The sequence below is a fragment of the Impatiens glandulifera genome, chromosome 7, assembly GCF_907164915.1.
Source record: "Impatiens glandulifera chromosome 7, dImpGla2.1, whole genome shotgun sequence".
In the NCBI taxonomy this organism is placed as follows: domain Eukaryota; kingdom Viridiplantae; phylum Streptophyta; class Magnoliopsida; order Ericales; family Balsaminaceae; genus Impatiens; species Impatiens glandulifera.
Genome location: NC_061868.1, coordinates 42,492,588 through 42,563,277, shown reverse-complemented (window position 1 = coordinate 42,563,277; position 70,690 = coordinate 42,492,588). Strand labels below are relative to the sequence as shown.

Here is a 70,690-nt window from a genome sequence, read left to right as displayed (position 1 = left end):
ACATGTATCAAGATAGGCCTCCAATGCTAGAAGGTGATGACTTTGCCAACTGGAAGGCACGCATGCACCTACATCTAGTCACCTTGGATGATGAAATGGAATCCGTTCTAACCGAAGGACCGATAGTCATCGATAAAGACAGAAAAGAATGGACAGCTGATGATAGGAGAAGGAACAATCTGGACAACCATGCAAGAAACCGGATCTCCAACAGCGTGGACAGAAATACATACTGCAAGATCAGAGATTGCAAAACCGCAAAGGAGACTTGGAACACGGTCATCCAGATTTTTGAGGGAAATGAAAGAACCAAAGAGAACAAGATAATGGTGGCCACACAGAGGTTTGAAAGCATCAAAATGAAACCAGGAGAAACTATGAAAGAATACAGTGACCGGTTCATTGGTGTATTAGATGAGTTAGCAAATCTGGGTAAGAAGTATGACAACAAAGAGGTCATCATGAAGGTTTTAAGGTCTCTTCCAAGTGCCTGGGATATAAAGACGATGGTCATGAGGGAATCAAAGAGCCTACGTAAGATGAAACTATACGATGTATTCGAAGATCTCAAGGCTTATGAGTTCGAGATGAATTCCAGAACTGAAGAGGAAGTCTCGGCCTCAACGTCAACTAGAGCACTGTTCACATCTACGGAACCGGCTGCACCTGCTCCTGTTCCTATATCTACATCTGCACCGGTACCGACTCCTGCACCTGCACCGATCAGAACCGCCGAACAGTTTACTGAGGACGCCATGGCCATGCTTGCACAGAAGTTTGGGAGGTTCATGAAAAGGAGCCAACCGACAAACAACTACTATGGTGACAAATCCAATATAAGATGCTATAACTGTAACTGTATGGGACATTTTAAGTGGGAATGCAGGAAACCAAGGAGAGATACACAGAAACCAGACTACCAAAATAACCGGAACAACTATCAACAAACCGGTGAAGGAAGTGAAGTACCGAAAGCATTGATAGCCGACGATGGAGGAAGTCTATGGGCTCACAGTGACAGTGACGATGACCTCACATGTCTCATGGCAAATAAGGAACAGGATCCAAAGAAACGGCTAGGAAACTCCGAATGGTTCTTGGACAGTGGTTGCTCCAGACACATGACCGGAAATAGCAATTTGATAATCGACATCAAATCAGTAACCGGTGCTCCAATTACCTTCGGTGACAACTCCAAAGGTAAAACCGTGGGCAAGGGTAAGATTGTCCATGGTAACCTAACTATCAATAATGTACTTTTAGTTGAAAACCTACGATTTAACCTACTTAGCATTAGCCAAATGTGTGATGCCGGATACACAGTAGAATTCCTTAAACATGCATGCTTAGTTAAGAACTCTCAAGGAACAGTACTACTAACTGGAAATAGGATAGGTAACATCTACAAGGTAGACTGGAAAACTAGAGTAGAACACCCTATATGCATGATAGCTAAAACTGATCAAACCTGGCTATGGCACAAAAGACTAAACCATCTAAACATGAAAACCTTAAACTACATTCGTGGTAAGAAATTAGTTGAAGGCATACCAGATATAGTATTTAACCAGGATAAGGTTTGTTCAGCATGCCAGATGGGTAAACAAACTAGGTCATCATTTAAAAGCAAAGGAAATCTCCAATCTAGCCGATGCCTAGACCTTCTTCATATGGATCTATTTGGACCAATTCAGGTCATTAGTCTAGGCGGTATGCTCTACACCATGGTAGTTATTGATGATTACTCTAGATATACATGGGTAATATTCTTACCATCTAAACGTGAAACGGTATCAAACCTAATCAACCTCCTTAAGCGTTTGCAAAATGAAAAATCAACTCGTATAAATTGCATTCGAAGCGATAGAGGTACCGAATTTACTAATAGCACATTAACTGCATATCTTGATGAATCCGGCATTAGACACGAGTTGTCTAGTGCTAGGACTCCTCAACAAAATGGCCTGGCTGAGAGAAGAAACCGGACTCTCAAGGAAGCCGCTCGGTCCATGATAGCCGACTCCGGCATTGCTCAGAAATATTGGGCTGAAGCTATCAACACTGCATGCCATACACAAAATCGGTCTTTGATTAACAGATTTCACAACAAAACACCATATGAGGTTTATTTTAACAGAGTTCCTAAACTTAAATACCTCAGGATTTTCGGCTGTAAATGTTATATTCATAATAATGGTAAAACCCAACTCACTGCTTTTGATGCAAAGACCGACACCGGCATTATGCTAGGATACTCGTCGGTAAGTAAAGCATATAGAGTATATAACAATAGAACTGCAACCATGGAGGAAACAATTCATGTTGTTTTCGATGAATCGGTTGAAAGCAACACTGCTTCATGCTTTGATCTACACAACAGACTGGAAAACAACGATATTCATTCTGATAGCGAAGATGAGACCCCGGTCTTCAGGGGATTTGTCCATGACCTAATGGGTAATATTGATACCCAGCCGGATCAAGCTGTTTCACAGCAGGAAGCTGACACTTCGGTCCAACCCGAGGAAGCCGGTCGGTCTGACAATCTTGGTCAGCCTACCGACATGTCTAGCCTTGATCAATTAAACGGTAACTTGGTAGACACCCTTGAGCTGAATCTCAGAAGAAACAGTAAACATCCTCCTGAGCAAATTATAGGTGACCCTTCAGAACCTGTTCGAACTAGGAGTCAACTTCTGGAAGGATATTTTAACTCTGCTTTTATATCCCAGATTGAACCGAAAAGAATAGATGAAGCATTGTCAGATCCGGACTGGATCTTGGGAATGCAAGAAGAACTAAACCAGTTCGAGAGTAGTAAGGTCTGGTACTTAGTTCCCAGACCGAAAGATAAATCGGTCATAGGAACAAGATGGGTATTCAGAAACAAACTCAATGAGGACGGTTTGGTCACGAGGAACAAAGCCAGATTAGTGGCTCAAGGCTACAAACAGGAAGAAGGCATTGACTTTGAAGAGTCATTTGCTCCTGTAGCCAGGATTGAAGCCATTAGGATTTTTCTTGCATTTGCTGCTTTCAAAAATTTCAAAGTTTTTCAAATGGATGTTAAAAGTGCATTTCTGAACGGTGATATACGTGAGGAAGTGTACGTTGAACAGCCACCCGGTTTCAAGAACGCTGCACTTCCAAACCATGTATACCGACTAAACAAAGCTTTATACGGTCTAAAGCAAGCACCAAGAGCCTGGTATGATACACTAACCGCATTCCTAGTAGAGCATGATTTCACCATCGGTTCGGTAGATAAGACTCTGTTCAAATTTGAAAAGAAGGAACATATCCTACTTGTTCAAATCTATGTAGATGATATTATCTTTGGTTCCACCGATCCAAAGCTCTGTGATAAATTTTCAAAAATGATGACTGACAAATTTGAAATGAGTATGATGGGAGAATTAAGTTTCTTCCTAGGTCTTCAGGTTAAGCAACTCAAGGAAGGAACATTCATCAGTCAACCGAAATATACCAAGGAGCTTCTAAAGAAATTCGGTATGGACACCTGCTCCTCGGCGGCCACTCCAATGAGTTCATCCATCAAACTGGATAGAGATGATGAAGGGCAATCAGTAGATCAGATTGCATACCGGGGCATGATCGGCTCCCTGCTATATCTGACAGCAAGCAGACCGGACATCCTGTTTGCAGTTGGTGTATGTGGGAGATTTCAAGCAAATCCAAAGCAATCCCACTACACAGCCGCAAAGAGGATACTGAAGTATCTAAAGGGCACACCTGATGTCGGTCTGTGGTACCCAAAGGACTCATCATTCAATCTAACGAGCTATTCAGACGCAGACTATGTAGGCTGCAAGATTGACAGAAAGAGCACCAGCGGAACATGTCAGTTCCTTGGTGACCGACTGGTATCATGGCATAGCAAGAAGCAGACATCCGTGGCTACATCAATCGCAGAAGCTGAATACTTGGCGGCCGGAAGTTGCTGTTCTCAACTTCTCTGGATCCAACAGCAGCTAAAGGATTTCGGCATTACAGCCGAAGAGTCCCCAATTTTCTGTGACAACACAAGTGCCATTGCGATTACATACAACCCGGTTCTCCATTCCAGAACCAAGCACATCGACATAAGGCATCATTTCATTCGAGAGCATGTCACGCTGAAGCATATCCGGCTGGAATACGTACCCACCGATCAACAAGTAGCCGATATCTTCACAAAGCCTCTACAGGAAGCTAAGTTCTCTCAATTTAGACTTACTCTCGGCTTAACCGACATCAGTCAGATCCTTCCTAAGGATACTTAAAAGGAAAACCGGCTTCGACAGATAAAACAGGTAGTTCTTCTTAAGCTGCTGATCTTTGAATTCTCAAGATGCCTATGGAAGAACCGCCCAGCTCATCAGACAGAGTAAACCGACCGGCTACCTGGTGGAAACACCAACTAACCGCATCGGGATGAACAACTGATGACTGACCGGTTCGGAAGCAGGTCATCCCAGATTATTTGAATTTCACAGATGTGGAACAACTACCAATGTTTATAGATATCTGTTCTGAAATGTTTCCTTTTCAAAGAAAACTGGTCGCGCCTAAAAAGACGTGAAGATCTTTTGATATCTTTCACGGTTCAGGCCTATGACCGACACCTAGACTGCAAACATACCCATTTTGGTGAAAAACCTTTTATCCTGCAGTTAATACATGTCATTCCATTTAATGTCTGGACAATAGGATAGCCCCTAAACTAGTATTTAAGAGAGGGCAACACTCACCACAAAACTCACAAGTCACAAGAATACTCTCTCACTAAGGCAAACTAACCATGTCTCAATTCCCAAACATCCTCCAAGTAGATTTTGAATCCTGTACCGGTACCGAACACTATGAAGTGTATCGGATGATTAAGAAGTTAGAAGATACTGGTCTCCAGTATTTTCTGGATGATAAGCAGATCATCTACCCTGAATCAGTTATGGAATTCTACTATAACGCCAGGGTATTCCGGGGCACACCCCATTTTGAGACCCACATTCAATCCAAAGTTGGGGGGGTAATTTTCGACTTCACCGAGCAGGATTTTGGTCGGTGTTTCAGTCTGCCCAAGCAGGGGATCACAGATCTCAATCCTCCTGCAGACATTAAGGCTGAGGTATCCCTAGCCTTTGCCCGGTCGGATGAGCCTGTCAACGACCGTGGCTCTAAATCTCTCCTGAGGGCTGAATACCAGCTCCTCAATGATGTCATAGGTAGGGGCATCTTTGGAAGAGATGTCACCAATACCTACTGTGTGGCAAGTTTCAACATGATGGCCGCAATCATCACCGGCACTCCGGTAAATTGGTCCCGGGTGCTGTTCGACACCTTGGTCTGGATGATTAACGTCCAGTCAGTTAGTCTCATTCCCCAAATGAGCACCCTTCTGGTGGAACTCGGCGTTCCAACTTGTCCTGGCGAAGGCCTGAGCCAGGCTCAAGTGCTAACTAGGGAAATGACCGACTCTTTCTACAGTCGGTTTGAAAGAGAATGGAGGAGGAGAAATTTCAACCCTCCTCGTTAAGACACTTCATCTGGCATCCGGTCGTTTTGCTGCATGTACCGGATGCATCATTAACCATATCGGCCTCTTCCATGTTCACTTCGGTTTTATTTGTGCTTTCCTTAACTTCATCATTTATGTATGTCATTTTCGGTGTTGTCTCTACCGACTTCGGTCTTCATCTAATATATACCATTATGTGTTAAATGCATTTAATGAGATAATCCAATTTAATGAGATAACTCCCAACCACCCGCACATTTAATTCTCAACTAATCTAGTTACTTTCCAACGAATATTTACCTCGAGATCTGCAAACCGCCACTTCCCAATGCACTTTGGAAAGGAAAAGATTCTTTCCCTTAATAAGACAAAACCAACCATCAATGCTCTGATTTTCCCTCCAAAAACGATTCTATATAAGGAGCCATCCTCCCTTCACTTTCTCACATCCACAATCACTTGCACTTCCCTTGAATCTCTCTCTCTCTCTCTACATCATAATCATGCCAAGCCGAACTTTGGGAAATTTTCTGAGTGTTGACTTCGGCTCATGCTTGGCCGAATGGGACTACGACCACCCAAAGAAACACATGTTTGAAAGTCTCATTGTTACCGGTCTTCAAGCCTTCCTTGACGAATCCGGTCCCATACTGACTGAGGATGTCAAGGAATTTTTCAGAAATGCCGTCAACTGGGGAGACCGCATTGTAACCACTGTAAGGAATCATACCTTCCGGCTTGATGAAGCCGAATTTGCCTCCCTCTTCAATCTGCCCAAAGAAGGGTTCTCTGATTTTCCGGCCTTAGAGGGCACTGATGAATACTACTATGTGTACCGCTGCTTAGGAACCTTCGAGACGGTGGAAACCTATGGGTTAAAAACCCGCCTCGGTCGAAGCACTCAGCTACTTCTTGAGATTGTCACTCGGTCCATTCTGTGCCAATCTGTAAATCAGCGGTTTTCAAAGAATACCTATAATATGATGACCCACATCTACAACCACACGCCCATCAATTGGGCAGCGGTCCTCTTTCAAACCTTGAGGAAAATGGTGCGGACCAAGAAGGGTCTCGGCTTTGCACCCCACATCAGCAGGCTGATTCTCAAGTACCGGCCAGATTTTGGACCGGGCACACCGGCATCCCCCTCAAATATTCTCGATAGAGATGCCGTGGTGGAAAAGTACTCCAAAATGGTGTTTACTGATTAAACATCTTTAGTTAAATGTCTTCCTTTCGATCCTATCGGTTTCCATTCTAATAAAATACTGTTTCAGTTTTGATCGCTTCTCTTTACTCTTTGCATCTATCTAACATAACCGGCTTTACATCGTTCGTATCCGGTTTCATAAAATATGCTTAAAACTGTTAAACACCGATCAATCAAAAATCTGAAACACTATTAGAAACCGATCTGCCATTCGGTCTCAAAGAAATGATTGCGTGACCGATGACATAGGCAAAGAACTTTGGAGGGAAAATCTCCCGCCCAAAGACACCGCACACTGTTTCGCACGAAACCACGTCCTTTCGTTTTGGAGGGAAATTTCCCGCCCATTCATGATGGGACGGTTTGGCTTCCAAACCGTGCCTATAAAAGGGGGGCCTTCGTCATATTTTTCATTCTCACAGAAATTCAGTTTCTCTCTCTAAGCTACTAAATCCTTCGAGACCGATTTCTCTCGTTCTCAAACTATTCAAACATGGGTCGTGATGCGGTACTGTTCAAACTATACTCTCAAGTGGACTTTGATGAGATTCGGCAACATGGAACAACCGAGGCCAAAAACGTAATTGACCGACTCATTAAAACCGGTCTGGGATATTTTCTGGAGGGACCTCACGTAATCTACAAGAACGCGGTTGAAGAGTTCTTCAAAACCGCAACCGTTTCCTACGACAGGATCCTCGCAACGGTTTGCGGCTCCCAAATAGAAATCACAGAAGCCGTAGTGGCCGAAAGCCTGCATCTCCCAACTACCGGTATGGACGCAACAGCAGAGATGGACGACGACGTTTTTAAGATGGCTTGCCGCCGTGTATCAGCAACAAACAATCCGGTTCCCACATCCGGAAAGAAACAACTGCTGAAACCGGAGCTCATCCCGGCGTGTGACGTTTTTGCCAGGGCGATACTGGCAAGGGGAGGAAATTTCAGCAATCTGACCAAGGACAAAATCAGAATGATTTTTCGTCTAATGGAAGGCACAGAGATCAACTGGGCAAGATCGGTCTTCGGCAATCTTATGGAAATGGTGAGACCGGACTCAGATAGGTCTTGGGGGTATGCAGTTCAACTCGGCAAGATCTTCTTACATCTAAAGATCAATGTCGGTCCCGGTGTTGGAATACTAAAACGCAGCATCATTCGATCAAGGCATTTTCTTCCAAGAAAGCAGTCGGCCTCCAGTTCCACAGGTGGCCGAAAGAAGAAAGCCGCGAAGAAAACTACCCCGGCAAAAGCAAGCACCGGAGGAAAGAGAAAAGAAAAAGTGACTTTCGAAGACCTACCTCAACAAACAGAGGATGAAGAATGGGACGATGAGGAAGCCGATTCAGAGGGAACCGAAAATGAAACGGTCCATGAGGACGATCTCTCGGCTCGGAGTCCGACCGATGCCGAACAAAGCTTCAATCCTGAGACCACCGAGGGTGGGGAAGGGAATCATGAGGGAGCCGATAATGAAGGCCTCAGCAGGGAAGAAGCCGATGATGCCGAGGCCGAAAGATTAGCCCAGAATATCTTTCAGGGCATCATCAGGCGGAATGAGGACGTTATAAACTTATACTTGGAGTGGCATGAGCACCGCTTCAACACGAACTATAATAACATGATGACGAACTTGAACCAAGAGGATTGCTTCGCCAGGTTGGAGGACGTAGAGGACAATATCTTAAGCCTCACAAAATCCGGTACCATTCATGAGGTACAGTGCCGAACTTGCCTACTGATACCGAGAAGTCATCTTCGACAGATAAGAAGGCGTATCAGAAAGATTAAGGAAGAATATGCCGAAGGGGGATCGATGTCTACCGTCGCACCGCGGGTAATAGAAAAACTTGAAAAAGGCAAATGGGAAGTACGCCAAGAGATAGCGCGGTTAGAAGCAATTTGCGCTCAGAAACAAGTTCCGGTGTATACCGCTCCGGTCATCGAAGACTTTCAAATGGACTGGGCATCAACTTCGAGAGAAGACACCGCGACACCGAGGGACATCGAGACTCCGATGCCAGAAGATGATGAGGTATTGACTCCAAGAACTGTTGAGATATCGACTCCAAGAACAATCGAGGTACCGACTCCAGGAACTGTTGAGGTACAAACTTTAGAGGATGTCGAGGTACCGATCCTGGAAAATGCGGCACTAAACTTGGTGGATGCGGTCACATTAGAAACACCTACTGAGGTTGTTGAAATACTAGACTCCGATGTTGAGAGAGCCGACCCTAATCAGACCGAGCAGTCCGCTCCCACTCCTCCACCGGCAGCCACCGTCTCAGTTCCTTCTAAGGAATGGATTGATGACCTATTTCAAAAATTTGAAGTAGTTGTTTCGAAGCGGATTGAGGACCGACTCCGGCAGTTTGACACTTCAATATCAGAGAAGATTGATGACCGCATACTTGACCACAACGTCTCCAAGCTTCAACCGCTCAAGGATAGATGCGAGACAGTTTTCGATTCGGCCATGCAGTTCGCCGATGTGACAAAGAACGTTGTGGATTACCATCAAACGCGCCTGGAGCAACTTAGCACCGGACTATGGGAAGAGGCCGGTGAGCGAGAAAATTGTGCTCATCATATTTTAGCTCTGGAGAGTCTCACTTCGAAATTACAGAAGGATTTCGAACGGGTTGATCCGACAATTGAACGAGTCTCGGCACTGGAAAAGAAAAACGATGATCTCGTGGCCGAAGTAAAGGCACTAACTGAGCAGATGGCCGAAATTCTGAAGGCCAAGGAAAACGCAGATGCCGCGGCCATAGAAGCCGATGCTCTAGTTGCAAAGAGGGTCCAAGAAAGGCTGGACGCCGAAGCCAGCAAGGACAAAGAGCCACAGCGAGTATCTCAGATGACCGACGAAGAAATAGAGGCCGAAAGAGCAAGAAGGGGCGAGGCCTTATTCCCAGGATATGCTGAGAAAGCGGCCAGACTGGCTGCGGACGATGCCGCACGACTGGAACGGGAAGCACGAAGGCTGGCCAACTTTGCAAAGGAAAATGAGAAAAAGAAGAAGGCAGCCGCTTCCGTTTCAGCACCAGCAACTTCCGTTTCAGCACCGGCAGTCTCAGCTTCGGTATCAAAGAAAAGAAAGAGGCCGGCTAGTAAGAAAGTTCGAATTCTCGAGACGCTCAACACGATCTCTGAACCGGCAGAAACGGGCCCCTCGCAGCAAGCCGACCTAATCGAGGAGGAAGTCGTAGAACAGTTGCGGTCCCGATCAAAAAGGCCACGATCTTCCCAGCCGCAACCGCCACCACCACCGAAGAGAAAGAAGAGTGCCTACGAATTCACGGACTCAGAATAGGGACTATCCTTCTTTTTCTTACTTACCTTAGTATTTTTGCTTAAGTACTTTCCGGTTATCTATGAATATATAAAGTTATTTTTGAATACCGGCCTTATTTTGCATTTTTACATAATTTTGATAATTTTAAATAAAATAATCAAAAAGGGAGAAATTGTTAGATAAAAGATAGAGATTCATCCAAAACCCCTCCTCCAAAATTTTTCGAAAAATTCTCTAACTCTTTTTCAAAATCGGCCAAACAAAACAACCGGCCTACGGTTGCAAACTTACATAATTTTGATAATTTTAAATAAAATAATCAAAAAGGGAGAAATTGTTAGATAAATTCATACCGGTTCAAATAAACCTAACTTAAACAAACCTCCTACGCAGGAACAAGGAACCGGACCGGATGAACAAAAGAAAACCAACTGAAGAAACCGAACCGGTCAAGCTACCAAACCGATCAAGAATATTCGGTACGCGACCGAACAGAGGAAGGATCGGCCAAAGCCTAAAAGCCAGATCCATCAAATAGCCGATCAACCCTCAAGACAAACATAACCGGAATAAGCCCGGTCACTTCACTACCAAAAGACACTAGGCCAAGTCAAGAGGCCGACTAGTACAAGAAGACACTTTGGGTATCTGTTGAGAATGATACCAAAGGAACAGACTGAATACTTCCATATCCATGCAAGTCTGAGGAAATACTGTAGGCTGCAGAAAACAGTACTACCGGATCCTTCTACTTCGGGATAAGCCAGAAAGGAAATCTTCAAAGTACAGACAACTGTCCAAGCAGACAGTGCCTACATTGAGTAAAAGACAAATCCAGCAGGTTTGCTTTATAGACCGGCAGGTCTGAAATAGGATGCCAGGTCTGAGATTGACCGTCAGGTCTGAGGAGAAGACCGCAGGTCTGAAACAGGACACCAGATCTCAGTTTGACCGTCAGGTCTGAGGAGACGACCGGCAGGTCTGAGACACTGAATCACTGCATCTCTGATCAGCCAATCAGATTCAAGGCTTCGAAATATGACCGTTGGCATATTTCACCTATAAAAGGAGGCAGTTGCAGAAGAGTAAATGCGGGACATCAAGCAGATATTGAGCAGTTACTAAGCGGGACATTAAGTGAGACAAGTGAAGCGTTGAGAGTATTTACTACAAGTGATAACAGTGTGGTATTCTAAGAAAGCCTAAGTGCTAAATTCTAAGTGTGTGCTACAATTTCGGTGTGAATTGTAAGAGTGTTATCGAGCAGGAAATAAGTCTCGATCGAATTGTACTTGTATTCCTTAGTGAATATCCTTCTCGCGGTTTCGAGAGGAAGGGGTGACGTAGGAGTTTTATCTCCGAACATCCATAAAATCTGTTGTGTTATTTACTTTCTGTTGGCTTCATTACATAACCGACTAATTTATCCATACCGCTCCAAACCGACTCCATACTGACCATACCGAATATCCAGATAACCGAAACCGACCCACCATTCTTCAAATCTCCATCATCCGAAACCGATTCCGCCTATCATACACGTGTACCGCTTCAACTTGAAAGCAAACCTCTTCCGCGCTTGAACCTAGTTCAAGGGTTTGTGACAGGTTGTGTAGTATTGAAACCCCGGTGTTAATCTCTAACCGGATTAATCACCACCCTACGAGTGAGAACCGCTAACCGGTTCAATCCCCGGTCCACCAGCGGCGACCTAGATCCTAACAATAATTATATACATGTGTGATCATGGAATATTTCGTTTAATTGATGTTGGAAGCTATAACAAGGGTCCAATACAATGTCGTCATTGTAGGTGTTTGTTAATTTGGTTGTTATATAGGTTTTTATGTCTCAATCTATTTATTTTTAACAAATGTATCTGGTACCTTAATCTAAATAGAGGAATGATAGGTAGGGAAATTGAGAAAAGCAATGACGTGACATCATTTATTGGTTGAAAATAATAAAATATAAGAAAAGAAAATAGAGAGAAAAAATATCTTCCTAATTTTCATCATAATCATTTCTCATCTAATTAACCATGATAAAAAAAGTTACAATTTTATTTTTCCTAACCTACAAAAACCTGTCAAATTTATGTGTTTAACAAAATTGAGCTCGGTATCTAAATAAGTGAGATTGTTTTTGGTGGGGGCTCAAAGTGGTAATTCTTTATTCACATGATATTTTTTTTTTCAAAAGATATTATTATTTTAAGATTGGTCATTAGTATACTTTATTTTTCTTTATACACATGATATTTTATTTTTCAAAAGATAGTATTACTTTAAGATTGGTATACTTTATTTGAGATGGTCATGTATGACTTTTATAGGAGAAGTTGTGGATTTTAAGTTACTTTATCTTAATCTTAGGAAAAAGTGGCATTCACATAGGGATCTTAAAGGATTATATATATATAAAAAATTGTGTATTATGATTAGTCGACGGAGAAGGTGTTGCGAGGAGACAGTGATGACTCCTTAGTTGTTTTTGCATTACAAAATAGTGGATGCGGAGCCTACTTTGAAACATGATTAATATTAAGTGTGTGATGTATCAGTCAATTGTCGGTTATTGGAAATTTTGGATTAAAATTGCGAACTCGATTGAATTAGTATAAGAGAAATTATGGATTTTAACAAACATATCGGTTGAAATTCCGATGGGTCCATATCCCGGTTATCTTCTCATTGACTATTTTGTTCAAAAGAACTATAAAATGTTAATGGATTGTTATCGACTAATGTATTTATCTTATAACACTATTATTATTAAGATGTTAAGAAAGGTCTTCCAAGCAAAAGAAAATTGCAGAGACACTCGATGAGCTCATTAATTTTTTTTTAATCTTGGAAATTGTTAACACAAGTGTTTTATAACATGTATGAATATTGTTTTATATTTTCATGGTTGTTTTTTCAAATGATTAACAATTTTGTTTAAACGTTTTTTTGTTACACTTTAAGCTAATTATTTAATTTTAAGTTTGATAGATGACTATTTTTTATATATTTATATTATTTTGTATTATCTTAATATATATGGTTGATAATCTATATATATATATAATGATGCTTAATTTTTAAAGTGTCCGGATTACCGGGTCGAGAGCTGTGGTTAATTTGGATATTTGGGTCGGATTGTGGGTTGACCCGCTTTTAAATTTAAAACGGTTAAAAATAAAATTAAAAATGCTAGAGATATGTTTCGAACTTGCAACCTAACAAATTAAGTATAACTCTTTAACCAACTAGGCTACAAAGACTTTATATTTTAAATTCAACACCAAATTTGATAAACCCGAAACGTTTTTATATTAATATAAGTTCAACTTTTTAACTAACTATGTTAGAGGTATGTTTCGAATAACAAAACAAGTACAACTCTTTAACCAACTAGACTACAAAGACTTTATATTTTAAATTCAACCCAAAATTTGATAAACGCGTGACATTTTAACAATATAAGTTCAACTTTTTAACTAACTAATCTATATATATATAATGATGCTTAATTTTTAAAGTGTCCGGATTATCGGGTCGAGAGCTGTGGTTAATTGGATACTTGGGTCGGATTGTGGGTTGACCCGTCTTTAAATTTAAAACGGTTAAAAATAAAATTAAAAATGCTAGAGGTATGTTTCGAACCTGCAACCTAACAAAACAAGTATAACTCTTTAACCAACTAGACTACAAAGACTTTATATTTTAAATTCAACCCAAAATTTGATAAACGCGTGACATTTTAACAATATAAGTTCACCTTTTTAACTAACTAATATATATATATAATGATGCTTAATTTTTAAAGTGTCCGGATTACCGGGTCGAGAGTTATGGTTAATTTGGATATTTGGGTCGGATTGTGGGTTGACCCATTTTTAAAAGAGGTATGTTTCGAACCTGCAACCTAACAAAACAAGTACAACTCTTTAACCAACTAAGCTACAAAGATTTTATATTTTAAATTCAACCAAAAATTTGATAAACGTGTGACATTTTAACAATATAAGTTCAAATTTTTAACTAACTAATCTATATATATATATATATAATGATGATTAATTTTTAAAGTGTCCGAATTGCCGGGTCGAGAGCTGTGGTTAATTTGGATATATGTGAGAGTAAATGGATACTTGGGTCGGATTGTGGGTTGACCCGCCTATAAAAATTTTACCGTAATATTTTTTTCACGATTTTTTATAATATTATTACTCGTGCAAATGCACGTGATACATGCTAGTATGTATATATATATAATATTATATATATATAATTAATGATGCTTAAAATCAACATACCATTATACCATAATATGTGGTCAGTATTTTATATCTCATCTCTCGCACTATATTTTTCTTAACTAAATCTGGTTTTCTTTACCATATATATATTATATATATAAAAAGTTATTATAAATTGTAAAAATAATAATTATTTTTATTTTATTTTTTTCTCTCTCATTAATTATATATATATTTTCACTAATCATAATATATATATATATATTAATAATAGATTAAAGCACCACATTAATCCACGATCATTACCATATATAATTCACGTCATGGTATTTTCTTTCTCCTCTCTCATACTTTTTCTTTTTTAATTAAATTTTGTTTTACTTACCATATATTATATATATATATATATAAAGTTTTTATAAATGATAAATAATAATAACTATATTTTTTTTTAAAAAAATCTCTCATTAATTATATATAAAAAAATGTGAGTCACAAGATCAGAGTCAATTGTAGGGTTAGTGGTTGAGTTTGACGAGATATAAGAGGTGTGTTATCAATTGAAGTCGATTAAATTGGTGAGTAGTTTACAGATGGGTTAAAAAATGCATATAAAAAAGTGTGAATCACCCGATGAGGTCAATTGAGGCACTTGAGATCCTCTACTACCAAATTAATATGCTCTCATATACCCTCTCACAAGGGGATGGGCAATATGGTAAATACAGAATATATTTATTTACCATATTGCTCCTCCCTTTGTGAGAGAAAACAGAGGAACATATTAATTTGATAACAAATGATCATGCTTCCAATTGAGGGGTTAAGTGGGTACCCAGAAAATAAAATATATGTTAATATTAAGTTTAAGATTAAACTTAATTTTTACAAAATAAAACTAATTTTAAATTAATTATATTTTAATAATATTAATTTTATCTAAAATATTTATAAATAAATAATGTTTTATATTGTGACCTTTGTCTTGGTGTATTGTTAAAGCATATAATATCTAAAAATATATTTTAAAATGAAGAAATATAAAGTATTTTAATAATATATTTTTATTCATGTAATTAGGAGAGAATTGATGATTACTTAATTAATCATTTAATGTTATTTGGAGATCCTAACCATAATCATTGAGATTATATAACTCGCAAAGTTGATCTTTTACAATCCTTTAGCACAACCACCTATCTAAGGTTTATTGAAATATGTGTATTGTATTTTGATTTGTAAAACTCCTTAATATATATATAATGCTTTAATTTTAAAAAAGGTTTGGCTTTTAATGTTAACAATTTCTTCCCACATGGTTTAATTTTGACTATAAGCACAAATAGAGACATGGTTTTAATATGTATTAATAATTTGTAGTCAATTATTATTTTTGGAATTAAAATTATTAAATTATCAAAAAAATTTAGTTGTTTCAGATTTTTTATATATTAATTAAAATCGGTATTCTTATTTTAACATATTATTTTCGTTTTTATAATTAAATTTGTCACATTTGTAAATAAATATATATTTAGAGACGTTTTTAACATTTTTTTCAACTGAGTATTGTTTTTGAGATTTATACATTTTAATTTGTCGAAATTAATTTTAATGACTAAAAAAATGTAATCTAAGAAGAGATTAGAGAAAATTTGAAGAGATTTAATTTTATTATTTATTTTTCAATAACTTCGTAACAACTTAATTTTGTTTATTTTCTATCAAGGACGTATTATTGTTTTAAATGGATCTTTTTGCAATTGAAATAATAAATAAAAATAATTGTTATTTTATTTTTAAAAATGTAAAATTAATTGGAAAAAAATATTAAATTATTGTGCTTTAACCCTGCCTCCATAACATAGTTGCGCTGGAAAGCCAGGCAACCACTCCACTATGTGTTGGAATCAATAAGAAAATAAGTGTTAAATTCCATATTAGTGAATAAATCAAAACGAAAACATTTATGACTCAACGTCTCTTAATGACCACGGAATTTGTTACCAAAGGGTGACATGAAATACTAAGATTTTAATAATTTGAATCACAAATGTCACACTTCAAAAAAAACAACTTTTCATATTGAGCCTAAATGATTAGAGCATAAGAAATTGAGCCTAGCTGCTATTGTGGGTTAGTTCGATGCTACTAATACATGTATTCATGTAGTGCATGTATTCATTAAGAAAGTGCCACATGTACAAAGAGAAAAAAATCAAGGAGAGAGTTAATGCTGTATAGGTGTCACTTCATGAGTGGGATATAGACAGTGCCTGTAGTATAGCTTCGAATTAACCCTATTCTGAATACATAAACAAACTTTTTATATTACTAAATTATACAATTTTAAGATGAAAACTTGAGAAAATACTTTCATTTATTTTGAGAAATTAAAATTTAGAGAATCACTTAACATTAATGCAATAATGTGATAAAGTAAGAAAGTAACAAAACAGTTGATTACTAATTATCCAGCCAAATTAGAGAAGCTTTGAGCAATATGGCTAACGAACTGCGCATTCTGTTGGCTCAACTGCATCTGAATTTGCATCCTCTGATATGAATTCTGCATCTCAATCATCTTCTCTGCCAATGTAACTTCATCACTTTCTTCTCCCTTCCCTTCCTCTCCTCCTCCTTTCTCCACTTCATCATTTACACAACCCAATTCCGTCCCAAAGTCGCATTCTTTACAGTAATAAACCCAACACTTAGGATCAACAGAATCCTCACAAACGTTACACATGAACACCACATCATCTTCACAGTCATTCGATTTCTTGTAAGGAGAAGAATAGTGTAAAGACAACGGGTGTTGATGATCTGTTCGTTTCACGGATTCAGCCAAGAAAGCGCAGTTTACGTGGAGGTTAAAGTTACAGGTTGAGCAATGGTAGAGAAATGAATTGCCTGTTTTTAAACAAGCATTGCAGGTGAATTCTGGGATGTAGAAGCTTTTGGAAGGTGGTGTGGATAGGAGTGTTAGTGGATGGGCTTTGTGAGATTTATGTTGGGTTTCTTTTGGAAGATCGAAACATGATTTGTGGAGTTTGAATTCGCAGAGTTTTGTTTTTGTACATGTGTAGGCTTCGCCTGAGAGTGCTTGTTCGCAGCCGGAACAGAGGAGGCCTTCTTCTTCGTGGATTTTGAGTTGGCGTAATGCGTGCTGATGGCTGAAGTGTTTTGCTACGTGGGTTTTTTGAGCTTGGTTTTGATCAGTTGATGATGATGAAACTGGTTTTGGCTGGTAATTGGCCGGAATTGGGGTTGAAGATGCAGAACTCGCCGGAATATTGGATGGGGTTTGTGGGTATGATGCAATTGGTGGATTACTATTCTCAGACACATATTGTCGAACAGGTGGCGGGTGAGAAACTTGAGGGTAGGAATCTTGAACTGGTGGTGTTGAAGATGCAGAACTCGCCGGAAATTTGGATGGGGTTTGTGGGTATGATGCAATTGGTTGATTATTATTCTCAGATGCATATTGTCGAACAGGTGGCGGGTGAGAAACTTGAATTGGCGTTGAAGATGCAGAACTCGCCGGAATATTGGATGGGGTTTGTGGGTATGATGCAATCGGTGGATTATTATTCTCAGACGCATATTGTCGAACAGGTGGCGGGTGAGAGACTTGAGGGTATGCATCTTGAACTTGTGGATTATGATTATTCTCAGACGCATATGGTCGAACAGGTTGTGGGTGAGAAACTTGAGGGTAGTAATCTTGAACTGGTGGATTATTCTCAGATGCATATGGTCGAACAGAAACATGGGGGTAAGAATCTAGAACTAATGGCGGATAAGAATCTAAAAACGGTGGATTATTATTCAAAACATGGGGAGGATAAGAATCTACGGGCTGCGGGGGGTATGGATCCGAAATCGGAGGAGGATATGTGAACTGGGTATTGTTATAATTAGGGTTTTCGAATTGAATTCCTGGGAATGGGTGATTTAGAGACTGCTGACGATACAGATGATGATCAGAAGTAATTGAAAGGGTATTATAAGCGCAGTGAACATGAAGATCGAAGTCGCAATCGGCGCAGGCGTAAGAGAATCCGGTGCCGGAATGATGGCAGGAATTACAGAGAAAGGAAGCGGAAGGGTGAGTTGGAGAAGGGAAGAAAGAGAGAGGATGAGATGGATGAGAAGGATGATGAGAAATGGATCGTTTTGCCTTGAAGCATTGTTCATGGAGGAAGAATTGACATTGCCAACACATATATACGGTTGTTAATCCACCTAGATTGCAGCCTGAGCAGACGGTTTCCGATCCTTCAGCCATATGATAAATAGTCAAGCCATGAACATGGCTGAAATGTTTAAACTCCATTTTTTCTCTTTCTCTCTCTTCTGTATTTACTGGATTTATCAGAGAGAAGCTTTTTATAAGAGAAAAAGGTAGAAGAATGCCAAAACTGGACCTAATGTATTGTAATATATTCAAAACAGTACTTAAAATTTATTTTCTTTCAAAATAAACCTTTAACTTTTGAAATAGAAATAGATACAATTATAAATTCAAATTGATTATTAAAAGAAGCATAAAACAATACTATATCAAACAAAAATCAAATAAATTATAACTTTTTATTTTATTTAAGAATAGTATTTAATAGATGATCAAATAAATCCTTCTACTTCAATGAACTTCTTATTAAAATAAAAATTATCTAGTTTAACAAATATTTCATATTTTTTTCTTTTATTTGTAAATATTGAACTCTTATAGAAGAAAAACATTATTTCGCCTATTGAGTTGACGGGTTGGTCTATACTAATTCATGTGCTTGTTGGGCTTACCTTCTTAGAATCAACTCAATATAACTTTCGTGAAATTTTAAAAAATAAAGACCTATAAAATACCAAATTTGAATCATTAAAGCCTATTTATGAGTTAGTTAACTATATTATTGTTATTTTGATTTAAAAAAAAAATTAAGTAAAAATTGAATTATAAAGTTTTAGATGGGATTATAATGAATTAATGTAAATAAATTATAACTTAAATGGAGGATATATAGAGAGAGAGATAGGTGGATTGCATTATTGATTTAGCTGCCAAATAGGAAGGTTCCTTCTATTGTTGACTTTTGAATTGATCATGTTAATTATTGACTTTTGACTTTAAAATGGTTGACTATTGACTTTATGCATTTTATACGACGTGGTATGTTTAGATCTATGAATAATTGAAAGAAAATAAAAATTTGCCTCTTAATTTAAGCTGTTTCAAAATGGGGTCACTATGCTTAATTTAATTTTCTAAATAATGTTCAATATAAAAATACTTGAAATTAGTGGGAAAAAAATGATGTGACAATAGTTTGAGGGCAAACATATACTTTATATTTCACTAAAAAAAGGTAATTTTATAATGTGTTGTTTATTAATATTAATATATATGTAACAAATTTTTAAAGAAACATAATTTGTATTTAACGAAAAAAAATCAAAATCAAACAAGTTTTTAAAAGAGAAAGAGACTGACCAAGTATTTTTTTGATTTTTTAAATGAGGCCGAATAGAAAGTGGCCGAGTTTTCAGTTCAAACCCTTACACCCAACCACAAATATTGAAATTTTTGGTTTTTATAAAAAAAAAATTAAAAAATTTATATTTAGGGTCTTTTTTTTACCATATAATTACTGACAATTAAAATTTAAAACATCAAAATACATTACTTTAATTTTATAAATTAAAAATTAAAATATATTATATTAATTCAATCAACTAAAAATTCAACCTAATTTGTTCTATCAATAATATTTATGATAAAAACACATAACAAATTCAACATATTATCAGATTATATATAAGGTTTTGATAAGATAAAAATCTGTATGTTATATCAGATTTTTTCATTACAAATATATCAAGAGAAATAATTAGGACATCAAAATTATAATGAAGGTAAAGTTACGAATCTTATATGGCCTAATATGTGTACCCTTATTTTTTTATTTTTAAAAAATAACGTCTCGTAAAGTCATGTTTAGTGCCTCGTAAAATCATGTTCGGGACAATATATCTGAGACCGCGTTAATAATTTTAAAAAAATACAAATATAATTATTCAACTCAAACCTTATGTTTTTATAAATCATAACTAAAAATATGATTATTTAACTCAAACTTTTAATTTTATAAATTATCTTATGTGAATTGTTTAAATAAAACTTGATTTTAGTAAATAATTTCATGTTTGACGTCTCTCATAAGGTCATGTTTATCGCTTCATAAGAGTATGTACATGACTTTCTTTTTTAAAAAAAGAATTCAATTTTTCAGTTCTAAATACCATATTTAGGGACAATCTGAACCGTGTTGATTGTTAAAAAAAACTTACGAATATAATAATTTAACTCAAATCTTATTTTTTCTATATAAATTATAACCACAAATAAGATTATTTAACTCAAACTTTCATTTTTATGAATTATAAAATAATAAATTATTTAAATAAAACTTGATATTAGTAAATAATAACATTTTCTTTGCAAGCGAATATAATGTTCAGCACTTCGTAAGACCATGTTCAGGACTTTTTTATGTTAAAAAAAAACTTGAAGGCCATGTTCGCGCTAAATTTTTTATACACTATTTTGTTTTTTAAAAATTGTAGACATAAATTTTTTATATAAATTTTTTATTTTATTTCTCTCTCGTGTAGAAGTGACAGATCACGTCAGATTCATGATTTTTCTTTCGTTCTAAACTTCGTTACCGCTATCCCGTTTTATATATTAAATATGAGTTATGATGTACATTTTAATTATGAATAGCTATTATAACATTCCACCACCATAATCATCGCTTTCATTCAAAACGCTTCTAGTGGAAATCGAATTCGAAATTTAACTGATTATTCATTTGATATTTTTGTATTTGTTTAATAAGAAAATTTGTTTGAAATGATTATGATGTTGGTGATTTGAAATTAATTTTGTTTAATAATATATCAAATTGATTAAAATTAATTTGAAAAATTGTGAAATATGAATTATTGTTATACGGATATATAAAAAAAAATCAACCAAATATTTTATACAATTAATCCGTCGATCCACAGTTACCCATATCATAGAGGTCCCAAATTCTTATACATAATATGTTGCCATATCATTTTAGAGATTGAGTTAGTTAAGAAAAAAAATAGTTTATTGAAAGAAAGAAAAATGATGCCTTGTGAATGTTAGACTTAAATATTGAGTAATATTGTAGAACAAATCAATATGACCATAATTGTAATGTCTCATATTTAACATTGAATGAGAGTCGTGTTAATTTATTAAATTCAAAATTAAATAAATAAAGCTTGGTCTGGGATGAATTTGGTGTGAATTTTGTAAATTTTATATTGTTATTTGAACAATATTAATGTGAAAAACAAGATGATTCGTTTTCATTTTTTTTTTTTTTGAAAACTTAATTTTTAGTTTTGTTATAAAAAATTTTTGAGGTTGAGTTTGAGAGTTCTAAATACATATTGTTTTCATATTAATAGTTCCAACTACACAATCTTATAAATGTTATGTTATTCTATTTTTTTTCTCAAACTATATTCATTAGTTAACATATTCAATGCACTTACTTTTGATTTATTTTTTTAAAACTTGTTTTTATTACACATTATAAAATTTATAAATGAGAGATTACAACAAAAACAAACAAATATTTACATGACAAATAAATGAAACATTATGAGTATGGGCCTAACTATAAGAAAAACATTGAAACTCATTTGATCCAACCAAAACAAACTCCAAGTAAAACAATTAATTAGTTGGGCCTTGTTGGATCTAAGTTCACTATATCCATATAATCCTTTAATTTTTTTTTTATTTTTTATTTTTTTTTTGTCTTAGAGGTGATTTGATTTTTTATTTTTAGTTTTAATAAAAAATTAACATAGCATTTTTATTTATTTTTAACTATTTAATCACTTAATTTATCAAATAAAATATTAATATATTCTTATTTATTTTTTATTTTTAACCAATTAAAAAAAATATATTTTTTCACAAATAATACCAAATAATTCAGAAATAAACAAACTCTTAATATTTTTTTTTTATGAAACATGAATATTCATTTATTTCCAAACATTTTTTTAGGTATAATTTACAAAATTTTGAAGTAGAATGAATATATTTCATAAATGCATTTCACAAGTTTTTCATTGGCACTAGAGGGTCCGAATTAACTTGTTTTCTTAGGTCCGAATTAACTTGTTTTCTTAGGTGAGCATCACTATATGAGAAAGAATGAACACCCTCTTCAATCATTCAGCATAATTGACGAAATTATGCCTAGGGTTTGAGTTTAGGTTTAGGTGAGCTCAAGTCCATTCCGAAAATAAAAATAAAAATATATTTTATTTCTAAAAAAAGGTGACATAACTCCAAATTTTTTTTTTAATTTTTTAAAATTTATTTCACTATTTATTTATAATTTTAAAATTAGATAAAAAATTACGTTAATCTATCAATTTCATTCATAAATTTCTCAAAAAAAAATTCGAACCCATCCGTTTTTTCAAACTCACTCAATTTTCAAATTCTGGATTCATTTTTGTCGTCAACAATCATTTTTGTTCAGAAATATTAAAAGAGCAGACGTGAAGAGCTTTTTGCGGAAAAACTTGTAAGTACAGTTTAGGGATGGGATATCAACCTAACCTGAGTACTGTTAGTACTAGGACTATAACAATTTCGAATTGCAATCTAATCCAAAAACAACTTGTGGTGCCAACTTTTAGACTTAAGTTGTTGTGATGGCCATACTTTAGTATATATTGTTTGGAATATCCATAGATGCCTCTAGAAAGATAAAATATACTATTGTAATAAAAATCAATTTATTATAATCACTTGAAATTGGGTCAATGAGCTGACATACTTGATACTTTCATAATTTATAGTGAATATTGTTGTGTCTAACCAAATATTGTTTATTCTCTATTAAACTCTTACAAATGCATTGACTATTTTCTTAGTTCTTCTAGAATATTACCAAATATTGTTTGGAATCATATTTTGTTTTCATGGAGCTCCAACATTGTTGTCACATACTCTTCATCATAAACTTTCTTTGTAGAAAAAAAATATTGACTTAAAAAATGGGAGAAATACATTGGAGGCAAATATTTGTATTAAACTCTTCCAAATTTATTATGAACTTCGTTTTAACTTATAAATTCCTAAAACCAAGCATAAATTGGGATAATGAATTCATTTCATTACAAAAAAATAAAAAAAACCATTCTTGATTTGTTTTGATAAAATTTAAAATAGAAAAACTTCTTAAACTAGGCCATCCACAAATTTGTTTATGAATTTGATTTATATATTAAAAAAAAGATAAAACCAATTTCGTAAACCTAATTTTGTTTTTGAAATCACTTTATCCATTTAGTCATCCTTATGAACAAAAGTGACCATATTGCTTCACCCTATCCTAATAATTAAGTAATCTAGTGCAACTAATTCATTGTAATAGCTGTAAAAAAGGGCTTATAGTTGGTTAATAAAGTTATAATAATGGTCTAGTTTGATTTAACTTATTCTTTATTGGGTTAGGTTATATGTCTGTTTAAATGGTTAAGCGTCAAGTTCTAGCGAGAATTAGTCATAAAAAGAGAAACGAAACCCATCAATCTAAATTTTTTTTTTTTATTTAAATAGTTAATATTTAGTGTTTTTGATATTCTTATTTATTTAATATTATCAAACTTATTCACTAAAATTCATGTATTTATGAATTAATTTATTTGCAATATATAATTTATTAGGAACAGAAAACAAACACAACCTTAATTTTTGCATTCTCCTCTTTAAGGAAACATAACGTTGACAATTAAGAAAAATAAAATTAGGTTTATTTTGCACAAGGCAATTAAGAGAGAGAGAGAGAAAGAGAGAACTATAGTTGATTGTAATTTCCGCTTAGGTTACGTCATTGTGGCGTTGAGCATAGCGATTCGCGTTCTATTTGCAAGATAGCCGAAGAAGAAGATCATCGATAGCAGCGATCAATGGCAAGAAGCAAGGGAAGGATTTGATTTAAAGGGGATTTCAGATTGCGCAAGCGTTTCAAGGGTTTGGAAATCAATACACCGTGTGTTTGGTACTTCCGTTTTTGTCTTTACCCCCAAACAATCTAGGGTTTAGTTTTTCAGATACTTAACGCATGAAGGGTCCACCGGATCGAACAAAGGTTGTGGTACGGCATTTGCCGCCGACGATTACGCAGGACAAGTTTATGGAGCAGGTCGACGGTCGCTTTGCCGGCCGCTACAACTCGATTTCATTCTTCCCCGGCAAAAACAGGTCCATATTCATTTGTTTTTTTTACACTCTACTTCTTTCTCTGTATGATTTGTATAGATACAGAGCAGTGATGGGTATTTATTGATTCTCTTGTTAAAGTTACATAATTTTTTTTTGATTTACAGCCAGACACATCAGTCAGATTCTAGAGCTTACATGGACTTTAAGAAGGCAGATGATGTTATTGATTTTGCTGACTTCTTTAATGGGCATATTTTTGTTAATGAGAAAGGTAAAGATTTAGCTTTAAGCATCTTAGATTATGTATGAGAATCATTGAACATTCTTTATGATTTATAGAGCATACTTGGCAATACTAAAATTTGAAAAAATTGGCTTCCCAACCTGGGGGATACTGTAGGAACCCAGTTTAAGAGTATAGTTGAGTATGCACCATCTCAACGTCTGCCGAAGCAGTGGTCTAAGAAAGATGGGCGTGAAGGATCAATATATAAAGGTAAGATAATTTTGCTTTAGAAGATGGTTTATTTAGATAAGTCTTATGATATGTGGGCTTACTATTAATCGTTAATGTATAATAGATCCTGAGTTTCTGGAGTTCCTTGAATTTATTGCAAAGCCTGTTGAGAATCTTCCAAGTGCTGAGATACAGTTGGAGCGAAGAGAGGCAGAACGAAGTGGTTAGTCTTGTTAAAGGGGAATTGAATGTTAGACTGTTCTTGCAATCTATTTGAATCCTTGTTTCTCGCAGGTGCTGCAAAGGATTCTCCTATTATCACTCCTCTAATGAACTTTATACGTCAGAGAAGGGCTGCCAAGAGTGGAAATCGGGTAAGTGGATATTTCAATATACAATTGGTTTACATAGCTTTTTCTGTGTTATTTTAGTTAGTCTGAAATAATTCACTATGCCATGTTTTTCGTTTTTCATAAAGAAGTTAATATACATTCCCTTGTATTTTGGTTGAGACCTGATTCATTTAACCCTAAATTATGTAAATATCTACCATTGACAGTCAATAAGCATATTACATCTCGCTTGTATACAGTAACTGACACCACTCAACAAGTCATAATTATTGTTTAAAGTTAACCGCTTAAAATTCTTAGTTGAGTTATCCATGTGATAATTTAGTTGTGTATTGACTGATAATTGATGACCATGACAGCGATCTTTGCCAAATGGAAAACTGCACAGGAAAGCTGCTGGGCCTTCTTCAGCTCCATCAAGAAGGAGTTCTGACAGGAAAAAGACTTCTACAAGCATGGTACTTCCAATTTCTCCATATTTCTTTGCTTTTTGTCTTTACAATAGATGAAATAGGTTTTGATAGCTGTTACTTCATTGCTCATGTGAATATTCAGGTTATGGAGATTCTAATGGGAGTTTTTATTTTCCTGTTAATTCATTGTTTTGATGCTATTTATGATCCCTTTTAAGCCATCCCATATGGCTGGCTGCTTTTATATTTTGCGATTTTAAGGCTTTAGTTTACTATGAACAAGTTTGGTAGCCTCAATCAAAATTTAGGCTGAGCTTTATTTCTCATAACCAGCAATTGATAAAGATATCATGAAGGAGCTTGAAAAGCTTTCAATATTTATTTGTGACACTTTATTTCATCAAACATCTAGTATATGTTATAGCACTATGAGTTATATGTTTTCTCAGAATTTGTTATACTTGTTAATACACAGTATGTGCAAAAGGATACTGCAAAGAGCACAGGCAGGAAAGATAAACCAACATACATCCTGCTTCCTAAACGAGATGATCAGGTGCAGCCGAACAAGGCTGCCATAAAAGTTACTGCTTCTGGAGCTGAAATTTCTGAAGGACAAAGCGGTACAATCTATGAGCTTCAATTGATGTGCTATTTTGCTTAATTTGTATTTGCTCCCACTAAAGCACATACATGAATTGAAATTTCGCAAAGGGGGCAGATTAGTAATGATTTTTTTCCTTCCAGTATATGGCTTTGCTGACTTACATACCTACACATGGAATTCCATATAGATCATGGCGTGTGACTGTATATAGTGAAATTATGTCCAAAAGCATCCTATAACTGAATCAAATCAAATATCAAAATTGAAACCTAATAATAGTTGGAATTTAGACATTGGAATGTTGAATTTATGATTACATGGCTTGCATTTGTTGGAAACACCTTAGCTACAGTTGATTCTTGCTTGCTTGTGTTGTTAATCATCTGTATTTATTATGATCTGTTCAGGAACTCTTGGGACTGGTGATACTGGGAAGAGAAAGATCCTTCTGTTGAAGGGAAAAGAAAAAGAGATTCCTCATGTAAGCTTCTAAGTTTCCGATTAAAATTGAAGGCTATAAAATGTGAAACAGTTGCTTTAGTCTTCATATTATGGAGGTGAAATCAACATATAGAATGTTATGCATTGGTCAGATTTTTTTGGTGCAACATGGTCCTCTCAAGATACTTATATGTCAAATTGGTGTGTCAAATACATGTAGCTCTAGAGCCCCCCATCATCCTTTTATGAAGTTGGACATTTTGAAGCAGGGATTCACTGTTCCTTACAAGCAGTTGAACAATGGATCATATAAAACTTGTCATGGTTTACTTCCATGTTCATATGATTTTTTTAACATTTGAGGTTTGTGTCCCATTTGGACACGCTTTCTGTTTCAGGATCTGGATCAGTTTAACTATTAAATAATAACTTTAAAAAATAATAAATAAAAGCCCTCCGTCGATGGCTATGGCCGCCACCGACGGAAGCAAATGGAAGCGTGGAGAAAAGAAGAAATAAAACGTATCAAGTGTGAAACTCTTTATTATTTTATTTATTTAAAACATATTAATTGTCATCTCTTATAAAGTGAATGCTATACACAACTATGGATACATTAATCAGATCTAATATTTTCTTAATTATATATATTATATTATAAGATATTATTCAATCTTATAGTATAATATGTTTAACATTCCCCCTCAAATCCAAGTGAGTATTTTTTGAGTCGCTTGGATTTACAATATAGTTTTAACAATAGCAATGCCTTTGATTTTGCTCGCTTCATGTTTTGTTTCCCACACTTTAGGCTTCGTATCACACTCTTTTGACTGTGTTTTCCGCATTCTAGGATTTGTTTCTCATTTTGGTATCGTTTATGGCAAGTAAGACTTCGTCTTCGGCTTTATTGCTTTCTCTCAACAATTTTGTCTTCAGTGTGCTTGAAAAGATTAGATTTGCGGGGGTTTTCCTGACTTAAGCTCTGATACCAAATAAAACTATTAGTTTAATAAACTAGAATAATAACAATTATAGATAATTAATAAATCAAAAGCCTTCCGTCGATGGATATGATATGGCTGCCACCGACGGAGGCAACAATGTGTATTATAATAAAGAGAAAAGATGAAACGTAAGAGTTGTGAAGCTCTTTATTATTTGATTATTGGAAACATACTAAATGTCATATCTTATAAAGAGAATGACATACATAACTATGGTAATAAATAATACATTAATCAAATCTAATATTTTCTTAATTATTTATTAATATTATATTATAAGATATTATTCTAATCTTATAATATAATATATTTAATATGATCCAATATGAGGATCGCTAACAAATTTTCGAATCTGTGTTTGACTAAGTTGTGTTTCCAAATGTGATCTCATATGAATCCACATCTATCTGACAAAAAGAAAGTGTTTCCAAATGGGCACATAGTATTTGTTCAGTCATAGTCCATGTCGTGTCATAAGAGATGTAACTGAATTCTCCTGAATGAAGGCCTTTTTGCTATAAAAAAAGTTAAGCTTACCTCTAGGCTTTATCACAACTCTAATTGTTGCTTTTCAATCTGTTCAATCTCAGGCTATCAACTTTTTATTGATGTCTTAGTGATATTCATTAGTTTTACAATTCTCTTATGTATTTTCTTATGGCCATGTTGGTAATTGATGGTTTGCAACAGAGTAATACATCTCCAGCTAAAGATTCGTTTGGGTCAACTGCTGTGAAATCAAACTTGCAAAGTGAAGCAGGTGGGAGGATAATAAGAAGCATACTCTTAAACAAAGATGCCAGGACAAACACTCTAAGTCAGTCGCCTTCTCATGTCCAACCTGATCAACATACCCAAGACTCTAGCGTGGATAGGGATAAAAGACCCCCTAGACCACCTTACATACAGTCATCTATAAAAGATACACGTGAAGGGAAGGTCTTCATTAATGATTTGCATGGTTTCCCTAACGAAAAGCAAGGCAAACGGATAAGAAACCGCGAAAGACCTGATCGTGGCGTTTGGACTCCTCTTCGACGTTCAGATGGATCACATGCTAGTGATGAATCTCTTTCGCCTACCACTACTACTCAATCAACTCATTTGCAGTCAGAGTTTAATGAAGGTATGCTATTATTAATGGGCTGTTTTGGTATACCATTTCTTCATGTTGATCATCAGCCAAAAAATCTACATTTGTTATGTTTGTGAAAAATCACTATCTTGTTCATCATCAAAGAAATAATCTAATCATGCTCGAGAAAAATATCTTATAAAACCAAATTAAACAAAAATTTACAATAATGATTTAAAAATATGAAGCAAATTTTCCAATGAAATTGTGCTTGTGATGGTGATAGAGATCATGAAAAGTAGGCTAAATATCTGCACATGTGATATATTATTATGCTCACATTTTAGGATATCAAGGGGAAGTTAAAACAGATGTATCAAGGGGGGTTGAAGAGGGGAAATCTGTTGGAAGTGGAAACCGTGGTCGTTCTATGCTTGATAATGGTTAGTTTTTGTTAGGGGAGATGAGTGATTTACTGACAATTCTATTGAATTCCTCATTTCCACTCAAGCAATACTGATGTCTTTATGTACAGGTTCCATTAAACACATTGGTCGGCGGGGTATGCTACGTAATGTTAAAGATGCAGATGCCCCTATCGGGATTGAAGGGAAGCTTTTGAAACGAGGTCTTGCTTATGGTTCCCATGAGGTCTGTATATAACATTTTTTTTTTCAAATGAGGGCTGTCCTGCCACATCTTTTTGTGAAATATCGATTTATAATTAGGTTTGACTGTCATGTGTTGCATATGCAGAAACAAGCATGGGTTCAAAAGTCAGGTTCAGGTTCCTAGTGTTGTTTGAACTTGTAAGTATCCATTATCTGCTATGATTGATTAAGTCAACATTTCTAATCTATGCATCAAAGCTTTTTGCCAAAATATTTTCACTCATGATGTAGTTTTTTTTTTAAATAACCAAACTTTGTTCTATGAAAAAGGGGATTATTTGGAGTTATTCGAGTTAAATGATTAAAATATCCATTTGTATTTAATATCAAGGGTTATTTTAGTTGATGATTTCTCTCATTTGTGGGTTTTTACCTTGTCATTCATTCATGTCTGGCATCATCTGTTTTCAGTGCAACAAAAAGTTGGTTTTCCATGATTTTGGAGTGTACATCTTCCAGCAACAGCAGAGGTTCTATAACTGGATTCTACAACCCTGAATTGAAGCATTTTCAGGGTTTATTGAGGCATTTTCAGTTTGCAGGAATGATGATGCAGTGATTTGTGTTACTTACTCTTTTAAATAAGATATACAATACAGATCAGATCCTACCTCGAATGAATGTCGGCATGGTGGTGGAGTGTACTACGTAAAAAGTCATGGACAAAGAAGAAGATGTTGGATTTACGGTGAAGGGGGTTCTTCAGATCACAAAATACTCAGTTGAGTTCAAACTATGGATGTTCTCAAACTTCTTGCCATTGATGGGCTCAGCTGGTTATGATGATGAAGATACATACATTGGTTTCGTTTAGAGGCGTTTTTTTGCTTTATTTTTTTTGTTGAGAACTGTGAATACTAAAGCTGAAATTCCTCCTCTTCCTGGTATTCACTTTTGAATTGAACTATTATTGTGTTTAAATATATGGAGGGGGTTTTGGCCTTTTGAACTCAAACTTGACCTAAGAGAAGCCATAGTAACTTTGTAATGAATATGGTAACCCAAAAACCTTCTTGGATTTAGTGTTTTGGTGAAAACTGATTTTACCCTTTTGTTGGTTGGTATGATTTGTTTTGTGTCCATGATTCCTATTGCTAGTTTTTTTGTATACAAAAAGAATGAATCATTTTATTTAAATTAAGTAAACATCAAATATTTGTTTGAACTCATGAAAATGAAATTATTTTTACTAGTTACATTTTACAATAATACAAATTAAGTAGAACTTTTTTAAAAAAAAATTCTTTTTTGTCTGATCAATTAGTAGATTTTTTGCCTAGTAAGTTGCATTTTTCATATTTCATGAATCTCTTCATATTTGTTTTACTCAAGATTTTTTTTATTTGTTTCTTTTCAGATTTTATTGTTAAAACTAAAATTTAAAAACAATTTAACATAATTAATTATCTTCTTTTTATAAATTAAGTGACCACCTAAAATTATTAATATATATATATATAATTTTTAACACTATTATAGATCTTAAACTTTTCTTAACAAAATATATTAAAAAATATTATAGGTATTCTTATCAATGTATTATTTTGTAGGCCTAAATTTTAAACAGATTTTAAATGTAAATCTAAATCTCACAAATTTTGAGAGTATATATTGTTAAAATTGTATGTTAATAATTTCAAAAACAAATTAATTTATTATTTTCGTGACATTTATAAATAAATAAAGATCTATGTCAATAATTAATTACCGCATTTCAACGAAATAAAATTTTGTTCGATTATATGAAATTCGATAGTTAAAATTCTCCACTTTACTGAAATTTGGAAATTTGGTAGTTAAATCAGTGAAATGAATATTTATTTATAAATGTCAGGTAAATAATAAGTTAAGTACGTTTAAATTTTTTAATACAAGACTTCCTTTTATATAACTTTAACTATAAGAATACCTAAATTGCAAAACGTTCATAATCTCAAATCTCAGTTGATCCAATAAGAAACTCCAATTTTTTTATTAAATAAAATTTTATTATTTTGTTTGAAAAAAGTTAATAAATCTCATATATTAATTTATGACGTTTTAGTGGTTTGTTTCAAATTACTTATTTATGCACATTTTTTTTTTTAAGAGATGTTCTTTTTCAAGTTATATAATTTTTTATTTCTTAAAACTAATACCAAAATCTTAAAATTATCTCACAATTATATTTAGAAATACTTTTAAAAGAAATGATGTTTGTTTAACTACTTCACTTACTTACAAATGGGACTATCTCAAATATACTTACTTATCTTATTATACCATTATATATTATGCCGTGTTTGTCTCTGAAAATATGTTAATAACATTTTATTTCAAATAAGAAAGGATTATGATTACAAAAATAAGGCTAAACAAACTGAGCTTAAAAAATAATCTATTATTGAAAGGGGGAAAACCGCTTTCAGGTGGCAGATGAAGTGAAAGATCGTTCACTTGATCACAAGTTTAGTGAAAAAGGAAGAAGAAGAAGAAGATAGAGAGAGAAAGAAGGAATTCATCAGATCGATACTCCGTTCTTGCTGCATCTGTACATTTTCTCAGTTCAGCTCATTCTTCCGAACATAAATATTTAATTTTCTTTTTAATCAGTCAATTTCAACAACTGTTCAAACAATTTCTTCATAATGCACCGATTCTCCCTCGATTTTCTTCGGAGATTAGTCCAGGTCAGTTCAATATGTTAGTAGTAGCTCTGGAAACGTTTTGTTAAAATCGATAGAATTGGCTTTTTTTTATATGTAGAGTCGACCGTATAGCCCTAGATCTGAGTAGATATCTTTAAAATTGTTCAACTGGACAATTATGTTCGAAACTCTGAGAGTTCTGGAAGAGAAAACTATGTGAAATTTGAATAGCATGAGGAAGAAGCCGTGATGCTTGCTTGTTTTATTACGCCTATGTAACCTGATACACTAGTTTGTCTGTTTAAGTTATCTTTACTTTCAGCTTCTGGTTTTCTTAGCTCTGTCATGAACATCAATAATATCAAAAGACAGGAAGTTGAAATGGAAGTTGAACTGAAGCTAGAATTGAACATGTCCTCAGTCACTTATGTTTAAAACAGGATTATAAGACCTAAAATGAGGCCATTAGTCTTTCGAAGTTTAGATAGTGCTGAAATTGTCTTCTACCAACAATCAAATAATTGGTCCGAAAAAGTTTAATTTTTTGACATGAAGGGTATACGACAAACAGGGAACTGATTAGTTAATGCTTGAGTAGGGAATGTAAGGTGTCTCCTATTTGTTTATGGAATGGTCCTCTCTTTAGGGTAGAGCTTCTAGTGCAATTTGACCAGGAATTGATTGCTCCGGATCTCCTTGTGTCAACTCTATTTGTCTGTGTGTTAAGTGTTTTAGCTAGCCAAATACATTTTTCTAAAACTAAAACAATCTTTTAAGACTAGGACGTATGCAAGTGAGTTCTTTTGAATAGATGAAGCAAGGTCATAAGCAATCCAATATATGATTGCTGTAATTACTGCTAGAAGGAGGTCCAATTCTAAGCAAAGTTTGTTAAGTCAAAAAGCAATCGAAATACTATCAATCAAACCAAGAAGGAAAAGGAATGTGATTGCATGTGGCTAGTTTTCTACTCCCAGAATATTGCAAATTATATTTCTACAAGACCCCATCTTGTCTTAATTCTATCAAGACATACTTTGTGAAAAAGCTTTGATATCTCTTTAAGAAACCACTTTCGAAAGCTAGAAGTGTTCCACTGAGCAAATGAAGAACAACACCCAATTTGTCATAAACAAAAATGGAGCTATTACTGGAGGAGTTCCTACTGGTTACCAATGATATGTTAGCACTTGAACTAGCTCTCAAAGTACCAAGGTTTCACACCTCTAATTACCAATCTACTTCTGAAATTTCGTTGCAATGTTTTTCATGTCAGAGAAGTGCGAATTGTAGCAAGTAGTAGGCTAACTGCGGAAGTATGTGTAACGTTGGAAGAATCGAGTTGTTTCCCCTGAAAAAAAGATATCTGCGCTATCATACATGTGTTCTTGTTCAGTATCTCTTCCATACATATATTCTCATGAGAATTAAGGATGTATATTCCATAGACATAAGTATGCATTGATATTCAAGTTCTTCACTCTTCTTTTGTTGAAAGATCTTGTTTTCTATTTCTTCTTAGGAAATTATGTGCTTGGAAAGTCTCCACTGCCAATTCAGAGAGAGTTGTATAGAAGCTGAAAAGAATTAGCATCCTTGATCCCCAATGGACAAATATATGGCATCTTCCACTCTAGGAAATGGTGGAGCTGGTAGTTCTAGGACCGCTAATGGCTCCAAAGGATCATCCAGTTCAGTTGACAGGCTTGGAAGAGAGATGCTTGAAATGAAATTGAGGGACAAAGTAGACCAAGAGGATGACAAGGTATGCTTTAACTGTTCTACATGTTGGAGGCAAAACTATATTCTCAATTATCTTTAGGTTAATTATATCCTATTAAAATACATTAACTTCCGTTCTTCATGTTTTATAATTTTGATCTATAAATTCAATTGAGTTTGTAATACTTTGGGTTGGTGAAATATTTAATTGAAGCTCGTTATAATGTTTACTGTATATTTGATCTGAAGGACAATTTTTTGATGTATTGCAGGATAGTGAACCTGATATAATTGATGGGGTGGGTGCTGAGGCTGGACATGTTATAAGGACGATGATAGGTGGCCATAGTGGACAGGTGAAAGAGATCTAACACATTCTTAGATATAAAGCTTTTTATAGAAGCTGACTGATTAACCATGTTGAGCAATTTTACTTGAGAGATTTTGCAGGCTGTCAGCTTTATTGCAGAACATGTGGTTGGAACTGGTTCTTTTGGCACAGTTTTCCAAGTAAGTAACTGTCATATGTCCTTTTGGCTTTCCCTTGGAGCATCAAGATAATTGAACTGGTTGGTACAGGCAAAATGTAGGGAGACTGGAGAGATTGTTGCCATTAAGAAGGTTCTCCAAGACAAACGCTACAAGAATAGAGAGTTGCAAATAATGCAAATGCTGGACCATCCTAATGTTGTTGCTCTTAAGCATTGTTTCTTTTCAACAAAGGATAAAGAAGAGCTATACCTCAATCTTGTACTTGAATATGTTCCTGAAACTGTTAGCAGAGTTGCAAGGCAGTACAGCAGGATGCATCAGCGGATGCCGTTAATTTTTGTCAAACTATATACCTACCAGGTATGAAAAACTTTTTGTGCGATTGTCTGCACTCGGAAGTTCTCTAAAAACAATTCCTATGGAATACTAATGATAATTTATTGAATATATTATCGTTAGCCTAAATTTTGTAATATACTTGGTATCTTGTTTATATGCATCTGCCTGTTTATACATATTTCATATGCACTTAGATGTATACTTAGCCGTCTGTTTCCTTCATTAATGTGAATTTCATTTTATGTGGAGAAACCTGACTTCCCATGAATTATTGCTGTAACAGACATATTTCAGTCTGATGAGGGTTGGCTTACAGCATGATATCTGAACTTCGTCTATACTGTCTTTTATAGTGCTACATTATGATGACTGTTGACCTATGTTTGTATTATATCAGACATGAAGGATACAATTATGAGTTCTTCATCAATATTTTATATTCTACTACGAAGTTTGATTTGACAGCTAAATTTTTTTTATGCGTTTGTGTGAGGGGAAATTTATAAAATAAACTACCCATAAACATGGTTACTGACAGTTACTTGGACAGTTCTTCAAGTGGGCACCATTTTGGAAACACCTGTTTTGTATCAGGATAAATTTCAAGATACAAAAACGTTTGGATACTAAATTTATTTTGCATATGGAAATAGATTCAGATACAGAAACAAAAACAATAAGTGTTTCCAAATGGGAATGTCACACTATTATGAAAGCTTCTTGAGGAAGAAATTTGACATCTCCTCCAGATTTCTTTTATTTACTTCCATGTATACATATTTATTGGACTGGTTTTGTTATTCCATATATGACACATGATTAGTGCTTTTAAATCACGTTTATCCACCATTCAATTTTTAATATCTCCAATCTCTTTGGTTGCAGATATGCCGAGCGCTTGCTTATATCCATAATTGTATTGGAATTTGTCACCGTGACATCAAACCTCATAATATACTAGTAAGGTTCTTTCAGTATCAAGGATTATATTGTGATCCTTTGCGCTGTAATAATATCAAATTTTTGTTTGACATGACTCTTTCTATGCTTCACTCCTTCTCCAACCCAAAATTATTCAAGTGTTAAATATCAGTTGTGTGCATGTTCAGATCTTACCCCGACTCAATTTGTACATCTTAAAGCAACCTTCATCTTGTTCACCACATTCACCAAAAGTAGCAAGCAAATATTGAAATTAGATAGACAGACTTAGAATACTTGTGATTTCGATTAGAATTATCTCAACAGAGAGTTGCCTAAGCTCCTATTGATCTTTATGTTCCCAAAACATTATAACATATGGTACTAATTGGACTTAGATTGTATGATGAAACAATAGGTATAGATAAATAGATGATCCCATTTGAAAATCGCTAAGTTGTAGTTGAAATATATATATATATTCCGTTTGGTAAAAGAAGTGTTGATCCGATGTGATCACAATTCATTTGACAAATAAAATTGTAGTTAGATCCCCAACTTTTGCGTGACAAACAAATTTTCATTTGGTAAAAAAAGTGTAGAGTTCGATTTTAAGTTTGATCGCAAGCTAAATCATGGGGTTTGATCTAAAACGTTTTGACTTGTCAAATGCAGTTCTACAATCCAGATGAGAAAACGTGTAACCAAATAGGCTCAATTTATTATTTAACATAATGACTATTCGGCTGGAATTAAATCCAAGGTAATGGCTATTGGCTGTTCGCTATCTAGGAACAGGAAGGGAAAAAGAAGACGTATTCAAATGCTAGGCATTCATATTGGATGAACTATTCTAAGTTATATTGTCTTGATAAATTAAAGAAGGAACACTGCTGATCTTTTTAGTTTTTCTTTATTGGCATTCAACACCAATCTCCATTTTCATTCTTCTGACCAATATCCCTAATGTCCATATCTAGGTGAATCCACACACACAACAGCTGAAAATTTGTGATTTTGGAAGCGCAAAAGTTCTGGTAGGTCCTCAGAGGATTACTATAATATAAACAATTTGATGGCTAATAATATTGCAGTTTGCCTCGTGTTTATTTGGTTTATGGGGTTTTCCCATTGAGATAGGTAAAAGGAGAACCCAATATTTCCTACATATGTTCAAGGTACTACAGAGCCCCGGAACTCATTTTTGGTGCTACTGAGTATACAACTGCTATAGATATATGGTCTACAGGTTGCGTGATGGCTGAACTAATTCTTGGGAAGGTAGTGTTTTGTGTAATAATACATTTATGCATTCTTTTCTCTGAATTTTATTCTTTGTGGTTGTTCATTTTTAACTCTCATTTACTATACAGCCCTTATTTCCTGGAGAAAGTGGGGTAGATCAACTAGTTGAGATAATCAAGGTATACTATCTGTCAGTATTTCATTTTCTTGCTAGTATATAATTTTATTTTTTTGAAACGTTGAGACTTTCATTGAAACCATGACACAACACGAAAGTCGCATTGTCTGTAGAAATATTGCACACAGTGAAGCATAGTCAAGAGAGATAAACATAGAAAAAGAAATCAAAACAGGGGAAAAACAAAGACAGTGATAACCATAGAGGCGATCTCAAAAACTGATTTAATGCTTTTCATAGGTTGTATTCAAGTTTATTGAGCTTTGATCACCTCTCAGAATAGATCATAGCCTCAATATAATAGTTCTTTTTGTGAAACAAAATTTGATTTCCACTACATTGTGGTAAATGACATAACTCAATTTGAGAAGTTCATGTTTTGTTAAATATCTGTCTTGTGAAGATCTAGAGCTTTTTTGATGTAGTTATTTTTTAAAAATAACCTGATCTTTTGAAGCCAAAGTTGTTTGATGAAAAAGTGGATTATTGGGGTTAACGGACTAAAATATCCTTTGTATTTAACATTAAAAATGTTATAAAAAATATAATAAGGGTAATTTGGTATTTTGGTTGATGATTTGATTGATGATTGGATAAGGGGTTATTTGGCCTCAATAGGAGAATTCAATTAAAAAGGTAATGGATTATTGGATTGTGATAGCATGTTAAGAATCTACAGGAAAGTCATTAAAAATTGTTATGGAACTTGAAAATATCTGTAAAGGATTTATATAGTTTGTGTGTTACTGGAAACCGAAATTTCAAACATGTTTTCATGATTATCCAATTGTTATCATATCGCTCTCCTTGAATTTGCAAATCAGGTTTTGGGAACACCCACTAGAGAAGAGATAAAATGCATGAACCCAAATTATACTGAGTTCAAGTTTCCACAGATCAAGGCTCATCCATGGCACAAGGTTGTTCTGAACTTTGATTCTTATTTTTTTTATTACTAAACTACATCAAAGTTAAATCTTAAGAATGTTCTTTGCATTTCAAACATATGTCATTTCCATTGCCATAGCTACCTTGGAAACAAACGGGCTTTTAGTATTGAAATCTGCAATTTAATTTTTAGGATAAGGTGCATGTAATTTATTTTGGTTGACGAGTGCGGAAGCTAAGCCACTTTTATGGTTATAGGTTTTCCAAAAACGTTTACCTCCAGAGGCTGTGGATCTAGTCTGCAGGTTTTTCCAGTACTCCCCAAATTTAAGATGTACTGCTGTAAGTTCAGATCTGTACATTGATATCTTGCTGTAAATACTATAATATTTTCTGTAATAATATACTTTTTTACTATAATTTCTTCCATCTTCTTCTTCTTCCTGCAATACAGCTTGAAGCTTGTGTACATCCTTTCTTTGATGAACTCAGAGATCCCAATACTCGTCTTCCTAATGGCCGCCCTCTTCCTCCTCTCTTTAATTTTAAATCGCAAGGTAATGAAATTTCTTTTGGTATACATATACCATTATGTGGAACCCACCTAGAATAGGATAGCTCAAGTGATAACAGGATTGAACTTAAGAAGCTGAGTTCTCAAGTTCGATTCCCAATGAAAACACCTTGATTGAGATTAGGTAATAGTAAAAAATGCCTTCAACAATAAATACAAATCTTTCCTCTATTTTTCTAGATAAGTTTGTTCTTAGGGTTTGGAGTGTTGGAATATTGTTGCACATTACATGAATCACATCATCAATTGAATAGGATAAAACACAAATTTGTTGAGGCGAGCAAAGCAATGTCCTTAAGAGTTATTGAACCCAACAGTCTCATCCTGTGGAAGTATAATGTTTTCCTTCCCCTTTCTTTACACAGAACTTTCGAAGATTCCACCTGATATTCTGAATCGGTTGATTCCAGAACATGCGAGGAAGCAAAACCCATTTATGGCTCAGCACACCTGAAATACTTATTTGGTACTTCTCTACTGCTTTGTGTCTTGTCCATTTTGGGTGCTAGATGCAGTTTCATTCCCTATGCTTGTAAAGTTCATGTCTCTTATAAACTGTCTATCTATATCTCTATTATGTATCATCACCATCTTCCTCTGGATTTCCTATGAAGTTCCAAAATCATGTCCTTCAATAGTTTGGACTTTGGAGTGTACCCCAGGTATTGGAAGCATCTTATAAAAATGTTGCATGTTCATAGTATATTATGTTACTTGTATTTGGCTCTTCCTGGTTAAAGATGATGTGTTTTTCAGAGAGAATTTGGTTTCTTTTGAATATTGCCTTGCTGATGTTCATGTCTTTATTTTAAAAAATAATTATAACTACGATTAGAATAATTGATTTCAAACTACAGTCACAATATATGAGTGATACTATTGATACATATAAGGTCTGGGTCTGAAGACTTAGAACTCGTGACCTGGAAGACATGAATTTTTGTGCTCTACCACCGAGTTATGAGTTTTTTACTACCCTGAATCGGATCTTATGTTTGATTTTTAATGAAAACACTAAATAGAGTCTTGATGTGCTCGTCTTCTTATTCAAAAGATGAGTCCAGATGCACAAAAAACCAACTTCTAACATTCTCAGTCTAGTTTCTGTGTTTTTCTTTCTATTTAAGGTTTTGTTTATTCTTTTCTAACCCCAATGTATATTTTTAAAATCATGATAAAGTAAGCATTTTGTTGTGTAAAAAAGCTCGTAGGTGTAAAAGCTTCCTCTTTCTCTCATTAAATAGAGAGAAATATCCACTCTTATTGGCATATTTCAAAGTTTAGTTGGAGTTTTTAAAATCTACTAATATTAGAATCAGGAATCTACTTAAATTGGTTGGATAAATTAAAAAGAAAAATTGAATAGTAATTTTTTTTAGTTTAAATAGTATTTATAAAATTATTATTGTTGTATATATAAAATTAATTACAGAATAAATTATACTATAGAATCCATAATTCATTCATTGATTAATAAGTTAATCATATTAAAAATATAGAGAAATAATATATTTATAAAGTTTATGAATATTAAAAATATTTTATGCAAAGTATCACATTTATAAACATTAAAGAGATTTATGAACAATAAGATATTAAAATTTGATATACTAAAAATATAATTTTTCTGATTAAATAAATTAATTTTTTTTAATTATTTTCTCTCTCTTAATATATATATATATATATATATTTTTTTTTTCTCTTAATTTCTTTTTTATAAATATCAATAATATACTTAATAATAATAATAATTTCAAAATTTTCTCTTATAATAATTACTAAATTATTTCTCATCCTATAATTATTAATTTCTTTTTTCTAATTAATATCTTTATTATTTTATATAAATTTATTAATAATTTTATATTTATATGCATTTGTCTCCTCTATTTATAATATATATTTTCTAATTAAGTTTTTGTATATCTAATAATTAATTAATTTTTTTATTTCCCTTCCTTCGTATGTATATATATTTTTCATATCTTACACATAATTTTTACATTTTTTAATAAAATAAAAAATTATACATATTTAATTTATTTAAAAATTAATATTTTATAAAAAATAATATTAAATGTTTTTCTCTCGTATAAATTAATTACAAGGAGTGATAGAGAGAGGGAATTTGGTGAGGGAATGACTTGATATCACCTAAAAATGTAAAAGTGGGAGGAAAGAGATAAATTATTTGATTTTTTCAGCCAATAAGATTCACCAAATTCTCTCACCTAATCATTTCTCAATTTATATATATTAATTTTTTCTTCCTAAATAATTTTTATTTTTTTATTTTTTCTCTCATCATATATATTAATTTTTTCTTCTTAACTATTTTTTTTTTTTATTTTGTCTCTTATATATATATATATATATATTGTAGAATAATGATTTTGGGCCCGAAAATGGAGCTTAGATGAAATCTACTTGACAAGCTAAATTTTTTCAATTTTAAAAAAAAAGTTTTACTTTATTTGGCTCTAACCTTAATCCCAATCAATCACTAACCACATTACCGCTCTCTCACTACTATAAAATTGCCTCTCTCTCTCACACCTATTTAAAACCCTAGTATTCACATTGAGTTCTTCTCTGTCTCGACATGGAATGTTTAAAACCCTAATCTTTGTCGTCAGTTCTTCTTTGTCTTGCCGTGGAAGTTATCATTCCATTAAATCTCTTTTGCCGTCAATTGTTCTATGTCTCGCCGTGGAAGCCTCTCGTCGTCTATTCTTTCCCATCTCGCCTCCTCTTGTATTCTCATCATATTCTTCAATATCAAATCTTCTTGTTTTTTATTATATCGATGCCTAACATCAGATGCCTAACATCAGGGGCGGAGCCAAGTACAAGCCGGTCCGGGCTGTAGCCCGGGTAGCCCTAGATATTATGTATGCATTCATCAATAACGACGGTAATTTACCGTCGTTATTGATTGTTTACCGTCATTATTGATTGTTTATTTGATATTATTATAAAACTAGCCCGGGTAGATTTTTTTGTTAAAAAATTAGCCCGGGTAGGTTTCAAATATTGGCTCCGCCCCTGCCTAACATCAACATCAATGGATTTTCCCACCGATATCAACATCTCCTTTATCGTCCCCTTTCGATATTGTTCTATTCGATGGAAACCTCGACACCATCGTTGTAACGATCCCAAACGCACGAAAAAGGAAGACCAGCTGTGTTGACGACTAAGATTTTGGAAGTTAAGTTATCATTTGCGTGTTAGTAGTTATATTTCGTAATAAATAATTATATTGAGCGTAAAATGTAGTTATATGAAGCGTAATAAGTAGTTATATGAAGTATATAATATGTGATATATGAAGTTAATTAGACAGTTATATGGAACGTAATATGTAGTTATATGGAGCGCAATAAATAGTTATATAAATTATATAATATGTAGTTATATGGAGCGTAATATGTAATTATATAAAGTATAATATGTAGTTATATTTATATATAACATAATATGTAGTTATATAGAGTTAATTAAACAGTTAGATGTAGCATAATATATAGTTATATAGAGTAATCAAACAATTATATGTAACGTAATAAGTAGATATATGGAGCGTAATAAGTAGTTATATAAAGTTCATTAGACAATTATCAGTTATGTATAACGTAATAAGTAGTTATATAGAGCTTATTAGACAATTATATGTAACTGTAATATTTAGTTATATAGAGCTCATTAGACAGTTATATATAACGTAATATATGTAGTTATATAGAGCTAATTAGACAGGTATATGTAACATATTATGTAGTTATATAAAGCGTAATATGTAAATATATGGAGTATAATATGTAGTTATATGAGGCGTAATAGGTAGATATATGGATAGTAATAAGTAGTTATATAGAGCGTTCACCTTTGTCATTTTTTCAGTTTGGAATTGTTAAAAAGAAGATTGTCGAAAACAATGATTGCAAACATCTGCACTTCTCCTCAGGGCCTCTAAAAACTCGTTAATGGACTGTCGGACCTCTAAAAGCAAGTTGTCAAAGACATCAGCTCTCTCCTTTCCCTATGTGTCTCCAAATCAACATTCGCAATTGTAATTAATTTGTTTAAACACTTCGATGAACTGACGAGTGCCCTAGTTCTGAGCAACCATCAGAATATGGTTATTGACGAGGATGATGTCCAATTCATACTGAACATCCCTAAAGGAGAGATCAGCGTAACTAAGTCCATTGGAAAAAATAGTGACGGACCTGAGTACATCGCCCTGCTTAGGACTTGGAGAATGAGATGAGTAAGGAGCGAAAACAGCGATGCCCCCATCATTTCCTCTATGCCAAAGATAATTTTTAGCCAACGCAACTGCCGACGACGACTTCAAATGTGACTTCGTTGTGTAAAAGAAGCTGAAGAGTTTTACCTACACATTTGAAGTCACGTTTGAAGTCGTCGGCGGCAGTTGCGTTGGCCAAAATTATCTTGGACCTAAAAAAATGATATGAGAATCACTGGTTTCGCTCCCTACCCATCTCATCCTCCAAGTCCTAAGTAGGGCGAGGTACTTAGGTTCGTCACTAATTCTTCCAATGGACTCAGTTACGCCGATCTTTTCTCTAGGGATGTTCAGTGCATTGGACATCATCCTCGTCGATAACCATATTCCGATGGTTGCTCGGAACCAAAGCACTCGTCAGTTCATCGTAGTTTTTAAACAAATAAATTGCAATTGCAAATGACAATTTGGAGACACGTAGGGAAATGAGAGAGCTGAAACTGATGTCCTTGACAACTTGCTTCTGGAGGTCCGATAGTCCATTAACGAGTTTATAGAGGCCTAGAGGAGAAGTGAAGATGTTTATAATCGTTGTTTTCGACAATATTCTCTTTGACAACTTCGAACTGAAAAAATGACAAAGGTGAACACTCAATATAACTACTTATTACGCTCCATATATTTACTTAATACGCCACATATAACTACATATTACACTCCATATATTTATTTATTACGTTTCATATAATTACATATTACGCTACATATACATGTCTAATTAGCTCTATATAACTAAATATTACGTTATATATAAGTGTCTAATAAGCTTTATAAAACTACATATTATGCTCCATATAGCTACATATTGCGCAACATATAAATGTCTAATGAACTTCATATAACTACATATTATATAATTTATATAACTATTTATTACGCTCCATATAACTACATATTACGTTGCATATAACTGTCTAATGAACTTCATATATTACATATTATATATTTCATATACTTAGTACGCTTCATATAACTACATTTTACGCTCAATATAATTACTTATTACGAAATATAACTACTAACACGCAAATGATAACTTACCTTCCAAAATCTTGGTCGTCAACACAACTGGTCTTCCTTTTTTGTGCGTTCGGGATCGTTACAACGGTGGTGTCGAGATTTCCATCGAATAGAATAATGTCGTAAGGGGGACGGTAGAGGGGATGTTGATATCGGTGGGAGAATCCATTGATGTTGATGTTAGGCAACGATAAAATAAACAACAACAAGAGATTTTATATTGGAGAATATGATGAGAATACAAGAGGAGGCGAGGCGGGGAAAGAATAGACGACGAGAGGTTTCCACGGCGAGATAGAGAACAATTGACGGTAAAAAGAGATTTAATGAAAATAGTTGAGGGCTTCTACGGCGATACAGAGAAGAACTAACGACGAAGACTAGGGTTTTAGATAAGAAAATAGAGTAGTGAGAAAGAGTTAACGTGGTTAGTGATTGATTGAGATTAAAGTTAAGGGCAGACGAAGAGTCGCTAGCATTAATACGCACTTGTTTGATTTTTTTTAAATTGAAAAATTCTAGTACGAGTCTCACTTTCGTTCCCAAATCATTATTCATCGTCTTACAAATCAATTTTATACTCTTTTCTAATAAAATAAAAGATTATATGTATTTAATTATTTTTAAAATAAATATTTTAAAAACCAATATTAATCCTTTCTCTCACCTAAAATGTAAATATATTAAATTTTCTTTTCTCTCCTATTATATATATATATATATATATTTTTTTTTTTTTTTTGATATTGTCACACTATTATATATATTTATATGTATATTTTTCTCTCTCTTTATATATTAACTCCTATATTTTTATTTTTATTAATATATTTAAAAAAAATTATATTTATTTAATTGTTTATTATTATTATTATTTAATTTTATATTATTATTAATTATTTTATAATCTATATAGTTATATATTAATAATTAATTAAATATATACATATGGATTATATTTATAATATATATACTAATATATTAATAAATAATTATATTTATATTAATTATTTTATAATTTATATATATAACCACTTATTTAAAATAAATGATCAAAAATTTACCTAATATATATATATATATATATATATACAAAATTTTAAATTGAAATCAACAATCATAAATGGTATAGTTATCAAAGTACACATTTCATATATGAGACTATGAGTTCAAATCTCTCATAATGCGAATTTGAAAATGGGTACCACACTGGTGGTGATATATATGAGATTAAAATATGTTAGTATAAGACTAAAATAACAATGATCATTATGGTGGTATATATATATGGGGATAAGAAATTGAAGAAGAATATATGATAGTATAATACTGAGAATGGTGGTGGTATGTATGAGATTAAAGATATGTTACTATATGACTAAAATGACAATGGTCATTAGTGGTGGTATATATATATGGATGAAGAAATTAAAGGAGGAAGTATGGTGATATAAGACTAAAAATGATAATAGTGGTTGTATACGAGAATGGAATAAAATGTATTGTTGCTTAGAAAAATCATTAAATAAAAAAGATTTTTGATCAAATTATCTTTATTTGGTCTTCTTTTTCAGTTTGTTTATAGAGTAGTTTTGTTTAATTTGTTGTTGAATTCAAATTATTCTTAGTTCACTTAAATAAATTTTAATTATTTGGAGGTGACCATCACGCCATTCACGCGTTGTCCATAGTGATCCGGGTACGATGGATCTACGTAGTTACCAGAACATTGACGACCAAACAAGCCAACATATAGGTGATGTTGGCAGTTGAAGTCCATATCTAAACGAAAAAGTGCAATTTTTTAGATGGAGCGGTACATGTTCACATGTTCAAGTGATTCGTTTCTTTTTAGATGAAGACTAAAGTTTGATTAAGTGTTCACTACTATTCAAGCTGAGAGAGAAGGAGAAGCAACCATGAATGCCAAATAAGCCGACCTCCACTTGAAGTCTATTTCAAAACGAAAAACTACGATTTGCAGATGGAGCGATACGTTTCAGCGCTGCAACGACGATAATTATCTTGAATATTTTTTTACATTGTAGTTAGATATTTCTTTGTTGTTGTTGATGTAGATTCAATTACGTTAACAAGTCTAAATAGTTATATTATTAAATCTCTAACTTTATTGTTTATATTAAAAGAGTATAATTAACTTGATATTGTTTGATTTATGGTTGATTCTCTATTTCAAATTAACATTTTTTTTTGTAGACTAAAATGATTTGAACAAATTAACATTTTCTTTTGTGGACTAAAATGAGATTCAAATCATTTTGGGCATTTTTTATTCAGTCTTATGAAATTTAGATTGAATTTTATAAACTAAGATCTTCTAATTTGTATCATTTTGTAATTATCTCGGATTTGTAACCATATCCATATGACATACCAACTAAAATTTTTTTAAATTAAAATTTTTTAATTTGTAATTTTTAATAAAAAAATTTATTGCCGTACAAAGTATTATGTTAGGTTAAAAATAAAAAAAATTGTTTTTTCATTTTATACTAAAATTCTGCATTTGAAAACCCTAGGTCTCTCTCTATATCTATACTCCTTCATACAGCATAAACGACGTCGTAGTTTACACATGGTTTTTAACCTCTAAAAGACTAAACCTTTCACTGATGCATTCATCAAATCCTTAAACCTTTTTTTCAATTTCTTCCTTCTGTTTGAATCCAACATTTTCTTGATAAGTGAGCGCATGGCTTGCTGTTCTTACTCCGCCGCCGCTGCTTCGGCGAGATTCCTCGATTCTCATAGCCGCCGCCGCTCATCATTCCGATTAACATCAGCCAATTTTCGGAGCCGTCTATCCCAGAATTCATCCTCGATTTTGTCTTCTGATTGGCTTCTGAATTCCCATTCCTCCTCTCTACCTATCAGTAACACCGTATCCTCTAGCCGCCTCAACCCATTTCGGTCTTTCTCCATATTCAATAGCCTTTCGGACAACAGCTCCACAGGTAATCAAAAACTTTCTGTTTGTTTTGGGTTTCAGTTTAGACCACCCATAAACTTCATTTGACTATTGATGATGATTATGATAATGTTGGAAAAAAGAACAATTTCAATCTCGTTTGAATTGGTTTGAAAAGATCAAATTTTTATTTACTTTGTTCCTCTTAACTCATAACCTTCTTCATGATCAATCTAATTGTTCTTTTGTTTCATAAGCCAATTAGGTCAACTGAATTTCTTTAGGTATTGAATATTTATAACAACTGATTTTTTTGTGAAGGATGCATAAATGCAAGATCAAACCAGCTCCTTGCTGATGTATTATTTTCGAGGTTGCTAGCATGACCCTCTTTTAAATCATATTGTTCTTATTGATAATTGTACCTGAGACCTTTGGTATAAGACGGGTTAATGATTTCATCATCACATTTAAGGATCAATACCCAATGCAATAACTCATTGTTTTAGTTTTGACAATTTGATCAATTTCAAGCTTTGCAGATACTCCCACTTGTGATTTGGCTCCTGTTATGATTTCTTTGTTCATTTCTCTTGATATCCTGTTTTCATTGTTCATTGGCTCATATTGCAGAAGACCGTGTAACTGTGTTAGTTATTGGTGGAGGAGGAAGAGAACACGCCCTTTGTTATAAGTTAAAAAGATCTCCCTCTTGTGATGCTGTATTTTGTGCACCAGGAAATGTTGGGATTTCCAGCTCTGGTGATGCTACTTGCGTTACAGATGTTGACATCTTGAACAGCACAAAGGTAATTGACTTTTGTCGTAAAAGGGACGTTGGATTGGTTGTTATTGGACCAGAGGCTCCTCTTGTCGCAGGTCTTGCAAATGATTTGGTAAAGGCTGGAATTCCTACATTTGGTCCTTCATCAGAAGCTGCTGCTTTGGAAGGTTCCAAAGACTTCATGAAGAGACTGTGTTACAAATATGGAATTCCCACTGCTAAGGTTTGCTTCTTTATTTTAATTTTTTTCTGAATGGTTAAACTTTTGGGGACATTTCTAATAATATCTTCTAGTCTTACTCCTATCTTAGTGTGTTTTAGGAAAGAAACTCATTTTGCTTCCTGAAAAAATGGGGAACTTTTTCATAAATTGTGTAGAGATGATTTAAGTACTTAACCTAGCTAAACTAATGGCAATAAGGAATTTGAACCATTTTTAGAAGTAGAAAAGGCAAAACGAGTCTGACACAAATTGAGGAAGCAACTCGAGTTTCTGATGCAAGTTCAGAAAGCGAAATGAACTTCTATCTCATTATTACCCTTGAACTTGCATTGGTTGTTCATTCTTTTCCCATGTACTTTAAATTAAAAATCCTTGTTTACTTTGTTGCACAGTATCAAACTTTTACAGATCCATCTGCGGCTAAGGAATATATAAAGAAGCAAGGTGCACCTGTTGTTGTTAAAGCAGATGGATTGGCTGCTGGAAAAGGGGTTATTGTTGCGATGAAACTGGAAGAGGCTTATGAAGCTGTCGATTCAATGCTTGTAAAAAATGTTTTTGGTAATGCGGGTAGTCGTGTTATAATAGAAGAGTTTTTGGAAGGAGAAGAGGCTTCTTTCTTTGCTTTGGTTGATGGAGAAAATGCTATACCATTAGAATCTGCTCAGGATCATAAGCGGGTAGGAGATGGTGATACAGGACCGAATACTGGTGGAATGGGTGCATATTCTCCGGCTCCTGTCTTAACAAAAGAACTTGAGTCTTTTGTAATGGAAAAGATAATTCTTCCTACTGTTAAAGGAATGTCAGCCGAAGGCTGCAGATTTGTTGGCGTCTTATTTGCTGGACTCATGATTGAGAAGAAGTCTGGATTACCCAAGCTAATTGAGTACAATGTCCGGTTTGGAGATCCCGAGTGCCAGGTTATTAACTACCATCTTATTTTTATTGAGTTTCTATTATTGGTTATTGTTTTTGCTATACCGAGATGGAATCTTGGATGTTAATCTAGTCAAATCTTGTTGCGGTTGCACCCAACATTGATCTTTGTTTGTATACTGATTATAGTAGGGGTGAGCATCCCAATCGCCCTACCCCAACATATCTTCCAGATATAGGGCATGTAGATACAGTATAAACCAATCTATTATGGACAAATTGATATTTAGCTAAATAACCGAATTAAACTGACCTCATCACCCATAGATTTTACCCAAATACCGTTTCATTCGAATTATATCATGTTGGGACGGAACATAAGAATTTACACTTAAAAACCAACTTGAAACTACTAATTAAAGCATGTAACCTTTGTTTATTTATGTTTTTCGCTAATACCCATTAACATTTTGACATTTTTTTACAACAGGCATTGATGGTGAGATTGGAATCTGATCTGGCACAAGCCTTACTTGCAGCTTGTAAGGGAGGACTTAAAGGTGTAACTTTGAACTGGTCAACTGGATCTTCGATGATAGTTGTCATGGCAAGTAAAGGATATCCTGGAAGTTATGAGAAAGGAAGTGTGATTAGTAACCTCCAAGAAGCAGAAAATGTTGATCCAAATGTTAAGATTTTCCATGCTGGGACAGAGCTGAGCTCAGAAGGAGAATTCATTGCGAATGGAGGGCGAGTTCTTGGCGTAACTGCTAAAGGAACAAATCTTAGAGAAGCACGTGACTTGGCGTATAGATCTGTCGATGAAATTAACTGGCCGGGTGGATTTTATAGACAAGATATTGGTTGGAGAGCCCTTTCTTAGAGATAACGAAATTATTTGTACTCTTTATTGTGTTCAAGTGTTTGAAAAATGATGGTGGTTAAAAGAGATGGTAAAAAACCATGAAGAGGTAATTAAGGGTTATGTAATTTTTGCAGTTTAACTTTAGACTGATTTTATAATTTGATATTGTTCATTTACTTATACAAGCTTTAATATTTTAAAACAAAATGAAATTTTAATTAATGTTTAGGCAATTAAAATTTGAATGAGATGACAATTTGTTAATTGATTGTTTTTTTTAGTAACCCTAGTTATTGTCATTATTAAATTTAAAATAGCCCAACTTAAAACACAACTATACATTTTGATTAAATAAAAATACATATTTAAAACCCTAATTTATAACATATATAGTTAACCACATTATATTTGAAATACCTCAACAACAATATCAAACTGAAAGTCTAGTAAGGAATTGTCAATAATCTTTTTCAAATAAGACCAATAACATAATATAACAAATTTTAATGCGGAAAACAAACACCCCATTGTAACAAGGAAATGAGAATTGAAGTGGACTACAACTTATGACCACCACCTATCTATGTAATGTAATATGACACAGATAAAACAACATTAAAACAAACCAAATCCGGGAGGTGTTTGAACAATAGCCTCGGAATAGTACACCTTAAACAGAGCTGAAAGTACTATACTAAACAAAATACACAAGTCTGGTAACATATCTTCGAAAGTACCATAAGACCGTTACCTTACACAACTTGGTAGTTCTCAGTGCTCAGAAGTGTTCTTTGAGAAAACTTGGGTGGCGGTCCACCTTTCAATGGCAATACACCAGCAATCTGTTCAATCAACGCACAATTAGCATTTCAAGCAACAAAATGTGCAAAATGAGGATTCAATTTGATATAGCCTTTGCTTTCTAAACTAACATCAAAGGCTCGTTTTTTTTCCTCAAGTTGGGCTCGTTTCAATTCTCATACTTTTAATTCGTTTTAAGCTAATGCAAATTAAGACATTAACCGGACTAATGAGAAAAAAATGACAATTTGAAGTAATTTGAGCTATTTTTGTAAGTTTAGGAAGCAACCAAAACAAACTTCTTTCCAATTATATATTCAGCAATGCGAAACAAAAATGATCTTGTAAGTTGGTTTAAATTTAGTGGAGAAGATATAATATAAAGTGGGGTATAATGGGGAAGAGGGAATAAATATAAGGACTTAGTTCGGTTCTTGTTCGAGTATGTTAACAGACACTTTCCCTATATTAGTAGTCACGAGAATTTATTATTTTTGCTAATTTATTCACGAGAATTAAAAGCAGTATAAAGAACTTTTAGCTGGAAAGATGTATATACCTTGACATCGCTGAAGGTGTTTACAGCACTAAATCGCACAGAAATGGGAAAGAAGAGCGATGAATCTGCTGGAGGGACCACAAACTCCATAGATCCACTGCCAAGTTTATTGCAAGAATTAGCAATAATGAATGTTAGCACAATGCTGGTGGATATACAAACATCATATACAACTTAAGAATTTGCTAACCTTCTGTTAGAGTTATCAATAAGAAGTATAGACCACTCCAAGACAGAATTTCTGGAGTCATACCTGTAAAAAAAATGCAAAATCTAATTGACGGCCACCCCCATAGGAAAAGACACACACTTAAATAGCCAAATAAACTTGGAGCTTGTTTGATGTAGGGTTATTAGGAAACAAAAACAGTGTTTGACGAAAAACTGGATTAAATGACTAAAATATCATTTTTTATTTAATATTTAAGTTTTTTTTTATAAATGGTCCGGATGTGAAGACTCGAACTCATGACCATGGGGATATGAGTTAGTGAACTCTACACTGTGCTATGAGTCTCAACCTGATATCAACAAAATTAAGTAAGGATAATTTGGTGTTATGATTTGGATGATGATGGGAATAACCCTTCATCAAATAAGGCCGGTCTATTATGCTTATTGGATAAGGTGTAAAGAAGTAAAAGTGTAAAACAAACATTTTTGGTACACATTCCATAACTTATAGAGCCTGCCGCCTAAAAAGAAAAGATTGGCATTACCTCCATTCACCATCAATCTGGCGCACATTCGGTGCCTCTCTAAGTGAAGGAAGAGGAACAGAGATCACAACATTTTGCAGATCAAACATTGATGAAGCTTCATACTCAATACTGACATAAGTTTCATTTCCAGAAACAGAGGGCCAACAGTTAACTGTGACAAAACAAATGATGAAAAATAACCAAAGATAAAGTAAAATCATTACACTAAGTCCAAGAGGTGCATGAACCCTCCTCCAATCCAATCCAATACGACATATATACAAATTAACTTACTGGTTAATGGCACAACAGATTCGTCAACACTTTGCATCCTCCACTTCAAAAGACCAACACCCTCACCAGATTGACCCGTAGGGAATGGCCTGTTAGGATCTTTAAGGCCTAAAATGCTCTCATTGGAAAATAAATCTTTGTTAATATTTGGGTGGGTCTTAAACACGACCCCAGGATTTCCCCCAGTTACTATCTGAAACCAAGGTTTCTTGTATTAGATTATTGAAGCAGGGAATAATGAAAAACACATAAAGGCACAGACAGTGGGATAAGAGAAATTCTATTAAGGGGAAGGGATGACCTGGACTTGGATTTGGCCATCTTCCTGGTTAAGAATCTGGAGAGACAAGGTTCCCTGGACGTCAAAGTTACTCACACCACCATCGCGCTTCAGTGTCACATTGAGCTTCTCTTCCACAGACAATGTAACGGGATCAGTTAGTGGGGGAGCAGCTGATTTGGTTGTACCAGCAGTTGGTCGTACATCATCAAGAATAACTTCACCTTCAGCTCTCAAAGATTGCAAAAACTGGTTTGCCTTCTGTGTTTTGCCTAGCTGCATACCAAGACCTTTTGGAGGGGCAGTAGCTGATGCAGCTGGTCGACCTAATTAATGCAAACAACTCAAACTTTCCTCCACACAAACTGCCAAATTACTTGTTTAAAATGGCTTAATACTCAATTTGAATTGTAAAATCATCAAGAAGATTTCACAGAAGAAGACCTAAATAATGCAAACAACTCAAACTTTCCTCCACACAAACTGCCAAATTACTTGTTTAAAATGGCTTAATACTCAATTTGAATTGTAAAATCATCAAGAAGATTTCACAGAAGAAGTCCTAAATAATGTATAAATAAGAAAAAGGAGATCATGTATAACGTATAAAGAACATTAGATATTTTATTTTCCTGAGATCTCATGGTACCTCTTTATAATTTATTTATTTTGAGAAAAAAACTAATAATAATTAAGGTACCTCATATAATTAAGTGTAAAAGTAAATAACATTTCCAGCTGGTACAGTGATTTATTAGAAAATGTGAGCTATCTCTTTATCACTGTGCTGGATTTTCTAAGTCTTTTAAGTTCGTATATACCAGTGGGGAATAAACAGAGTCTGAAATGTGGTAATAGTAATAGACTCTCAGAGTTGCACTAAGTTATCATCAATAGACATTTCCTAGGTTTCACATGCCATAGAAAAACATATGATCATATTCTGTTAAGGAGAATCTTGTTGCAGATCAAATCTAATAAGGAAATACGTTACATGCTCAACCTCTCATCAAGGTGCATTTCTTCTTATTATTTCAAGACTATAAGGGATGATATAAGCTCTTAAAAAAATGGTTAACAAGAGATTAGCATATTAAAAAATTTGGGCAGTAAGAAACCTTTTGACTTGCTAGACAGTGATTCAACATCAGTGCTTAATCCAAAACCAGAACCGCTTCCAAAGCCAGTTCCATTGCTAGAGATGCTCATATCACCGCCAAAACTGGAGTCAATTTTACCCGAACTCATTGATTGTAAAGACATGAACCCTCCTTTATCACCCCTCTTTTCAATCTGCATAAGGTAAAATATAATCAAACATGCAAGTTCATAGTAGCATAAAATGAAAGAATGGGCATAAGACATGTAGGGATTCAAAACGTACCTTGCTTTTGTCAATTTCATTTGCCTTCCGCTTCATAATATCCTTAGTATCGTTGATCTTACTCTGCATTACTAACTTGTGCAGTCTTTCTTCATGGCTCTCCATTTCACAGTACTGTTTAACTTGTGCAAGAGTCACATTTTCCTTATGACCAAGGGAGATGACTTCATCAAATGCAAAAATTAGCTCAAAAGCTGTTAAAGAAATGCCCTCTTCATCCAAAGAAACAGCATATTCCGGGACCTGCAATCGCAAGAGAATTTGCAACAAGGTTACCATTTCAAGGTAGTATAATGAATATCTCCTAATATAACATTATTGAGGGTAAATTACACAAAATTTTAATTTTGATGAAGGAGCAAGGAACCTTTTTAGTTGTAAAATTGTACAAAATCTTCTAAACTAAAAGCATTGTAATTAATTCACTTTCTCCCGTCTCCTAGAGCTTTTCGAAGTTCCATAATACCCATACTTTATAATATTATCTCTATTCTATTCTTACAAAAGAGCGTGTAAAGTACGATAGTTATATGTCAGTGATTGATTCTCAAGTTTCCACTTTCTTAAAGTATGAGCAATTTGATGTGTCTTTTAAGGTGGGGGAACAGAAAATCCCATGTATAGAAACACGCACAAGCTAACTAGTTAGAGAAAAAGGAGAAAAAATATTCCTAAACCAAAATAAGGTTATTACCAGTTTGGATAGCAACCTCAGTGTCTCCAGATCTTCAAGGATGTTGCTCTGTTTGTTGGTTACAAGTAGTAAATACAGACTTTCTATTGTCTGATAGACATACCGCACATTTTCAGTCTCGACATAAGTATGTTGTTTCCCAGTCCCAATAAGCTTTGGAAAAGCTGCAAGAAGCCCTTCTATTCTTATACGAGACATATCCACAAATTGCCTGGAGACAAGAGCTACAAAGAACATATATATCAAGCCAATGAGAAGAGATGAAAATATATTTGCAGACTGATCAAATTGAAAGAGAAATAGTACCTTTTCCAGATTTACTCACAATAGATGCAGCTAGGACAACCTAATTAAACAAACAAACAATCATAAAATGGCTAATTACAGTGTCAATTCAAATCAACAAATGAGGAAATCAGTTTACCATTTTCACTAAATTAGAGTCTCACGTTCAGATACGAGACCTGCACGTAGCCACATTAGGTCAACACAATCAAACAAGTATAGTATACTTAAGAATTAAGCAAGCAGATGGTAAAGGAAAGATGAAAACTATTCTATAATTTAATCGCGTCCAAAGGTTTATGCAGTGGAGATATATCAATCGTTTCAACGTAGAGATCTAAGACGAACGAGTGATCAAGCTAAACCGGATGGTATTGGTTCAGATCAAGATCTGGAACAGTTAACAGTGATATAGATCGTGAAAGTGAGAGAGAGAAAGTGAGATTGAACCTTGTATGATGAGATTGGCCGAGAGAATCAGAAATTCGTCGGTCGAAATCAATGAAAGGAAACAAGGTCGACGAGATCGATAGAAATGCCTGCTTGCTGCTGCTGGTGTTGGAGGTGTGAGCTGAGCCTGAGATATAAAAACGTCTGCTAACCGCTTTAATTATTATAAATAATGTTAATCTTTATAATTTACCTATATATTTATTTTAAATAATAAAACAATTTTTAATGTATTTATTTTTTATTAAAATAATAAATATTTATAGATCTATTACATTTAGATATTCATTCAACTAATATTATTAAATTTAGTAATATATATAATTAAATTATATTTTAAAATATTATTTATTTAAATTAATATTTAAATAAATTAAATATATATTTTTAGTCAGATTAGATATTTTTAAATTAAAAAATTATTTATTAGGATGAATTGAAAATTTGAAATTTTTATTTTGAATCTCCCAATTTAAATTTTTTTATTTTTTTAATGTTATAGTTAAAACATTGTTAACGTATTATTTACCTAATATGTATAAATAAATAAAACATTAATATTATTAATTTAACTATCAAATTTAAACTAATTAAAGTTTTTATTACCAAATTTAAAAGAATTAGTAGGCAGCTAATATAAGAATTAAAATTTAGATGGACTTGAATTATTATTTTTTTTTAAATTATGAATAAAACAATTAAATAAACGTAAGTTTTATCTAATTTTAAGAATTAGAAAATAAATATTAAATTAATCACATTTAATTTTTCAGAAAAGATTGTAACCTAAATAAAATCTTGATATGAATCTTGACATGTAAATAATAAATTAACAACATTTAACCTTAAATATTTATAACAACGATAAGATTTGAAAATAAAAAGTTCCAATCCTATATTATTATTAATAAAAAGTTCAAGTTTGTTTTAATTCATTGTGTTTTTTATTATCCTAAGTAATTGTTTATTATTTTTTTACAAAGATAAATATTGAGCCTTTATTAAATTATTTATGTATTATTTTTCAATAATTTATTTTGCCTTAAAAAAATAAGAACCTAGTTAAGAGAACAGCCAACAAATCATCGCAACTCACAAAGAAGCCAAAACCAATCCCAGGTTCTGTAAAAGGAGAGGGGCAGAAATCGCCGTGAAGAAGAAGAAGAAGCAGCATCTGAATTGGTCGATTCTTACATCCTCTAAGTCTGTCAAGTTCTAACTATACCTATTTATATATAGAAGAGAGAATCAAAGATGCAAACCGTGGTGTCAAATCCTTTCTATTCATGCAGCAGAGCTCAACAAGCCCTAGAGCCTTCATGTTCTCGTTCTTCAACCACTATCCTTTTCCATGGCCGCTTAACCCTAACGGTATCTGTTTCTCTTTTATATGTGAATTCGTATATAGATCGGAATAATCGAAGGTTTTTTTTATCTTTTCAGAACTCCATTTTCCTTGGAAATCAACAAACTGAGCTATGGAGGAGATGTAATAAATTGCACTTCAGTTCTTCTCATTTAACGAGAAACCGCTTGTCTAATGGTAAACGAACTGGAGGTAAATTATCATCTTTTAGGTTTAATAGATATTGAATATACTAGTTAGGGATTAGATTCATTGATCCTGTAAATATTGTTTGAAGCTTTGTAGTTATGCAATGCCTTTCTGAAATCCAATTTTGATTTGATATGGTATGGTCTTAACTGAAAAGAAATGTTACAGATGAATAGTGATTTCTCTTGCTGGATTTATACATGTTTTATCATATTATTTGTTTAACATTATTGGATGTGATTTGTTATTGCTAATTTGTAGATATAAAGGCGGTTGCTACCCCAGATTCCACTGTGGAATTACCGTTAACAGCAGAAAATGTGGAGATGATACTGGATGAAGTTCGGCCTTATCTAATTGCAGATGGTGGTAATGTAGTACTACATGAAATTGATGGAAATGTTGTGAGGTTGAAGCTGCAAGGAGCTTGTGGTTCATGTCCGAGTTCTGTAACAACTATGAAATTGGGGATTGAACGTCGCTTGATGGAAAAGATTCCTGAAATAGTTGCTGTAGAGCCTATAGTGGATGAGGAAACTGGACTTGAGATGAATGAAGAAAATATCGAAAAGGTAACCACTAAAATTATGAACCCTAAAACATATAACAGTCATGTTCAACAATCTCCACATTGACAAATATCACGCACTTTGTAATAAGTTAGCCATATATAATGTCTCCATCTTGAAAATTACGCCCCATTGAGATGTTTCTCCTCTCTACTTCAGTCAAGGTGCTTTCACTTAAACAAAACCTAGACCTCATTCTCTTAGTTCATGACACTTGACCACTTGAGCTTCCATAGAGAGTCCCTTAAGAGATACACCAATACACTTTATGACACCGAATGGAATTGGGCTACCAACTATAAGAAAAGATGAACAACTAATCTCATTATTCATTGTTTATTGTTCATACATGTTTGTTGGTACACTAGAATTCACAATCAAGAACCAAATCTACCGAGAGCCAAAGAAATTCTACATTTTCTTTGTTTGTAGGCTGACTTGATTGTGGTGAAACTAATAATACAGGTTCTTGAAGAAATAAGGCCATATCTAGTTGGGGCAGCTGGTGGGGTGCTTGAGCTTGTGAAGATAGACGATCCGATTGTGAAAGTTCGAATCACTGGTCCTGCAGCTGGTGTCATGACTGTGAGGGTGGCTGTCACACAGAAGCTTCGAGAGAAGATCCCTTCCATTGCAGCTGTGCAACTTTTATCATAATATATACTAAGGTTTAACCCAACCCTTATAGTGTACCCGATAACTTTGTATAGTTCCAGATTGCTGTTGAACTATGTTCATCTTTCATGGTTGTAAAGTCTATTCAGATTTAATTATATCTTTGGGCTATTTGATAATCTCTTTGGGTTATTTGTTATTGAAAATGAAGTTATTTGGATAAAGAAACAATAAGGTTATAAACATATAGACTGTATTTTTGATAATTTTTTGAATAATGAGATTGATCAGTGAATGTTGGATGAGGGGTTATTCCAACTTATTCTTATGCTTTTATGCTTTCTTTATTTTCTTTGCTTAATTTTTTTAATTTAAAAAAGGAAAATTTGAAGCCAAGGCCATAAGTTATTACCATATATAGCATGTCTTTACTAATTTTTTCATTTTTAACCTTTTGCCAAGGCAAAATGTTACTTTTGCCCTTTATTTTTTTTTTTTAAAAAAAAAATGATTTTCTTTTCCCTTTCTTTCTCCTCTCCCTCGCTTTCTCTCTTTTCAACTTCCCCTACCCCGAAGACCGATGACGACGAAACTGAAGGAACCAACGCCACCATCTTCTTCTTCTCCTCTCCCCCGACGACGAAGCCGAAAGAACCAACGAAGCAACTCAGAACGAAGCCACCATCATCTTCTTCTTCTTCTCCTCTCCCCCGACGACGGAAAAAAGCAGAACGAACGAAGGTTGAGGTTGAATGTGAGTTTTCTCCGAAGCAACGAACGAACGAAGGTTGAGGTTGAATGTGAGTTTTCTCCGAAGCAACGAACGAACGAAGGTTGAAAATGCATATGTCGAAGACTGTTGCAGGCTGTCGCAGACGAATGCGCATCTGTCGCAGTTGTCGCCTGCGACAAATGCGCATTCGTCTGCGGCAGCCTGCAACAGCCTTCGACATATGCATTTTCAACCCAAAACGATTCAGTCAGCCAATAAACCTAAACCTAAACAATAAACACTAAAACTCTAAACCTAAAACGGGAAAACATGAAAGATAAACTCACTTTCGTCGTTCTGGAGTTCTGATTCTCGTCGGAGGCTCTTATTTGTTGTCGGAGGCTCGTCGGGGTTCGGAGGAGAGGACGTCGTCGATGTTTCGGCTTGATCGATCGTCTTCGGGGGAAGTTGAAAAGAGAGAGAGAGGGAAATAGAAAAGAGAGAACGGGAGAGAAAGGATAAGGAAAGAGAAAATAAAAAGAAAATCAATTTTTTTTTTTAAATAAAGGGCAAAAGTGACATTTTGCCTTAACAAAAGGTTAAAAATAAAAAAATTAGTAAAAGCGTGCTATATATGGTAATAACTCTCTTATGAGGTTATTTCATCAAATTTCCCTTTTAAAAAGTGAACACAACATCATTCAATTTAAAAAGTTTTTAATTCACCCTATTTAAAAACACAATATATATTTTATTTGAATTTAGATTTAATCTAAGTTTAAACTAAATGCTTCATAGAAAATTATATATTTTTTTTTTTTGGCAAAAATCTCAATCCACTTTAATATATTAAGTTGAAATTGAAAATACGGTTTCTAAATAGGCCACATTGTGGGGCCATAAAAAAGATAGACCCTTCAATAATACATTGAAATTATTATTAATTTTATATTATTTTAGAAAACTAACCCACATGTGTGTGTTTTGTTTTTGAATTTTACTGATTTTTTATAAAAAAAAATTATTGATTATTTTTATAATTTTAATATTCAAATCAATAATTTCATTAAATAAAATATATTTATTTTTATTAAATTTAAATTTTAAATATAAAAAATATTTTAATTATTAAATTAATTAAAATCTCAAATAATATTTTTAGACAAAATCCAAAAAGAAAACAAAGATCAAACAAGCTCTATAACATCACAACATCATTTTAGTATAAAACAAATGAACTAAAATACAATTTGCTGCTTTTGTCATTATTCAGAAAAATCATGTTGTTCTCTAACTAGGAGTTCTTATTGTTCTTATAACCAATTGCATTACCTAATAATTTTATTATGTCTTTTTTTCCTTTTTATATTTGAATGTACTTTTAATTTTAGAGGCTTATTTAATATATAAATATTTTGAGTTGTATCTTATTAAAAATAACTTAAATTAAGTTAAGAAATGAATGTTGGACTAATTCTAATTTTCTTAAAAAATATATTTTTTTAAAATAGCAAAATGAATACAGTAAAAAAATAAAAAATAAAAAGTAAAATAATCATTTTTTTTGGCGGAGTTTTAATCCGCTCATAATATTTTTACTAGTTTGATTGACGGTTTAAATAATAAAAAATTGACGCGCTATTAAAGAGCGCATAGAGAGTTTGGAGATAAGACAACAAGCGCGGCGAACAGAATAATCAACAAACGAGAATGTGTTGTATGCCATAAACTTATTATAAGCAATCATCCGAGAAGTTGTTATATATCATAAATGTATTATAATCTCAATATATGCCTCAAAATACATTTAAAAAAGATAAATTCAAATCCGTTTAACCGACCAATAATATATATACGTATTTTTATATTGTTTTAATACTTGTCATTTATAGTCTTAATGGCAAAAAATGACATTATATTTTGTTTACTTTCTTTTTTATAGCCGTTTAAATTGAACCGAATCAACGTTTAACTGTCAACCGATATTTAATCGCAAACCGACCTATGAAGATTTTAAAAAACTGACCTAACAAATGAGAAGATTTTTCGATGGAAAAACCGAAACCGACCCACTTACCCATACTTTTAACCCATTTAGTAACAGTTTATTCCTCCTCCTCTCTCCTTATTTCCATATCTCTCTGTTTGTCATTTCCCTGATCCAAAATCAAGGAAAATCATCAGTCCCAGCTGTTGACACCATACAATAATCTAATCTCATACACACTCTCTCTCTCTCTGGTTTTCGCTAGCGCCGACAGATATTCATCCTGAATTTGTCTCTCCTACAATATAAAAGACAACCCACACTATATACTTTCATTTCTAAGCGTATACAAGAAGACACATTTTCGTCCGCCTAGCAAAACCCGCTGAAAGTTAGTTGTCGTCGAGGTTGCAGACTTGTGGTACAGACCCAAAGCGTTTTACAGATGACTTGTTAGAACCAGGGCTTCATTTGATTTGCTATGGCGGCGGCGGTGACGTCGCCGGAAGCCCATCACAGCTGGGTAGACTCTTACAAGGGAATGTCCGCTGACAACATCAAGGGTTTGGTGTTGGCATTGTCTTCTAGCTTATTTATTGGCGCAAGCTTCATTGTGAAGAAAAAAGGGTTGAAAAAGGCTGGCGCTTGTGGAATTAGGGCAGGTAGTTGACTCAATTTGACTTTCTTTGTTTCCAAATTGTAGAAATGATTTGATGATCACTTTGCAGTCTGATATCTTTTTTGGGTTTGTGAAATTTTCAATGCCAATTGAATTTAGAACCAATACAAAGGTGATAATTTGATTGCAATGTTCATCTGAAGCATGTAATGGTTGATCTGAACTGGTTCCATTTTTTGTTTATAAAACTGATGACAGATCAGATATTTGGATTACAGCCAGATTTGATTTTACTATTCCTAACTTTAAATGTGTGTTCTTGAATTGGACTAGTTTTGATATTTTCATCTAGTGATTTCTTCATTTTTGTCATATTGGTTTCTGTCTTCTAATGCTAGATCGGAATATGTTTATGAATGAGTAGCTCTTCTCGATGATTTATTTGCTTTATGATACAAATATTCATCATCTACTGTATTCTGGAAAAGCCTGTCTGGCTAATTAACAAAAATGAACATGACATAGAGGTTTTTCTTGCTGTTAACCTTTATGGAGAGGCTTAGGAAAATCTGTAGAAACTGTTTATCTGAAATAATTCACTCACTTTTGACAGGTGTTGGAGGCTACTCATACTTATTTGAACCATTATGGTGGATTGGCATGATCACAAGTAAGCTGTGCAATTCTTGAATATTGGTTTGTGCTGATATATCTATGATACATTTTCTTGGGAGTCCTTTTATCTTATACACAATTAACTTCTGAATGGGTTCATGGTTTATTTTCATGTTTCACTTTCTTACAATGCCATGATATCCAAATAATGAACATTGCATTTGGAGTATCTCAATGAAACTAAAATTGGCTAAATTGGCAATAGTTTAGCATTGGACCTATCACCTATATAATGTGATTTGCTTCCCCATATGATCTCAGAAGAAAAAAAATAAAATCTGCCAAGTTGTTTATTCCAATTTGTATGCTTACAACTTTCTTATTAGAGATCAAGAGGGATAGCTCCTTGGAGACTAATTGAGTTCATTTATATTCTTCATATTTTGTTCTTGTAAGGAAGTTGTAATAATTTATTTACTTTTTGTAACAGTGATTGTTGGAGAAATTGCTAATTTTGCGGCTTATGCATTTGCACCTGCTATATTGGTAACTCCACTAGGTGCACTTAGCATTATAATCAGGCATGTCAAATTATGGAATTACATTTTTAGTTTGGAGCTTCCATTTTGCATTGTCACTAACAAATTCTCTACAGTGCTTCACTTGCTCATGTTATGTTAAAGGAAAAGCTACACATCTTTGGGATTCTTGGTTGTGTTCTCTGTGTGGTGGGTTCTACTACAATTGTTCTACATGCCCCTCAAGAACGCACCATTGAATCGGTCACAGAAGTATGGGATCTTGCAACAGAGCCGGGTAATTCATTTAGATAATAGCTCTATTTGTTTTTGTAATGTTACTTATTTTCCTTCAATTTCTCCGGTGGTTAGTCATGATACCTATTCCTTTGGCAGGTTTTCTTCTCTATGCTACTATCGTGCTGACAACTGTTTTTGTACTCATATTCCACTATATCCCTCAATATGGACAAACTCATATAATGTTCTACATTGGAGTTTGTTCATTGGTTGGTTCTTTGTCTGTAAGTATTGATGTAGAAATTCAACTCATCATCCTGCAGTTTGTTCTCCAGAATAGTTAATTTGAAGAACTGAGGCTGTTGTCTGCAGGTGATGAGTGTTAAAGCTCTAGGAATTGCCTTGAAGCTGACCTTATCAGGAACGAATCAGCTAATATATCCCCAAACATGGGCCTTTGCCATTGTTGTTGCTACTTGTGTGATTACCCAAATGAATTATCTGAATAAGGTAACAGATTTCTCCTGATTTTTTTTTCCAATAACTTTTTCTATCTTCTGAAAATGGTCTGGATATAAAAACTCAAACCCATTACCCTGCGTACATGAGTTCTTGTGTTCTACCACTGAGCTAATGAGTCTTCATTTTCCAATCACATGTCTTCTGGTTGTATTGAACAACTGATTCAGCACAATCTTTGTTAGATAAATCTAGAATCTACAACTAGTTTGTATAAACCTATAATCAATTTCACAATAAAGAACGACATGTATGTATAATGTATTTGAACCTAACCTAACACGATGGTATCTTGTGTAAGAACATATTAGTTTGTCTCTACTTTGAAACTCACACAAAAGGAAAATATTAGTACACTAATATATTTCCTTGACTTTGGCGAGAATACGTATCGAGCCTATTTGGTTACTTGTTTTTTTACATATGGATTTTAATCAAGATAAAACTACATTTGACGAGAAGTCAAAATATTTTAAATCACACCCCATGATATAGTTGTGGTCAAGCTTAATTTCCAAACACATTTTTACCATACAAAAATTTGCCCGTCTCTTAAAAATATGTAATCTAGCCACAATTTTATTTGTCAATTGTGTTGTGATGTCATTTAATTACACTTATACCAAATGAAAAAAAAATATCACTTTCAGTTTCAACCTTGGACGAATTTTCATTGAGTTCTAGATTGTGTCAAAATATCATGTTCCAAATAGGCTAGATCATGTTTCATTTTTTTTATTATCTCTTTCTTGGTTCTACTATATGTAGTTTCTAAATTGATGTCACCTAACTTTTCCCTGTTTTGTTTCGCCTTTTGATGCAGGCTCTAGACACGTTCAACACAGCCGTTGTGTCTCCTATTTACTATGTTATGTTTACATCTCTAACCATTCTAGCCAGTGTGATCATGTTCAAGGTAACTTCTCATTTCAGAAGAAATTTAATAATTTTGTATGACAATATACATGATCTTATGAGTAGGCTTCAGTAGAAGATTATTATGACTCTTTTAGAGTTCCCCCCCTTCTTCATGTTACTTGATTATCGGGTAAATATTTTATTGGATCTAATGAGTAGATTTCAGTAATGAGTTAAATGTTAACTAATGATGACATTTTATTCTAAATATTTAGATTGCATATTTGGAAACACTAACAATTTATTGTATATGTATCTTGTTCCGAATGAGAAACAACCAATATACATTTTATTCTGAATATTTAGATTCCTATTTGGAAACACTTAGAATTTTTGTTTCTGTATTATTACGTGTCTGACTAAGTTTAGTTTACAAAGTATCTGCATCCATGTAAAAAAAATAAATAAAGTGTTTTCAAATGAGACCGATAAATATATTTTACAACTTAAGCCCCCATCAGTATTGCAATCCATAATCTAATTGCATAAATTTCATAATTTTAAACAATTCCTCATAGGAAATAACTTTATTAATCTTGACAATCTCTTATCTGACTGATTTTGGAAGAGTAAGAATCAGTCTTAGATTGAACCTTGATCATGTGTGTCCCCCCTTTTGAATATTTTTGGTTTCTCATTGTTGGTTTATTAATTATTACATAGTATACTGTTTTTTATTTTTCTTGGTTGAAATACCAACTCTTACTTGTGAAGAAGCTCATGTTGAGGTTTATTAATTCTAGGATTGGGATAGACAAAACCCCACCCAAATCGTGACAGAAATGTGCGGATTTGTGACAATCCTGTCTGGAACATTTCTTCTCCACAAAACTAAGGACCTGGGAGACGGTATTCATCTAATCTTTTTCCTTCCACTGTTCAGATTTTATTATATTGAGATTTCATCAAGGCCTTCTTTGATAAATGGTTATTTGGATTTAATCTAAATAATCCATTTTATCCTATCATCAATCAAATCATTACTAAAATACCCTTTAATTTTATAACATCTTAAAATATTATATACAAAGGATATTAATCCATTGTTTCGTCAAACAAGATTTTTTTTTCAAATAACTCAATCAAACTCAATCTTTCCCCCATTAAATTCTTCCCCATCTGCTTGAAGAGTGTTTATTGACATGATATACAGGACTGAGCACGTCTCCATCCATGAGACTTCCGAAGTATGCAGATGAGGATGCTTTTTTGCAAGAAGGTATTCCACTTAAACGACAGGATTCCTTGAGATCGCCTTGATACTAAAGAGAAAGTAGAAAAAGCATTCATTTGAGAGATGGGAAGGTACTCCGGCTTCTTATTTTTTTGTATGTAATTTTCTTTGTTTTTTCCTTCCTTTCCCTTGTGATTCAAACGAGAGAGACATGTCTTGAAGGCGACACATTTCCATGCGATACAAGAGAAGACAAAGGGTGATGTCCCAAATATGTTAGTGTATAGGGAATATGATTAATCATTTTGGAAGGAATAGTCTTATTCATGATTTTATTAGATCAGCATATAGTTGTTTGAAATCCAGTTTCTTTTAATAGTAAAATGAAAAAACAAGACCAATTGTAATTTTTCATGTTTTTTTTCTTTGTTAGTATTTTGTTTTCTACCACTAAATGGAGGGTCATGATGGGGAATAAATTTAAATAATTTATGACCAATAGTTTATGATATTTCTAAGGATTCATTTACATAACTTTTATTTATTATTATTTTTAATTTGAAAAGATAGTATAATTATATAGTTAATAATTTTTGTTCTCGGGGTGATGTCCGAGTCCTTGAGTTATCTAAGAAGTTTCGATGTAACTTATATGATATACATATTTGAGTTACCATCTCAATTATGAATTATCTGTTTTAAGAGAAATCGGCGGAGAACCATCCATGATTGTAGTCGTAGGATATATGACATATTCGGATATCATTATAGTCGTAGGATATATGACATATTCGGATATCATTATATGACATATTCGGATATCGATTTTGAAAAGTTGGTGGTGGCTGACTAGTTAATAGTCCTTTTTGAGAAGTTAATTTTGATAATCTATTGAATAATATTTTGTACTCGGGTTATATTCAATACTTTATTTGATTTATTTTTATTTTTTCATTCATGATTTATTATCTGAGTTTGCTTAACTCTTAAAAAAAAAGTTTTAATGAATAAATATTAAATAATTATATTATTTAAATAATTTAAATAATTATTTGTATTTTAAGTATTTTTTGTCACCATAAAAAGTGATATTGAAAATAATAATATATTTTAAAAAATCAATCTATTTGTCCTTAGTTTTTTATTAGAAAAATAATATTAGATATGTTTGGAAACATATCTAGTTGGATTAAAAATCAGTTTAATCTAAAAAAAATATTATTAAATTTGTAATATATATATTTTAGAATATTATTTTATTAAATCAATATTCAAAGTAAAAGAAATATAAATAATATTATATTTGGGCTGATTTGATTTACTGAAAAATGTTTTGGGGATTATATAATCTTTTAATCTCATTAGTCAAGCCGGTTTACATATTAGTCAAGCCGGTTCGTCCTGGTTTTCCGTCCTCTGTGCAAGCACGCGCCATGGATAGGCGACTGGAGTCTCTCGTCCTAGCTTCATGCAATTGAGTTATCATTCACGTGGAAACCCTAATTCTTAACAATCAATTTACGCACCAAGGTGAATCCGATTATCAAGGGATTAGTGTTGATGGAGGAGATGCAAGTGAATCATCATAATCTGTTTGAGAGGCGACCCCTTACCAATTCCAAGGCCCCGACGGCCAAGTGGTTCAGAGAATGGTATGTTATTTCTATCTCAACGACTTCTATCCATGAAATTCCAAGCCTTTATGCATTGTTTGAATGTTTCTGTGGATTCTTTGAGGTTTCTTGAGAGAAGAACAAAACTTTCATTAGGAATTCTTACTGCTTTCTAAAGTAAGCTTAGATGGGGCTGATTGTAGTTTTAGGGATTTAGATTTTGATAAAACAGTACTGAATAATGATATAATTGATATTGCTTCATGAACTGGAGTGACTGGATTCTATTGAACCATAACATAAAACTGAACCATGGTTTATGGAGAATTGTTTACAGATGTTTCTTAATCAGGAAAACCCTACCCAATGATTAAGCTAGATGCCCAGTTGAAAAGTTAATTTATTTTTTCAATCTCCTAACTTGTGAAATTTGCTGAAATGAGAAGATTATGTATTGGATTTATATTATCTTGTGCATGTTTATGGCAGCAATACCATACTAGGGGTCAAGCTGTTACTTCATATGCAACTTATTTTATTTGTCCGGAATATACCCTAATGCATCTGGTGTACTAATTAGACCTTGCTTTTTAATGTAATTTGTTATTTACAGGGTGCCACAAGACGTTGTAACTACTGGAGGGAAGTGCTCACTTTTGAAATGGGTCAATGGTAAGTTATATATACCAATATCATTTACGGTAATTGTTTCTAAAACTCAAATAAAGCACTTACTTACAATTATACCTAATTATACCATATTTTATATAAACCATTTCCAAATGGGCTCAGTATCTTTACAAAGATGCTTAATACTTGATTTCTGTCATTTATTTTATGTCTTGGTTATAATATCACTTTTGCTTATGGTTCTGTTAGAGGCTACATTGAAGGCTATGAAGGAGAAGTCCAAAGAACTGGAAACAGTTGAGCCAGAACCAGAACCAACCACTGAAGTTCTTTTCCTCTGTAGCTATGAGGGCTGTGGAAAGACATTCATTGATGCAGGGGCTTTGAGAAAGCATTCTCATATTCATGGAGAGAGACAATATGTTTGCCACTATGAGGGTTGTGGAAAGGTAAAGAGGTTAACTTCATCTTTGTTCTATAACTTTCTTAATATTCTATAACTTGTATTCTAGAAATAACCAAAATGAGAAAAGCACACGTTCCAAATAAATGTGATGTAGAGCTTAATAACTTATTTTTCTTTAATTTTCTACATCACATAATTTCCATTTCTTCTCATTTTACTATCTCAAGTTGTTATGGGATTTAGTGTGTAACTTTAACATAATCATTGTTCCCTCTTGCAGAAATTTTTAGATAGTTCGAAGCTGAAAAGACACTTTCTTATTCATACGGGTGAGAGAGATTTTATATGCCCTCATGAAGGCTGTGGTAAGGTGATCACTTAATCTACTTTAGAGCATTCTTTTGAAATTTTTGTACTTCACATTTTTCTTTTGCATGTCCAATATAAAAGTTGATTGTTTATTGCTTATGCTTTGTCCTCCTCCCGCCTCGCCTATTATTTTCTCCACACGGTTGGGCAATTCTGCTATACAATTGATGTATGCTGAATGTTATGTTTCTCTACTAAAATGTCAATTGAGCCACATTTGGAACTTAAGATAAGCAGATCCTACATAATTTGCTTTTTGTACTTGAGAAACAGTTGAAAAGATAATTGAGTTTGCATATTTTAGGTTCTGTTAATGTTTTGAATACCATTTTTTCCGCAAAGGTTTTGGATAATTTTTATTGTTTACCTCAATGAATTCCAGCTTTTTCCGTAGTTATTTGGTCTTTTCAGCTATGATAGTGACTTGGTGCATGTGATGATGAAGATACATATCTTCTTGTTTTATACTTTAGAGGTTTTACATATAGTTGCAAACAATTGCAGGCATTCTCACTGGATTTCAACTTAAGGTCACACATGAAAACACATTCACAGGAGAACTACCACATTTGTCCCTACTCCGATTGCGGAAAGCGATATGCTCATGAGTACAAGCTGAAGAATCATATATCATCTCACCATGAAAAGGTAAATTAGCTATTCTCATTTTCTTTGAAACTTTTTGCACGTGTTTTTGTTTTATTGCCAAAGCACCCTTGGTTATTATATGTAATTATTTGGATCCCCCAATCTAGTAACAATTGTTATTGGTGATCAACAGACCCTACTAGGATGGAATGTAGAAAAGAACTCAACATTGACCTTCTTTGTAATCCATATTGAGCATTTAGCTGCATTTGTTTAGATATGAAACTCTTGTGTGACATTCAAACCTAGTCATAGTTCATCTGCAATTCCTATCTATGCATAAAATAGTCTCATTGTATACTAAGCAAAAGGTGCCTTGCTTGAATAATTTCCAAAGATTAGGTTTAATATACCTTAGCTGAGTAGTCGAGGATCTTATGTGGAACAATTTCTAATCAGCTAATGGAGATTTTGTAATGCTTATTGGTCGAAGATCATGCTTGTGGCTTGGTCAAGCATGCATTTGGTTAAGACTTGTGATAAGGTTTCAAGTTATGCTGAAAATACCTCTCAGTGTAGAGTTAAGGTTGTCTTGGTAAGACTTATAAGCATAACCGTAATAATTTTTATTTTTTAAAATGTTAAAAGTTTGTGTGACCAGAGTTACCGTGAAGACGACTTCTAATAATACAACTATTGCATATATAAAGTCTAAATCAAGTGACCTAAACATTGTAAAGATAACAAGTCGGCTATGAAGTCACATTGAATTGATAATTACTTCATTTGTACTTCTGAAAACTCTATACTATTTGGAAACACGTTCAGTTTCTGGATCTGAATCCAGATCCAAATTAAAAACGCCAATATATTTCTGATTGTGTTTGTCTAAGTCCTGTTTCCAAATGTGATCTGTCACATTCAGATTAGAATCCATCAATAAATTCATGACTTGTGCGTGACAATATTCTGTTTCCAAATGTGATCTCCCACATCCATATGTTAGTTTTGATGTGAACATGGTATTTTAAAAGGAATAATAGTTTTTCTTGAATTGTTTTGCATCATCCATTTTAGTTTAAGTTTTATTGTTTGTTTAATCTTTACAAAGAACACGATGGATGTGCCAAAGTATCCTCAACCTCCAGAGAAGCCAGCAAAAATTCCAAAGGCAACCAGTACTAGTTACACTCCTGCCTCATCTGAAAGGCCTCATGCCTGTCCATACGATGGATGCGAAAAGGCGTATATTCATGGGTACAAGTTAAACCTTCACCTTAGAAGAGAGCATCCCGGCCATTTCCCAGATGAGAATGCAAAGAACACACAAAATGAAATGGATGAAGGTAGCGGACAAGATGCTTATCTTGTAAAACATGGAAGTAACAAAGTCGGAAAGCAAAACAAGCGAAAGCCCAACTTGAAGCTGCCTCCTCCAAAAGTTTCACGTAAAGGGTCAAGTGTGAATACAAATGTTGTGAGAAATCCGTGGCCTGTTAAGGACGATGTATGTGAGGAAGAAGATAGCGAAGAAACTGAAGAAGATCGCGATAATAATGTGGAGGATAGATGGAGGTATAGAGAAAATAATGATGATGAAGATGATGAAGAGACTGAATATGAGGACTAGGCTTTTTACATTTTATTTATACTGTTGCTTTTTTATGCACTGTTTATAATTTTTTAGGGCCATGAAATGATGAAATACTCTAGCTTTGCACACATATATCCTCTCTTTTTTACCCTCTCTTTTTTACCCGCTTACGAGAATTAAGAGGCTTTGTCTCAAGGAGAACTCGATTCTCATTGAATACATTGATTGAAGTGGGGTTCATGAGTGTTAATATGATATGTTCTAAGAAAATGAAATCCTCTATTTGAACAATTGCCTTTTGGTTAACTGTGTTGACGATGATCTTTTCATTTTTTTTCTTCTGAAATCAGAGTTTATTATCAAATCATGTATCTGCTTTCTTTTTCTTCCTGTTCATACCT

General features: G+C 33.6%; 8 protein-coding genes across 9 annotated transcripts; 6 read left to right on the top strand and 2 right to left on the bottom strand.

Moving 5' to 3' along the window:
- Nucleotides 1-16,585: 16,585 nt before the first annotated feature.
- On the bottom strand, nt 16,586-18,658 carry LOC124945539. Its single transcript, XM_047485994.1, has one exon. The coding sequence runs from the start codon at nt 18,615-18,617 to the stop codon at nt 16,746-16,748; it is 1,872 nt and encodes a 623-aa protein (XP_047341950.1). The 5' UTR covers nt 18,618-18,658; the 3' UTR covers nt 16,586-16,745.
- Nucleotides 18,659-24,173: 5,515 nt separating this feature from the next.
- LOC124945260 (regulator of nonsense transcripts UPF3-like) lies at nt 24,174-30,681 on the top strand. The gene is made up of 13 exons (XM_047485659.1): nt 24,174-24,614; nt 24,740-24,846; nt 24,976-25,071; nt 25,157-25,255; nt 25,327-25,406; nt 25,745-25,843; nt 26,274-26,421; nt 26,813-26,886; nt 28,544-28,979; nt 29,276-29,371; nt 29,464-29,579; nt 29,685-29,737; nt 30,011-30,681. The coding sequence occupies exons 1-12, from the start codon at nt 24,475-24,477 to the stop codon at nt 29,721-29,723; spliced, it is 1,530 nt and encodes a 509-aa protein (XP_047341615.1). The 5' UTR covers nt 24,174-24,474; the 3' UTR covers nt 29,724-29,737; nt 30,011-30,681.
- Nucleotides 30,682-32,009: 1,328 nt separating this feature from the next.
- On the top strand, nt 32,010-39,394 carry LOC124945004 (shaggy-related protein kinase kappa-like). Of its 2 annotated transcripts, none has more exons than XM_047485364.1 (13): nt 32,010-32,129; nt 33,749-33,991; nt 34,221-34,304; nt 34,399-34,458; nt 34,528-34,800; nt 35,665-35,739; nt 36,681-36,737; nt 36,841-36,981; nt 37,074-37,124; nt 37,948-38,043; nt 38,270-38,353; nt 38,466-38,568; nt 38,951-39,394. In XM_047485364.1, exons 2-13 carry the CDS (start codon nt 33,833-33,835, stop codon nt 39,037-39,039), a joined length of 1,272 nt encoding a protein of 423 aa, XP_047341320.1. In that variant the 5' UTR covers nt 32,010-32,129; nt 33,749-33,832; the 3' UTR covers nt 39,040-39,394. The 2 variants fall into 2 exon arrangements, with proteins under 2 accessions (XP_047341320.1, XP_047341319.1); XM_047485363.1 differs by having other exon boundaries at nt 32,012-32,268.
- Nucleotides 39,395-46,544: 7,150 nt separating this feature from the next.
- On the top strand, nt 46,545-49,776 carry LOC124944584 (phosphoribosylamine--glycine ligase). Its single transcript, XM_047484884.1, has 4 exons — nt 46,545-46,895; nt 47,483-47,856; nt 48,249-48,779; nt 49,226-49,776. Exons 1-4 carry the CDS (start codon nt 46,634-46,636, stop codon nt 49,616-49,618), a joined length of 1,560 nt encoding a protein of 519 aa, XP_047340840.1. The 5' UTR covers nt 46,545-46,633; the 3' UTR covers nt 49,619-49,776.
- Nucleotides 49,777-50,027: 251 nt separating this feature from the next.
- Nucleotides 50,028-54,819, bottom strand: LOC124944583 (coatomer subunit delta-like). The gene is made up of 11 exons (XM_047484883.1): nt 54,738-54,819; nt 54,620-54,659; nt 54,314-54,537; nt 53,620-53,862; nt 53,354-53,528; nt 52,257-52,561; nt 51,956-52,148; nt 51,680-51,833; nt 51,151-51,213; nt 50,961-51,057; nt 50,028-50,442 (listed from the first exon to the last, which is right to left on the bottom strand). Exons 1-11 carry the CDS (start codon nt 54,738-54,740, stop codon nt 50,353-50,355), a joined length of 1,587 nt encoding a protein of 528 aa, XP_047340839.1. The 5' UTR covers nt 54,741-54,819; the 3' UTR covers nt 50,028-50,352.
- A 1,300-nt stretch (nt 54,820-56,119) lies between these two features.
- LOC124944587 (nifU-like protein 2, chloroplastic) lies at nt 56,120-58,075 on the top strand. Its single transcript, XM_047484886.1, has 4 exons — nt 56,120-56,419; nt 56,492-56,606; nt 56,865-57,175; nt 57,638-58,075. The coding sequence occupies exons 1-4, from the start codon at nt 56,303-56,305 to the stop codon at nt 57,827-57,829; spliced, it is 735 nt and encodes a 244-aa protein (XP_047340842.1). The 5' UTR covers nt 56,120-56,302; the 3' UTR covers nt 57,830-58,075.
- Nucleotides 58,076-60,608: 2,533 nt separating this feature from the next.
- On the top strand, nt 60,609-65,523 carry LOC124944585 (probable magnesium transporter NIPA4). Its single transcript, XM_047484885.1, has 9 exons — nt 60,609-61,148; nt 61,719-61,775; nt 62,211-62,301; nt 62,376-62,536; nt 62,635-62,762; nt 62,851-62,988; nt 63,821-63,913; nt 64,659-64,764; nt 65,069-65,523. The coding sequence occupies exons 1-9, from the start codon at nt 60,968-60,970 to the stop codon at nt 65,173-65,175; spliced, it is 1,062 nt and encodes a 353-aa protein (XP_047340841.1). The 5' UTR covers nt 60,609-60,967; the 3' UTR covers nt 65,176-65,523.
- Nucleotides 65,524-66,517: 994 nt separating this feature from the next.
- Nucleotides 66,518-70,417, top strand: LOC124910577 (zinc finger transcription factor YY1). Its single transcript, XM_047451248.1, has 6 exons — nt 66,518-66,741; nt 67,316-67,374; nt 67,582-67,781; nt 68,019-68,108; nt 68,612-68,755; nt 69,807-70,417. The coding sequence occupies exons 1-6, from the start codon at nt 66,650-66,652 to the stop codon at nt 70,323-70,325; spliced, it is 1,104 nt and encodes a 367-aa protein (XP_047307204.1). The 5' UTR covers nt 66,518-66,649; the 3' UTR covers nt 70,326-70,417.
- Nucleotides 70,418-70,690: the final 273 nt, after the last annotated feature.

Bases quoted from the DNA above. Each gene is read 5' to 3' on its own strand.
- LOC124944584 (XM_047484884.1), top strand. From the start codon at position 46,634: ATGGCTTGCTGTTCTTACTCCGCCGCCGCTGCTTCGGCGAGATTCCTC. The intron at 46,896-47,482 runs GTAATCAAAAAC...CTCATATTGCAG, and splicing joins TTCGGACAACAGCTCCACAG to AAGACCGTGTAACTGTGTTA. The intron at 48,780-49,225 runs GTTATTAACTAC...TTTTTACAACAG, and splicing joins TTGGAGATCCCGAGTGCCAG to GCATTGATGGTGAGATTGGA.
- LOC124910577 (XM_047451248.1), top strand. From the start codon at position 66,650: ATGGAGGAGATGCAAGTGAATCATCATAATCTGTTTGAGAGGCGACCC. The intron at 67,375-67,581 runs GTAAGTTATATA...TGGTTCTGTTAG, and splicing joins ACTTTTGAAATGGGTCAATG to AGGCTACATTGAAGGCTATG. The intron at 67,782-68,018 runs GTAAAGAGGTTA...TCCCTCTTGCAG, and splicing joins ACTATGAGGGTTGTGGAAAG to AAATTTTTAGATAGTTCGAA.
- LOC124945004 (XM_047485364.1), top strand. From the start codon at position 33,833: ATGGACAAATATATGGCATCTTCCACTCTAGGAAATGGTGGAGCTGGT. The intron at 35,740-36,680 runs GTAAGGTTCTTT...GTCCATATCTAG, and splicing joins TCAAACCTCATAATATACTA to GTGAATCCACACACACAACA. The intron at 37,125-37,947 runs GTATACTATCTG...TTTGCAAATCAG, and splicing joins AACTAGTTGAGATAATCAAG to GTTTTGGGAACACCCACTAG.
- LOC124945260 (XM_047485659.1), top strand. From the start codon at position 24,475: ATGAAGGGTCCACCGGATCGAACAAAGGTTGTGGTACGGCATTTGCCG. The intron at 26,422-26,812 runs GTACAATCTATG...TGATCTGTTCAG, and splicing joins AATTTCTGAAGGACAAAGCG to GAACTCTTGGGACTGGTGAT. The intron at 29,580-29,684 runs GTCTGTATATAA...TTGCATATGCAG, and splicing joins TTGCTTATGGTTCCCATGAG to AAACAAGCATGGGTTCAAAA.
- LOC124945539 (XM_047485994.1), bottom strand. From the start codon at position 18,617: ATGGAGTTTAAACATTTCAGCCATGTTCATGGCTTGACTATTTATCAT.
- LOC124944587 (XM_047484886.1), top strand. From the start codon at position 56,303: ATGCAAACCGTGGTGTCAAATCCTTTCTATTCATGCAGCAGAGCTCAA. The intron at 56,607-56,864 runs GTAAATTATCAT...GCTAATTTGTAG, and splicing joins TAATGGTAAACGAACTGGAG to ATATAAAGGCGGTTGCTACC. The intron at 57,176-57,637 runs GTAACCACTAAA...CTAATAATACAG, and splicing joins ATGAAGAAAATATCGAAAAG to GTTCTTGAAGAAATAAGGCC.
- LOC124944583 (XM_047484883.1), bottom strand. The intron at 54,538-54,619 runs GTACTATTTCTC...TGTTCTTTGTAG, and splicing joins TGTGAGTAAATCTGGAAAAG to CTCTTGTCTCCAGGCAATTT. The intron at 51,058-51,150 runs GTTAGCAAATTC...TAAACTTGGCAG, and splicing joins ATTGATAACTCTAACAGAAG to TGGATCTATGGAGTTTGTGG.
- LOC124944585 (XM_047484885.1), top strand. From the start codon at position 60,968: ATGGCGGCGGCGGTGACGTCGCCGGAAGCCCATCACAGCTGGGTAGAC. The intron at 61,149-61,718 runs GTAGTTGACTCA...CACTTTTGACAG, and splicing joins CGCTTGTGGAATTAGGGCAG to GTGTTGGAGGCTACTCATAC. The intron at 61,776-62,210 runs GTAAGCTGTGCA...TTTTTGTAACAG, and splicing joins GTGGATTGGCATGATCACAA to TGATTGTTGGAGAAATTGCT.